Raw genomic sequence first — 72089 nt, 5'->3', positions numbered from 1 at the left:
CATTGTTTCTATGACCATGTTCACTAGACATTGTCCCACAGGTGATCTCATCGTAGTGGGACATCTGCAAGTTCACAAGTCAGATTCCAAAACTACTGCATGGGTGATTCAGTGTGAGCAAGACTGGACTGGCCACCGTGGGCTTTGGATATGAAAGGGGACAATGAGCCAGCTGATAACATGTGGGGCTGCAAAGGAAAAATAGGCTTGTCCTTGAAGGTTAGGGGGGTGGCAACATAGACCTCCCAATACCTTGATTTAGATGAGTGGGATATTTCAACTCCCATTGAAAAATAAATATTAAATGTGTTATAAGCTGATCTTAGGAAAATTCCTCCAGTTGTACAATTATAAGTTGTAACTTGGTTCTCATTGATGGCTGACCAAAATAGAAGTTCTCTTCAGTTGCTCATGATAACTTAGTGCATGTAACTATAAACACAGTATTTGTTCTTTCTCAGTGAAAGCTAAACAGATTTCTAAGAATTTATAAAATACATATTTTTGGTTATTTTGCTGACAATGAAAACGTGTGTGTGAAGCCATATGCTTTCATCAGTTCCATCTACTAACTTAAAACTGGTGATTAGTTTTAAGTGTTAACCTGGGAGCATGGCGGCACTCGGGCAGACACAGTGCTAGAGAAGGAGCCGAGAGTCTACATCTGGATCTGTATGTAGCTGGAAGAGAGAGACACTAGGCTTGGCTTGAGCATTTGAAACCCCAAAGCCAAGGTGTTTCATCACAGCAGCAGAACACCAATTAAGATACCATGTAAAAACGTTGGGCATGCTGCACTTGCCTGTAACTCCAGAGTTGGGATCAGAACAGGCAGATCTCAGGACCTTGAGGGTCCTGAGCCAGAATGCAGGCTTCAAGTTCAGTGAGAGACTCCATCTCATGGGAATAAGGTGGACAGTGATAAAGCAAGGCAGCCAATGTCCTCCTAGGGCCTCCTGGTGCACACATACACACACACACACACACACACACACACACACACACACAACCATATACATGATTTTGCATGTACATGATTTTATTCTTATAAAGAACATTGAAGTTATGAAACCCGCAGGGAAATGAGCAGGTCTGGAAATCATTGCAGTGGAGTGAGGTATCCCAGACTCAGAAAGACAATGCTAGATAATAAGAAATATACATTTTTCTTAAACTTAAGTTGACTTTTTTGTTTTGTTTTTCGAGACAGGGTTTCTCTATGTAGCTTTGTGGCTTTCCTGGAACTCACTCTGTAGCCCAGGCTGGCCTCGAACTCACAGAGATCCTCCTGCCTCTGCCTCATGAGTGCTGGGATTAAAGGCCTGTGCTACCACCGCTCGGCAAAACTCTACCAAGGCTGCTTGAAGATGCTGGGGACTGAAGACTTTTTTTTTTTAAGACAGTCTTATGCAGCCAGCCTGAGGTTGAACTTTTATGTAGCTGAGGGTGGCCTTGAACTTCTGATGCTGCTTCTTCCATCTCCTGAGGACACCACCATGTATAGTTTATAAAGTTCTGGAGGTCAACCCCAGGGCTTCTTGAATGCCAGGTAAGCACTCTACCAGCTGAGCTGGACACTAGCCCTTAAATCACATTACTTTAGTTCTAAGCTTGTTTGTTTTTATGTTAATTAAAACTAAAGATTATCTCATTTATGATCTGGTCTTACTTGTTGTTAATGTGTAATGTCACAGCTTTCCAAAAGAAACCTCAAAACAAATGAAATGTCAAGGATGGGATTTTATTCTTATAAATAACATTGAAGTTATGAAACCCGCAGGGAAATGAGCAGGTCTGGAAGTCATTGCAGTGGAGTGAGGTATCCCAGACTCAGAAAGACAAATAGCACATGTTCTCATTCACGTGTGAATCCTAGCTTTTCATTTTTCTCTATGTATTTTTATGTGAGAATAAATGTGGGTCAAGGCCATGAAACTAGACCGTGGACTGTGAGGGGAAAAAGAAGAGTTTTTAAGGAAAGAGTGTGTGGAGAGTAATCGGATAAGTGAGACACCAAAGTGGATAGGGAGGGAGTCAGGGAGGACTAACCAAACCGAGTCTGTAGGAAAATGTCATAATGGAATTTGCTACTTTGTATGCCAATTAAAAAATATTTTTAAAAGATAACGAATAATTTAAGTGAAAGCACCAGAGACTAATATGCAGACTGTCAGCCTAGTAGACTAACAACTCCATGAAGGATAAACCCACATAACCCTTAATGAGATGCCTCCTTTCCCAAGGCATCCAGGGCCAAGAGAGCCATTTGCAAAATAATCTGTCCAGTGGCTGTCTTTCCAAAGCCTCTGAGAACACAGCTGTCGAATGATACAGCATGTCCTGACCCCACTGTGATGACACAGTTATAGAAGGAAACTGAGCTTGGGCGGTACGAACACCACTCACATGTCAAGAGCTGGTAACGTAACGGGGGAGGACAGATAAGCCTCCCAAACCACCCCTATCCAGGGCATTTTTGACTTAGAACCACATTAAAACCGTGAGATTCTTACTTAGAATTTCATATTTTTGAAACATTTTCCTTCTCATTTAGCACTGTGACACACTCTGGCTGACCTCCGTTTCCTGAAGTAAATTAGAGAAGACATTATTTATTCCTGATTAGCATCTTGGAAATTTAACTTTGCAGCATCCGCTAGCTCTAACTTTAAAAGGGAGTGGGATGCACTTCTAGTACACCAATTAACATCAATTTCTGCCCCATGGATGCATGTGGATGCGGACCACGGTCCATGAATTTGGGATTAGTTTCCCAAACCGAAGCGCATCATTTAATCTCTCCCTTGACATCTACAGGGATTCGTTAAGGGGACATAATCACTAATAAAATTTCACACCCGTAAACTTGGCTCCAAGAGCTGCCAAACAAACCCCACCGACTGTTGCAGACATTCATTCATAGGAAGGCATGCTAGCAAGCACATGTGGGAAGGGATGTTTTGCTATTGCCAAAAGCGAGTTTTCATGCTGTTAAATTTATGCATTTCCTGCTGCTACTCAAAAGGCTTGTCTGAATGTTCGGACAGGGGAGAGTGTCTCTGTGAAAATGCTCTTCCCCTGCTTGTGTCAAAAGGTCTGACCTGCACTCTGGTCCCTGGGCAAAGCTCATTTGCAGACGCAGACGTCGTTAGATGATATTAACCACAAAAATCGGGAAAGAATACTAGGTTAATTTGGGGGGCTGAAAAGAAAAGAGCTATAAAAAGCACTTTAGGAAGAAGAAGAAAGGCCTTAAAATGGGCAGCAAAGCAGGCATCTGGGGAAGAAAAATGCAACACCCCTTCACCCTCAGGAAATGAAATGTTTCTGACAGGGTCGGAGACTCTGCTTGGCAAACCTTCTTAAATTAATTACCTTCTTGACATTTTAAAGGAAGGTTTCAGATTGTAAATTTAACCCAGACAAAGCATTCTTTTTAATCTTGTCAGTATGCAAACTACTTTGCACCGCAGTCTGTGAATTATTTATCAGAGGTTCGACCCCAAAGGGCGAAAGGAAAAGGCAGGCGTATTTGATCTGAGATTCTGCAGCTAGATGTAGTTCTTTACCTTAGATCTGTACCTGTTGGAGCTACTTAACTTTTCCTGCTTTTGATGTTTTTAATTCCCTGAGCATTCCTTGACTCAAGGAAGAAGAGACCTGGTGCCATTTTATAATGTGCTTTTTGAGGTGGGTAAAATAGGTGGTTCAGCGGCGTCTATGTGGCAGCCGTGGTCAGGTGGGGGAGAGGGAAAAACGGGCTTCATTTCAACATGCTTCCACATTACATATGCCAGACAAGCAATGTCTTCCCCTCCTTTTGGGCCCATGTGAGATGAGCTGCCAAGACAGATTGCTAGGGAAATTAACTCTTCCAAGTATCGATAAACTGGTGTGCATGACATCAACAAACATTAACAGATTAGTTTGGAGCTTAAAGGAAAGCGAAATTCACGATGCCTACAAGCTACCAAGCAAAGCCGTAGCTTTAGTGCCCGTCCTAAGGGCACTGTGATTGTATGATTTGGGATGAGGAGCACCCCCTTCCAAAGAATGCGCTTACTCCTTGTCTGCCGATGTGCAAGCGCACAGAAACAGTGGGTCTGACCTGAGCCACCAATAGAAAGCAATGAAGAGCAAACGCCATGCGTTGTCTCCAAGGAAAGTTTGCAGAGCACAACACACAGCTTTGCGGAACAGCCCAAAGGCTCGGTCCCACCTGAGAGAAGCCATGCACAGATGACAATGTCCTCTTAGATCTTCCCATATCCCAGGCATCATCTTTTTGGGGGATCTCTGGGGCTTCCCTTAAGAGAAAATGAAAGGGACATGGCTCCACCTCCCCTTCTGCCAGTTTTTGCCAAATCAAAAGATGGGGAGTCCTTAGCAGTCATAAATTCATATTTACAGCAGATGCAGCTACTTAATCTTCATGGGCACCTCCAACTGAAATCAGTGTAATGGATAAATAAATAAAGCCGTGGAGTAAACTAAATTAGAATGGTAAAGCAGGCATAATTTTCCTTTTAAATCCCAAGATGACCCGGGGCCGATGAATTCTTTTTGAAAATGTTGGCTTGCCATCACGGTGGTGACCATTCACTGAGTAAATGCTGCTTGGGCTACTACCTACGGTGGAGTTTTATTGTTCTCTCTATCCTCTTGTCCTAAATAGCTGAGGACACCAAGGCTTAAAGGGACCCTGAGTCTACAGCCCAGGATCACGCAGCTAATAAAGCTGAGATTCACAGCTGGGTCTCCATGACCTCCAGCTCCATGTGCGGAGTGTCGGCAGGCGTGGGCTGCAATCTTGATTCCATTTGGTTGCTTGTAATTCTTCTCTTCACACGCATGTAAGTCTGGTAGAAGTGTGATAAAGCCGACATGGCTCAGTGAATGAAGAACTGCCATGTATAAGGTGGTGGGTGTGTGTGTGTGTGTGTGTGTGTGTGTGTGTGTGTGTGTGTTTGGTTATGCCACAGATATTTTTCAACCTCTTGTTTACATCTTAACCATCTTTGCTCTGAAGAAGCCATTGTATATAGTTTAACTAAGCCAAACAAATTAAAGAGAACATATAAATTTGAGCTCCAGTGCATACATCTCCTAGATGAATTAGTAAGCATCCAAAAGGACAGAACCTGCACAGATTACTAGCTTAGCAGGACGCTAAGGGCAAACTCCCTGAGCATGGATGGGAGAAACCAAGCGCTCTGGGGTTTGGCCCCTTGGGAAGTTTCTACATATACTAATTCAAAGTCCATTAAGTGTCCGGGTCCATTTTTTGAGAATTCTTGCCTTCTTGAGTAAGATCAAATGTAAACCATAGATCCCTGCACTGGAGTCATCACTATCTGGGTGCCTGTGAGCAGAAGGAGACAGACTGACCCAGAGAGGGGGCACCTTTCTAAAATCCTGGCAAGTTTCCCTTCAGAACTGAAAGGCAATGGGGAAGTGAGCCATCAGGGTCAGTGTGGGCTGTCGTGGCACAGACAGGGTGACTTGAACAGTAGAAATTATTTCTCAGTTCTAGAGGCTGGAAGGCAAGACGTCAGAGATGAGGTAGGTGGTAAAGGCTTGGTTTCTGGTTCATGGGTGGTCATCTCCTCCTGCACTCTGGAGTGGCAAACAGCAAGGGCAGAGCTGGGGTGAGGGGAGTGAAGAGGAGGGTACCAAGTTGCCTCTTCCAGAGAAGAATCAGTCCTGTCCTCCTGATCTAGACATCTCCCAAAGGCCTCACCTCCAAGGGGCAGCCCCATGGTGGTTAGGCTTCATAGAAGACTATTAGAGGGAAGGAAACTGATGTTTCCTTCTTGTCATGAAGACACAGATGGAAATATTTGTCTTGTGAGAATTAGAGTGAGGACCTCAGCACAAATGTCTGGAAACTCAGCATGGTAGTAACTAAGATACAACTTTTACTCGCATGATAGTATCTGTATTAGGCAAGGTTCTCCAGGGAACAACTGTAAATATGTATGTGTTTACATATACCCATACAAAACACACACACACACACACACACACACACACACACACACACACACACGAACATGCACACAGGCATCCACGCATACACTATGGAAGAAGACAAGGCATTTTACTATAAGGACTTATCTATACAGAGGCTGCATGTTTGGATGGAGGGAAACACGGCGGAGGGGGGGGTGTTCAGGAAGTCGGTGACAGTGTCCCATCCCAATAGCCAGAAGGCTCAAGACCCAGGAAAGGAATATTTTCAGCTTGAATGAAAAAGCAGGGAAAAGTCAATACTGCAATCCAAGGGATGCTGCCCAGGAAAAACTCTCCTTTACTTAAGGCGGTCACTCTCGCCATGTTGTTCAGGACTTGAGCTGATCAGATGAGATCCACCTACGTCAGGTGGACAACTAACTCTCTTTTATTCAGTTTATAATTTCAATGTTGTTCAAGGTTGATAGTGTTTAGACATTCCCTTGGAGATACTTGGAACGATGCTCATGCAAATATGTGAGCATCCTGTGGTCCAATCAAGTTGACACAAATCATGTCACCTAAACTGGGGAGTGTCATCTACCATTTCTCATATTTGTTAGTAACTTATTTAAAAGGTAAAAGAAAAGCCACATGTGTTTTTGAGAGTACTATAATGCTTACTAAAGCACAAAATAAGCAGCTATGCCTTGGTTCCTCTATTAAAAGTTCCTAGTTCACTGAAGCCCACTTACATTTGATGAATGTGATACGGTCATATTTACTAGCTCTGTACATCATTTTGAATTGGATTTTCAAATTATTCTTTCTTAGTTTCTAAAATATAAGCACAAAACTTGCTGACTAGAAATAGTATAGCTAATGTCAAAATACAAGCTCAATATTTATGTATGCCTTGAAATCACTTAACTCAAAATGTAGAGACATCGAAGTTGTCTCATTGTCCCTGAGTGGATGTAACGAGGCTCCGGAAGCCTTCTTTGAGTCGTACAAATGAACAAACATAATTTCTAGCACTCCTCTGTGTTTGATTCAGAAGGGAAGCTTGTCGTTCAGATCTTAAGTAAATTCATTCAGATGGATACAGTATGTACAAGAGTCCTTGGTACTGCCTCCTGCAAGATGTAGAATGTAATTCCTCGCGGTCTGGAGTACAAGCCAGCATGACTCCCCTGCTGCAGATTACGTGGCAGAATTCTTGGCATAGAATTTCTGAGACTCGATCACAAAGGCTTGGGTGGGTGTCTCGTCTTTCTCTTTCTGGAAGAAACCAGCCACTGAGAAGACGCAAACAGCTCTACGAAGAGGATCCATCATGAAGAACACCCTGCATCCAGCAAGGTGCTGGGGCCTCTTCCCAACAGCCACGTGAGAAAGAACCACAGCACAGGCAGATCTTTAGGACTCAGCCGAGATCTCAGACAACTGCAGTAAAGGCTGAGGTTCATAATAACTGAGGTCGTCCTCAGAGACCAGAGTCAGAATCCTCTTGCCCATCCTCCCCCACATTCCTAATCCAGAGAAGCCCTAACATTATAAAGAGTTGTTGATTTCTCCTGCTGTTGGAAATGATTTACTCAGACGTGTGAAGTCCACGTTGCCATCGTCATAAAATTTTTGTTCATAAATGTTTTGCTCATTTACAGGATGAAACATTCATAATTGGTAGCTTGTGTACTTTTAAATCAAGATCGATTTCTGTCTGTGTCTCTAGGTATTATCCTTTAGTATATTAACACATTATTTTTTCTCATGTGAATGTCACCCTAGGCATAAATGACATGCTGTTTCCAGTGTTCTGGTGACAGAGAGAATGCAGCAAGCTATAGGAAAGGAGACAAGCTCTGCAAGGGCTTCTAGTGAGCAGAAACTTGAAAGCTACTTTGACATCACTTTACTCCTGGTCTTTCCTTTTTTCAGTTACGATGTTTAGAGAGAAAACAGAAACAATGGCTAACACTTTTATCTTTGCTTATAATGCTCAAGCACAAGCTAAATGTGCAATTAAGTCTTCTGAATAAATTCAAGAAAGAAAAAAATGAAAAATCACAATTGAGTCCCCAAGATAAAAAAAATCATTCTTCTTTTGTATCAACTCATGTTTTAGTTTTTTTTTATTTCACTTTCCCAGCTATGCTTTCTTTATTGAAATTTAGTTAATGATATTTTTGCTGTTATTTTAGGGTTCCTATTGCTGTGAAGAGACACCATGATCATGGCAACTATTATAAAGGAAAACATTTAATTGGGGTGACTTGCTTACAGTTTCAGAGGTCCAGTCCACTATTATCATGGTGGGACCTGGTGGCATGCAGACAGACGTGGTGCTGGAGAAGTAGCTGAGAGTTCTGCATCTTGCGGACAACAGGATATGAACTGACTCACTGGGTGTGGCTTGAGCATACGTGAGACCTCAAAGCCCGTTATTGTAGAACATTATTTTAAGGTGTGTTACTTTTGTTTATGTTGCCTTTTTTTTTAACTCTGTGAAGCTGTGTTACTGTGCCTGTCTAAAATACCTGATGGTCTAAGAAAGAACTGAGCAGCTGATAGCAAGGCAGGAGAAAGGATAGGCAGGGCCGGCAGGCAGAAAGAATTAATAGAAGGAGAAATCTGGGAGTAAAAATGAAGTAGCCAGAGAAGGAGGAGGACTCCAGGGGCCAGCCACCCAGCTACACAACCAGCAACAGAGTAATAAACAAAGAAAGATATACAGGGATAGAGAATGATAGAAGCCCAGAGGTAAAAGGTAAACGGGATAATTTAAGTTAAAGAAGGCTGGCTAGAAATAAGCCAAGCTGAGGCTTGGCATTTATAATTAAGAATAAGCCTCTGTGTGTGACTTATTTGAGAGCTGAGTGGCAGTCCCCCAAAAGAGAAAAAAAAAACAAAACAACAACAGCTCACTTCCACAGTGACAGACTGCCTCCAACAAGGCCACACCTTCTCCAACAAAGCCACACCTCCTAAGAATGCCACTCCCTTTGGGGGCCATTTTCCTTCAAACTAACACATTGCAATTCCACATTTTCATTAGTTTTCAACTGTTCTTTGCTTCCCTCTCTTCCCCAAGGTTTTTATTCTCCCCTTCCAGCTAACACTCACCTGTCCTTTCTCTACACCCTAAGGACACTTACAATGTAGCTCGTGCATACGTATAATAGCATTGTTTATCTGACTCCCAGTTATTTTCACCATGTCACAATATCGACTGAGAAGACTGAGCAGATGCCGTAACAGGCTGCTCGGTCTTCTCTCAGAGATCAGGCCTCAATTTCAGTTTCCTGAGACTGAACATGCAGTTTCTGAAAGAGCCACAAACTAAGGATAATCACTCTCTAACACACCCAACAGCAAGGATGAGGAGACCTGGTACATGTAGTACCAGACCAGGCCAGGCCTGAGCCACACTCAGCAGATAACCAAATAAGGGAAAAGCCCAGGACTTGTCCAAGCCTGCCCAGAAATGGAAAAGTTACAGCCTTAATCAACCCCTGAGTAGCCCTGTCCAATTAGAATGTACAATACGATTGCCACTTGCTTAAGCCAATCATATCTAAAGTGATCTAACTGCCCTACGAACTCCCTTTGGCTGTGTTTAAAAGGAGCCTGCAAGCTCTTCTCGGGTCCTCACCATTTTGCCTTTGTGTGGGATAGTCAACCCCAGCATGCTGGAATAAACTGCGCTCTCGTTGATTGCATACGTGGATGGTGGTCTTTTGTGCTACTTCTCCAGGACACTAACATCTACCAACAGCCTTTTACCTTTTGTATGGGTTTGAACCCCAGTGCCATGATTGGCACATGGGAACCCCAAAGTGAAATCGCAGTGCATCATACTTATTCCCTTCTTTCAGTAATGGCTGCCCCAGGGGACCTTACCTTCTGCTTTTTGGAAGAGTTAATCTGTCAGTAAAAGCAGCTTGTAAGGAAAAGCTCGGGGAAACAACAGTCAAAATGTAGCAAGATATAGAAGGCAAAATTAGCAAATATCAACCTGACCATGGCGCTCCCACGCCTTCTGAATAAATTCCAAAGTACGAATTCACTCTAGAGACACAAAAGCGTTTGGTTCCATCGCTTCTCCCTCTGACTATCACGGTGACAGAACAGAAACACATAGGTGGTATTCTTGCCCCTGTTCATAAAGTTAGCTCTTAGGGTTTGCTCATATCTCCCCCGCCAGCAGAGTTCATCTTCATTTTGTACTTCACTGTATTTCTGCATCTTTTAGAATCCCAATGGCCCCACTACCCGCTGCACTCTACTTCTTCAGAGACGTTCCGGTGTCTGTGAGAGAGTTGCGATAGCGTGGTGGTGGTGTGGTTTTGCCTCCGTACGTGAATTTATTCATTGCTCCTCCTAACATTCAGCATTCCGTTTCTCATCATCGACAGCTTGACAACACAGAGGAAAAGACGGGGAGAATGACTGACAATACAGGCTTACGCATATCAACAACGATCATTTCCCATAAAAAACGAGACGAAGATGGCGAAAATACGCAAGGCAGGCTGGGTGGTGGCGGCCCGCGTCTTTAATCCCAGCACTCCTGAGGCAGAGGCAAGGGAATCTCTGTGAGTTCGAGGCCAGCCTGGTCTACAAAGCGAGTTCCAGGACAGTCAGAGCTGTTACACAGAGAAACCTTGTCTCAAAAAAAAAAACAACAAAACAGAACAAAAAAATGCAAGGCAGGCCTGAACCTTCCTCACTTGTACCATCTGATTGGAGGCTTGTCCCCTGACCTCCTTAGGACACTGGAGTGATTGGAGGTGATTTCTCAGAGTTAGAAAAAAATACACAAGCGATGACTGGCTTTGGTGAGTTAAAGTCCCCAAACTTTCTGTTGCTGAGTCATTTGTCTACTCTTCAACTGGGAAGACAAACAACTTTCATTTTTTTTAATGCTTCAAAAATATTTTTTTCAAAACACCATCCCCTCATGGCTTTATCAACATTCCAGTGTGAGCAAATTTCCATGCAAAAACCAAAAACTTTCAACAGGTTAAAGTGGCTTCAATTTCTGTTTCCAACCACTTTCCTGGTCTACCAGCAAAGATTCATGTTTAGTAAGTCAAGAGACGAGTAACATCAGGGCGGCCTTTCCGTTTCAGTTACAATTTAAAGTCTCAGGGTGTTCTCATGAAGACACTGAACTCTTCCCCCTTCAAATGCATCTTGTATGGAATCGAAAGATGGGCAGGAAGTAAGAAATGGGGAGCAAACTTGTAAATATTTGATACATGGGCATGACAGAGAGTCACCCAGGAGTGGAAGGGCACTAGCATATTGTGTGGCTCTCCTGAAGAATGAGTCTTGGTTTTCCAGATAAGGAGAAAATGAGAGGGAATTCAGTCAATGAGAAGACACAGCATCATGGTGGGGGTGGGACTTGGCCCATTCAGAGAAAAACGAAAGAAAATGCCATAGCTTCAGAGAATGAGGTGAGGGGTATGGGTGGAGAAAGGTACAGTCACACTAGCTTGTGAAAGACTTCAAACACAGCAATTCATTCTAAAAATATAAATACCTCCAGATGGCCTGCTGCATGTCCTGCACTAGATGTCTTGGGCCCAGGTCGAGGAAGCTTAGGGTCCCTGCATGACATGAAAGGAAGTGTGAATGTGATCTTCTCTGTGGGGAGGGTTTGCTACATTTTATTGGATCATAACTCTGACTTTACTGTATATGTTACTGGGCCACAACTTTATTAGATCTTAACCCTGAGTAGGTAGTTAGGGTTTTCTGGGAACAGAGAGGCCAGTTAGAGGACAATGGCAGTGGTAAACAAGGTGTCTCCAAAGGATCTGAACAGGACAATAGCGGGAGGTAAAGAAAGCCTATATTTAGGCCGGGCGGTGGTGGCGCACGCCTTTAATCCCAGCACTCGGGAGGCAGAGCCAGGCGGATCTCTGTGAGTTCGAGGCCAGCCTGGTCTACAGAGTGAGATCCAGGAAAGGCGCAAAGCTACACAGAGAAACCCTGTCTCGAAAAACCAAAAAAAAAAAGAAAAAAGAAAAAAAAAAGAAAGCCTATATTTAGATTTGGTCTGGGGACACATTTTTGAAATAGAATTGACAGAATTTCCAGCTAAATGCAGTTTGCCCGTGGAATAAATAGGGAGGTACAGAGAACCCCCAAAGCTTTCAGAGTGGATGGCAGTGAGCGGCAGCCACAGGCAATGGAGGAGGGTTAGGCACCTGAGGAGTTGGCCTCTGACTCCAGGAGGCTTGGTAGCAGCCTCCTGCCCCTAGGCGTCTGGGTTTGAACTGTTCTAACCCCTAACCCTTTCTCTCCCTTGTCCAACTCTTCCCCTTTACTCTTGACTCACGAAGCGCTTTGATAAAGTGGGGGACAAGGCAGACTGAGGGCACACACTCAGTGTGGATGGAAAGAATGTGTAAGCCCTGGTCCTCAAATCCTGACCATCACAGGTGAAAAATGGCCATGACCTCTCAGGCCAGATCTACATGGTGTGGAACAGTGTGGTTCTTTTGATTATAATAGCTGTTTGGATTTATTCATTGGCTAAGCAAAGTGGTGCCATCACCATCACATGTTCAAAATCATCTTATTCATTAGCCACAGAGACACAAAGCTGCTTCAGGGACATGGCTGGACAATTGTATAGAGGGACATTTTCTCAGGCAGACCAGAAAGGGGGTCTGCCCCAAACACTTTCTCTACCTTTGGAAATTCCAACGTGTGTGGACCCATTATTTGTTCCAAACGGCCTCGCACTATAAACATGCCGCAGTGCCAATGTGATTATAATGAAGATGACATGCCTCTGCATTTAATGTCTTTATTTTTGCACTTTCTTGCCTTAAATATTATGCCCAAATGGCTTGTCTTATATTGCGAGGCCAGATTAAATATTATTTACCCTACACACAGTTCCTTAACTTCCCATGTGTTCCCCCAACAAGACATACAGTCCCACACACAATCTTCCCTGAGTTTCTATTTCTCTCTATTTGACCTTCCTAAGTTTTCCTACCTCATCCATGTCCCTCTGTTGTAGCAAATACCATGCTGCATTGTCTTGTGAAGTCTGGGGGTCTCTCTTCACCCCCTGCAGAATTAACTAGAAGAGGATGGAGATGGAAGTCAGCTACGTTTGGTTGCTGATGCTGCAGGAACTGAACAATGGAGTTGATAAATGTTTATTGCCAGATGATAAGCAGGCTACACCTTTGAACAAGCGATTCCCTCGGCTCAGCCAAGATAATAAGATCGGGATAGAAAACAGACTTGGGGTTGTAAACTCCAGATTACTCATACACCCTGGAGCTTTGGTGGAGAAGGAGGGCCATGCTCAAAGCTGACCCCAGTGGGAAAGATCTCCAGGATCTGTTAGAGACATCTGCCACAACATAAGAAAGAGCCGTGGCAGCTCATTCATTTCCCATCCTTGAACTTGTCTGTGTTCTCGGTAAGGTAATCATCTACTCATTCAACAGATATTCATCATATAACTGGCTCTGTTGCTAAGCACCAAAATGTCCGTGCAAGAAATGAACACGCAGCTACGGCCCACGGGGATCCCAGAGATCTAGAATGGAAATGATGTGATGCAACCTGTGATATACACAATTGTATGACAGCAGTTGCCTAATAATAATTATATGAGGTAAGGATGACTATAATTTTTAAAAGAGCATTTCTATCAACTATCTCCTCATTGCTCAGGCTGGAGAATATGTTCAAGAGAATTCTAGTCCCCAGAAAAGGGACTGCTTTGTGACATCATTGTCTGATAAAACCATTCATTTAACAAGTGTTCATGGTCATGCTGCAGTCTGGGCTGTATGTTAGACACTGGAGAGATATACTGAGCAAAGCAATCTAAAAACAGGTTGTAAAAATTAAACAAATAACTACACAATCAAATAGAAAGTTAAATTATGATAAATGAGCATCCCAATCATTTTGCTTAAATTCCATACCCAGCAATCTTCTAAATGCATTTTTCTTCCATGTGTTGACTTCTTTAATGAGGTGGAAATACATTAACATTGACATGAATATTGCATTCTGATTTCCTCACTTCACTAATGAATGAGTTTACCAATGCCAGTGAGTCTTGGTGTCGGGTGATAGGCATCAGTCTTCAGGGCCACCTGTAAGTTAAATCAATCTGTTTAAATTTTTTTTAACAGAAAAGCTGAGTTTCTTCCGGACTATTTTGATCTTAGCCATCAGTCATATTTAGGAATTAAATTCCATTAATGTTAGATAACATTGTTTCCACCACCAAATTCTTATGGCCTTAAAAAGTCATTAAATTGTATACATAGCCCTAACATGGCTTTAATTCCATTTGGCAGAAATGTTATTTCTCATACTTTTTAGTTATTTTACATATTTTTAGTTATTTTAGTTATGTTTGACTCTTACACAAAATTGCATTGAATTAGCTCTAATTTGGGGGGTGGGTTGATTCTGTGTGGTGCCTGCACATGGCTGCTTTATCTAAAATATAACCTATAATCAATGTTGTCATTGGCCTCCGGGCCTCAAACAGTGATGCTTTATTCTCTCACTTTATTGGAATGGGTGTTACATAGAAAGAATAGTTCCAGAAACACACAGAAGATCACAGAATTGGAGTGGTGTTGGCTTCAGTCAGAGAACTTCCCTCCTGGAATAGGAGCAGCCTCCACCACATCCTCTTTCCCTCTGGACAGTCCTCCTGTGGAACTGAGGAAGTTCTGCTGGGCTGGCAGCTGCTCATAGGACCCTGAACAGCTAACTACACAGAAGGGTGCGGTTCCCCTCTGTGACTGTCTCTGTGGCTTGTGATAGGCACAAACGGGTCTCGTAAGCTAACCTACCAATGCAATGGTGGACCGTAAAAACAACCACAGTTACCAGGGGATGAAGAATAGACTCTGTCCCCAAACGCTCCAAATCCTACGTCTCCAGTGACTCCAAGTATCCTTGAATGAGCAACTTAATTATCTTCAGCTCCCATTTCCTCATTTTTACTATCAGGTTTATAGTGATTTGCTTGGGAAAAAAATATGATAAAAAATATATAATTACATAGATAATATATAGAGGTTCAGTACATATTGGGTTTTTGTCCTTTATTTTTGCTTGCTTTATGGCTGCCGGTAGAAGTCTGGGTAGTAACCCAGACTCTAAACAACAGCCCTTCTGCATGGGAAAGGAGATGCGCTGTCACTCGCCCATCACTTTTCCACCACATAACTCCTCTTCCTTGGATTGTGCCCTTCCACATAACTCTCTCTCTCTAGGCTTTCTACAGCCCCCACCAGAGGCACCAAGGCTGCCTTCCAACCTGCAAGGGAAGTGCTTTTGTTTTGGCTTTTGGTAGTCATTACTCCTGCCACATCTGTGTTTACTTTAGAACCTGTGGCTAAGGTAATTAGCTGGCAGCTGGTGAAGCTTGAAATAATAATGTACCTGACATCTGAGGTATCTCTTTCCTAGAAATTTTTTTTTTTTTTTACTCTTCATTTTACTTACACAGTCAACAGACAGTCTTGGCAAATCATCCCTGGGTGGAACATAATTAGGATTCATTTGCATCTGAAAGATTTGCTTTTTGTAAATGTGGTTGGGTTCAAAAATGACTGCTTTTACACCTAGAGTGATTTTTTTTTTTATTTTAGTGGTTCTTTACTTATTCACCAAACAATTGTGGAAGGCATGCTATGCATAGGGCCCCAGGCATAGGTGCTAGGAACACACACAAAAAAGTATGAAATCCTACTTCTCCTCGGAGACTTTGAAGTTTGAAGGGTGATGACATCAGGTACACAGATGTCTAAGGAGGCACTCAGTGGGACACTCACGAGCATGAAAGGAAGTGCTGGGCACATCCCTGCTGCATAGTGGTATTTGCTCCGCCCATGACCTTGGACTATATGGCCTGAAGGAGGCAGTACTTCTTGCTGTTGTATTTGACTTCTTAAAAGAAAAGGCAAAGAGGTCATGAGGTCCCTTCTCCTTGCTTCCTGCTTCCTGGTGTGATGGAACTGGGTTCACTCCCAGCCAAATCAGAGGACAACTTCAGCTGTCTACTCGGTTCTGTGTCTGTGAGTGTATTTCTTCAGTTTACATCCTAATAAATGCCCTAATACTCCTTACGCAGACTCCCGAGGATTTCTCACTTTATCTGGTGCCTTAAGATTAAAAACTTTCTTTTTGACTAGACAGAACAGGGGAAGTGCTGGGTATGCCTTTCTGCATGCTGTGAATATGTGTGGCTTCCATTAGATAATAAATAAAGCTGCATTGGCCTATGACAGGGCAGAATAAAGTTAGGTGGTACATCTAAACTGAAGATAAGACAAGAAGGGTGGGGGAGATGAGAGCCCGCCCCTGAAGGAGCAACAAGATGTCAGCAGATTGGTAACACCACAACCACGTGGCAACATACAGACTTATAGAAATGGGTTAATTTGAGGTGAAAGAGCTAGCTAGAAAGAAGCTTGAACCATAGGCCATACAGTTTGTAATTAATATTAAGCCTCTGAGTGGTTATTTTATAAGCAGCTGTGGGACCGTGGGTGGGAGAGATTTGTACAGACTGCTGAGCAAGGCAGGACTGGAGAAATTTCTGGCTACACTACTGGGCACGTTCAGGATCTAGTTGAGAACTTCTCTAGACCAAGGGGTGTAAGCAAAGCATGAAGGCTTTGTAACTTCAATGCAATACACTTTGCTGGCAATTAAAAGCTAAGACTTAGGGGAAGCAATCCAGGTATCAAAGCCACAGCATTTAAGGGGGAACTATAAGTACAGGTGTGGCCAGAGACCTTCCATGACAGTACCCACTGGGCAGCCTAGGAATACATCCCTCTTTAACATGTGCCCTTTACCACCTCTCAGCCCATTCTAGTCCTGCTGAAAGAGGTCTAGGTATGTTCACAGGGCTGTACAGTCACGGAGGACTCCTACAGCCTCCATGCACCTACTGTATGTTAAGATGGAGGTGATGAAGTCCCCTATCAAGGCAAAATCTTCATTGCTAATTTGACTGGATTGTTAGTTTGAAATCATGAGGAGGTACGTCCCTGTGCGTGTCTGTGAGAGTATTTCCAAAGAGGTTGAATTTAGTGACAAGAACTGCCCAGAAGGTGGGCAGGATGACCTCACGGACTAGGATCCCAGACTTAATGAAAAGGGGTGTGTGGAGGGGATCAGTTGAGCACCAGCATCAATCTCTCTCTGTTTTTTGACTTGAGATACCATGTAACTAATCGCTTCACACTTCCACCACAACGTCTGTTCCAAATACATCTCACAAAATGTGAACTAAATAAAATACATAATAAATATAATAAATAAAATAAACACATCCTTCCTTAAGTTGTTTCGTTGGTTATTTTGTCACAACAAAAAGAAAAGTAACTAACACAGAACATTGGCACCGTGAGCAGGATTGTTGCTGTAAGGAACAAGATCATGTAGGCCCTCAGAAGTGGTTTGCCTGAATGATACAGAACAGTTTGGAGCTTCAGGATAGAATGAAGCGCTAGAACACTGAAGGCAGAACTTAATGGGCCGTTTAGGTGGCAGTCGGGAAGACCAGAGTACCAAGTGAAATACACACAGCAGATCTGGCTAATGAAGTTTCAGAGGGAAACGAGGACTGGAGGTTACATTCCGGCAAAGAGTCTGATTGCATCCGGCCCTTGTCCTAAGAGTGTAACTGAAACAGAATTAAAAAGTAACAAAGTTGGTTGGTGGCGGGTATTTCCAGACAGCTTAACATTCAGGCTGTGGCATAATGGTTACTTCTCATTTCTCTTGGTCAGATCTGTAGTGACACAGAGAGACAGGGAAAAAAAAATGTCCATGTGATGAGGAAGGGAAAGTGAGCAGGCTCCAAGATCCAGACAAGGCGGACACTGAGGAAGCCGCTGGAACTGCCTAGACCCCAAGTATCGTCATTCAAGAGAAACCTGGTGTTCTTCAGCAGAACTACAGGAAAGGTGTTCTGAACGCAAGACCGGACACATAAAAGATTTCGACTCATGAAAAACGCAAGTTCCTTTGACGGCTGAGAATGTCTGAACTAAGAATGCTGCTGAAGATGTTCCTTGCTTGAAACCAGTCTTTCAGAGAAGTATTTTCCAAGACTTAGCCATCGAGACACATGAAAACATCTAGAGCCAATGGCAGAATGGGACAAACCACAGACAGTACTGATTCACAGTATCATCGTGGGTTTTTAGGAATGTGAAATAAAAGGTTTCTAGGGTCATCAAGGCTGCAGAAAATCACTGAGGATGGGGATTCCCTGCAAGAAGGCTGTGAGAAGCCATTGAGTTAATCTACAAGAGGTGAAACCTAAGTTACAATAGAAACTCCGAGATGATGGAAACTCTATACTGTGGGGTGTGCACTGTGGAAAGCCACATGTCCCATAGAATGGCATGTCCCAACAGAAACGCCACATGTACCATAAGCAGATAGAATTGGAGGGGTAGGGCTGCCCAAGCCCATTTGAGTCCATCTAATGCCAGCATGAACTGGACATGGTGCTGAAGGATTTCATGTTTGTCCTGTGGAGTTTTGTATTGCTTAGGTCTGGTCTCTTTTCCTTGCCAGGCTCCTGTCTTTTCTTGTGGACCAGGGAGGAATGTTTATCCTGTACCATTATGCATTGGAAGTAGGTAAATTGTGTTTTGATTTTACAGAGGCTCATAGTTAATAGATCGCCTTGAATATTAGAAGAGACCTTAGACTTGGGATTTTTGATCAATGTTAAAACTGCTAGGATTTGGTACTGTTAGAGATGAACTAAATGCACTTTGCCTGTGGAATGGCTATGAGTTGTTGAGTACATAGGGTGTAAGGGTATGGTTAAAAAAAAGTGATAAATTTATGTGTCAAGGTGACAGTGGGTGGACTTGCAACATCTAATCTTCATTTGTCAAGTTGGCTACATTTGGAGTTAATTAGGAAACATACATTTGAGCTTGCCTCTTACGCTATTTCCTGAGAGGTTTAAAATGTATGGAAGACTCGTGCCAAATGTGGGCAGCGCCATCCCACGGGTGAAGTTCCTCCACCTAATAAAGAGGGTGAGAAGAGGGAGCCAGACTTAACGGTGAGCTTTCACTGTCAACCTGAGTAGGTTTAGAATCACCTTGGAAACACAGCTCTGGGTGTGTTTGTGAATGAGTTTCTAGTAAGATTTCACTGTGGCAGGAAGACACACCCTGAGTGTGAGCTTCACTCTCCCATGGCAAACACAAAGGAGAAAGCAAGTAAGCATTCCTCTCTCTCTCTGGTTTTTGACTGTGGGTGCCATATGATCAGCTACTTCATGCCTCTGTCCCTTCCATGCCAAGATGGACAAGCCCTCTTTACCCACATTGCTTTTGTAACATAAATGATAAAGGTAACTGACATGACTCCCAATCCTTAGCTTCCTTACTTCTCCCAATGACTCATCTTGTACCTAACCCAATGAGAAGAACCCATAGCAGGAGAAGAAGACAAAAGCAAATTGAACTTTTAAATTCCCATTACAACAGTCACGACAGCACTGTCTAATAACCATCCAATATTGTCTTTGTGTCTAAAAAGCTATTTATACCTAGGTGTTCTAAATTAAGTCTCTGTGAGAAGACGGTAATTTTGTGCTAAGATATAGGACACAAAATAGGTAATAAAGCCCTTTATTCTTGTGACTAAAAAAAAATATAGATTTCTGTAGAATTAAGTGGGAAAGGACATATCTGTGTAGTAATGCCACAAAAGGAGAGGGGAGGGTTGATGACATGTCTGCCGTTACACAAGTCATATACTGAAACATAACAATTATCTCAATGGCTCAGGCAGGGGTAAATGCTCACGATAAAAATCTTAATAAGAGAAGATTACCGAAAGAGTAGAAATCACACAGTTAGATAATTGCAGAGTAAACCTGCACAATGATAAAAGCAGATGGGCAATGCTATAGAAGAACGTCTGTACCACCCGATGGGATAACAAATATAATATGTCATTTCTATTCTTCAGCTAAGCCTTGCCATAATTGCCTAATGAGAATCATGGGAGAAGTCCATAAGTTTCCCAGTTCACGTCACTGAACATCAGTGACTTGTTAAGTGGAGCAATTATCCAAATTTGACACTATTTAAAATTTGTCACTTAACAGTTTAAGTATTCATTATCATATTGATATATATATATATGTGTGTGTGTGTGATATTTTTCCAGAAATTTTTAATAGCTTTGGGACTACATCTGACTTTCTATTGTAGAGTTTGCCAGTGTGATCACCACCACCCCCACCCTCCGTATCCTCTCACATTCTCAAAGCCATCGTAGCTTTAGGTTCCTGTCTCCCGTCTTCAGGAATCTGTATTCTTGTCATAAATTAAATCTTATCCAGGGAGCTGGCATTGGTCTAGCTGGCCAAGATGCCCCCGTACATATAACCTTATTTTTATAAAGTACTAAATAATTTACCTAGTGATACCAATTTGGGTATTTTTCATCTGTTTTTCCCTGTTAAAAGTTAAGTTCCTCAAGGAAGATATTTTGCCTGATTTGTAAACTGACCTATCCCATGTGACTCAAGCCATGCCTGAAACGTAAATATTTATTGAATAATAGATCATGGATGAATCACATATTAAGTGTCGTATAATGTTTTATAATTTACATGTGTGTCTCACATCACTATCTCCTAGCAAGGACTCTTGGTGATAAGTGTGATATCACTATTCTTGCTTCAGTGAGCACACTAGGCTTGAAAAGTTGTATCTCTTGACCTCTGGCTCACCTTCTCCTCATAAAGTTACCTTTCCCAGACCTCTTTGCAAGCTGGGCAGAAGGCATATTGAGAGGTTGCAATGCAGAAGTGGGGTGCAGGCCCTTTTCTCTATTTCTGCACTAGCATGGTTTGTGGAAATGTGATGCACCCCTGTAGAGACATTCCAGGATCCATTTCCCAGCTCTATGGGTGTAGAGCTCCTCTGTTCAGATTAGCAGCTGCAACTCTTCCTGACCAGGCTTTGCACACTCAATAGCATGGCTGTGTCCAGCCTTCTGCTTTTTGATGTTGGGGTTCTTCAGCCAGCTTCAAGGTTTGGAGTCTGCATAGTCCCAGAGTACCCTCTGGAATAACCTAGGATCCTCTTCCATGGTAAGTCATTTCTGCATCATTCTGAGAATCAGAGCTTGAGTTCAATCCATGGCATTCTCCTTCAGCCCTTCCTGAAGTGTGTACACCTTTAATTCCCTACGTTAAATCCTAGTGTTCACATAACACCTGAAATGCGCCTAGAGAAATGATGGCTATGTCATTTATAAATGAGTACTCCTCTTCCAGAGGCCAAGTTCAGTGCTTAGCACCCACATCCAGGGGCTCACAGCCAGCTGTAACTCTAGCTTCCAAGGGTCCCACTCTTTCTTCTAGCCTGTGTGAACACTTTCACTCAAATGCACATATCCCCATGCAAACACATATGCATACACATGATTACAATAAGATATTTAAAAGTGTCAAAAGTTACACAGATAAGGTCCCACCAACATGACTACCTGCACGTGAGCTGAACAAGGATAAGAATAGACGCACCAAAGTGGATGGGAGAAGCCCACAGGGCCTCAACCCTACACAAAGAACTAAGGAATGCTGAGGTTAGGGCAGGAAAAACAGTCTTCCCCAGAGAAGAGCACACCAATGTAAGTAACATTGTATAGACTGAGTGGGTTATATTTAAAGAGGTGTGTGTGTGTGTGTGTGTGTGTGTGTGTGTGTGCGCATGTAGCAATATATGCATGTAACAGCAAGTAACGAAAAAAGAGGCTGTGAATGTGAAAAAGAACAAGGAGAGATATATGGGAAGTCTTGAAAGAAGAAAAGGGAAGGGAGAAATGATACCGTTATATTATAATCCTCAAAAAGAAAAGCAAAAGTCTGACGTGGTTTCGGTTTCTGTTCTAGCCTAAAGGGTAAGACTTTGGCTCACAGCACATGAACTAGATCCTTCAGTCATCCCATAAGAAACCACCTCCTGAGAGTCTGCAGACACTAGGCTCTGTGTTACACCCAAAGCTATGCCCAGGTGTACAATGGTGCAAAAGAGGGGGTCTCCTAGTCCATCCCATTTGAAGAATCTGGGATCCCTCATAATTCAGGAGATCTCGAGGTTACATGTCACCTGTTCTTCCAAAACTCTTTTTCCCCGTGGGCAGCTTTCTCCTCCCAGTGACCCTACTGTTCTTAACGCAGTCCATAAATAAAGCATGAGGTGGCACTGTGACCGCCACTGCTGCTCCCTCGGAAGTGGCTTCCCCTCCTCTCTGCTCCTCACTCCCACTTGTACTGCTCTGCAAATCACAAAGCCCTTCTCAGGAAAAAAAAAAAATATCTTGTCAAAACAGCCAAAAGGCAGGGAAGCACCCACCAACCAAAGCCAGTGAGATCTTAAAAGGTGTGTTTAAGAGATGTATGTACAACTGCCAGTGAGGTCCTGAGAGATGTATTTCCTGGTCCAAGCCTCAGTTCACCCAGGAAGAAAACAGAGTCAAAACCCACGTTCTGCAGGGAGGTGTTGAGGTTTAAAAGAGGTGCATCAGCACAGTCATCCCAGGCTGTGGTGACAGAATACCACAGCGGCTTCAATGACAAGCATTTCCTTCTCACAATTCTGAAGGCTGGGGAGCCCCAGAAGGCGCCAGAGAACTGGTAAGGGACCAGGTCTCGTTTTGCAGGTGTTCATTTTCTTATCACAAAGCAGTGATGAAGGAAAAGGAGCAAGCTCTCTGTCACTTCCTGTAAGGGCATGCAAGCCATGCAGGAGGACTCCACTGTCTTCACACACATGACCCAAAGGCCCCACCTCCTCGTATCTGGTGCTGGGATTGCAAGACATAAATCTAAGAGCCAAGCATTCAGTCTACAGCATATGGGTGAAGTGTTTGCTAAACTGAATGTAAATTTAAATATTTACTATGGAACAAGTCTGCTAAATATGGGTATAACCTTAATTAAGATCAAACCACTTAATAAAGTAGTAAAATTAATAGCTACTATTAACAAATTCTAATAATGTACTAGTGATGTGTTTTTTTTATCATTGTTGCCCTATACCTTCACACGTCCCAGAAATTCAGCTTTGTTACATCATCTCTCCTCGGAACTTTCAGGAAGAGGCAACCGGACCTCAGCAACACGAACTTAGGAGCCGTCTACTAACACAGCCCTTGGAATATTCAAAACAGTCTTTCCTGGACACAGGCAGAGTGGCATTTCCTATGAATTGTGCTCTGTCTTTTATCCTCCAAATGCGTCAGACATGTCTGCACTCATGGTGCTAAACACATTGGGTTACAATTTTCTTTCCTTTTAAAAAAATTTTATTGTTTCTTTTCATTTTATATGTATAGGTGTTTTGTCTACAAGTGTGTCTGTGAAACACACACACACACACACACACACACACACACACACACACACACACACACAGTGTCCATGGAAGCCAGAAGAGGGCTCTGGATTCCCTGGGATTGGAGTTACAGATGGTTGTGAGCCACTTTTGCGGGTGCTGGGAATCAATCTGGGTCCTCTGGAAGAGCAGCCAGTGCTGTTAACCACTGAGCCACCTCTCCACCCTGGGTACAATTTTCTAATACTAAACACCAACAACTCTCCTCTACACATGGTTTCAACCTCAGGAAGCCTGTAATCTCAGAATGAAGATTTTTTTTAAAATAATAACCATTTAGAAGAATGGCTGGGCATCACTACCAATAGCAAGCATGCAGACTTTAGGGTTCCTTATATGTCTTTCCTCTGCTGTGCTCCAATGCAGAACCATGGGCAAGCAATAGATGCTCCCTGTGCATCACCTTAAACAAAGAGTCCAGTCTCTATGACAACTAAATGAAATTTCTGCATAGGGTTGTGGGTACAGCAATCAGTGATGAAAAACAGGAGCACATAGAAGCTTCGTGCAATGTGAGGCAGACTGTGGTGTCTCACAAGTCAGACCATGTTCATTACTGTTCAGACATGAATGGTGAACAAAATCTCCAAAACGTTTCCCCTTACATCTTTGTATCATACTAAAGGACATTTAAGCCCTTAAGTGGCTTGCTCAGCTGCTCATATCAAGATGCTTTGCATACAGAGAAATACAAAATTTAGACCTTTTTGTCCGCGATCAATTTTTATGCTGTGAATTAATGCATTTGTGCTGAATGTAACCTAAATCAGTTTTTCCTTATTATTCTTTCTCATAATCGTACTGTGTTCCAGATGAATAAATGTCTGTTGAACATAGCCACCCCATTTGCAATTACATTTTAATATGTTTGCTCTGTTATATGAATTTTAATTACTTATCCCAAACTTAGCTACTATAATTAGCCCATCAGAGTTTTAAATTTTTATCAGTTTTCCTTCCTTTGCACAGACGTGTGAGGGAGATAAGCTATTAATGATTCCTGCCTGTGAAGCTCAGAGTCAAACACTGGCAGAGTGCAGCAGATGACTGTTGAAAGGGTAATTGCCTCGAACACAGGCTGGCCCACCTGCTCCTGATTACAAAGCAGTTTCACTGCTGGGTATTTCAGTGGCCCGGGTTCTGAGACTGGAACACCAGGGCTAATACCAAGGCACTGGAATTTTAAAAATGCAAGGAAAATTAGGGAGCAGAATTCAATAGACATCATCGATGTTAGGAGGTCTATGGAAGAGCTCTGGAGCATTTTTTGGAGACTCTTCTACATCCTTCTTGTCATTCAGGACTTAGTTTCTTGTTGGGTAGGATGACCTCCTACTACCTCACCCTTGACGTTCAGACAGCAAACCCTGCTGCTTCTCCCTTTACCAGCATTCACTCCATCTAATTTCACTACAGTCTTTATCCAAAATCAAGTTCTCAATATCTTCTGCCTGAGTTACGTCCATAGACTCCCACTGGTTTTCCTACCTGCGATTTCCGTCCCTTCTAATTGTCTGGACAGGCACATCACCACCAAAGTCACTGTTAGAACACAGCTGATCAAAATCACCAAACAGGGCTAAGCGTAGTGACACACCTGTAATCCCAAGTCTCAGGAGGCTGAGGCAGGAGGATCATGAGTTTGAAGCTAGCCTGGGCTACATAATGAGATCCTATCTCAAAACAAAAGAAGAAACAAAACAAAAAAAAATCACCAGCGATCCTTCAGAGCCTGCAAATACAGTAGGTCCTGGAACTTGATAGAGTAAATTAATAAATATATATGCATGCTCATGCATATCTATAAGCATGCTCCGGAAATAGCCCCACTCATTTTTACTTTGAGCATTATACATCTGCTGAAAATTTTGCAGATCTTTTGCTTTCTTTAATTGGCAGATATTGAGAATAAAAACAATGCCTATTAGGGTTGGAGAAAAGGCTTAGTGGTTAAGAGCACTGGCTGCTCTTGCAAGGGACATGGGTTCAGTTGCCAGCACCCACACGGCAGCTCAGAGACATCTGTAACTCCAGTTCCAGGAGATCCAGTGTCCTCTTCTGGGCTCTGTGGACACCAGCCACACACAGGAAACATACGTACATGAAGGTAAAATATTTGTAAACAGGAAATGAAAATAGAATCTTTTAAAAAGAAAACCTGCATCCTAAAAAATAGTGTATGTACAAAGAAAGCCAAAGAACAAACAATTTTTCCAACTTTCCAATTTTCCCAATCTCATGGAAAACTCAGATCAGTTTTCAATATTTTTTTCCCAGACTGTAAGACAAGGAAATATTTCACGTCTCATATTTTGAACTGGTATTCTGATTAAAATGGTATTTTCTTCTTGCATATTACAACAACCCAGGGTCTATGATGTCCAGAAGAGCCCTGATATCGAAAGCAAAGGTAAACATACAAACAGTAAGTAAGACGCCTGGTCTCTTAACAAAGATGTTGTGTACAGCCCTGAACGGGATATTAACAGGGTAACACTAGCCACGGGACCACCCTCTTAGCAATCCACATGCTGCAGGCAAAGCTGTCTTCAGTCTGCAGGCTCTGTGCACATACATGTCAAAAAGAGTTACTGACTTGGACCCTTTCAAGACCCCCTCATGCTCACGTAAGTTTTTGATAACTCCAATACAAGAGCAAATATAATCAATATCATTCTGCTTGGACTACCTCAGCAAAACGACATCTATCGTATTGATTAAACAACCAACTTATTTCTTATCATTCTGAAGGCTGGTAATTCTGAGACCTGGGTGCCAGGCCATTGGATATCTGATAAAGACACTTTGTTTAGAGATGACCTCATGCTCATGGTGACCTCAAAAGGCCTCTCCTTGACGTATGGAGAAATGGAGCTTTGGCATCTCTTTCTCTTTTTATAAGGACACTATTCCCATTGTAACTTATGACAATAACCCTAATTACCTCCCAAGAGCCCCACCTTCAAACACAAACACACTGGAGAGAAGTGAGAACTTAAATATTTGAATGTGGGATGAGAGAGAAAACAGCACAGCCCTCAACCCACTTTTAGGAAAGTTAGTTTACACACAGTGGATTAATATAAATAGGTAGGTATTGCTTCCACCGGGAAGGAACCTACCACATGAATGATCACCTAAAGTCTTGGTTTCTATGTATTTTATGTAGACACCTCTATGTTGCCTTGCTAAGTAAAGAGACAGGAGTTGAACAGGCTAAAGAGTTTATGTAGTCAAAATTTAAATGTTAATTGAAAGAGAGCACCTCCCCTCCCCCGCCCCCTCACCAACTCTCCTCTGCCGGAAGGGAGACAGAGCCATGTCCCTAGTGCCTAGGAACACAGATGAAAGAAGAGTCGGCACATCAATGACAAGGACTTAGTTTCACTTGGAACAGAGATGGTCACTTGTCAACAGCGATCTAAAAGAAGTGGTTTCAGACAAAACGTCACTCAACATCACCTGTATGTTAAAACAGAGCAGTTAGAATCGAGATGTGCACAGAATCAAGGCTGTGTTGTTAGGTAATGCCTCTGATGTAAAAGTGAAAATGATATGCTTCTTAAAGATGCTGTGAATTTTTAATTAGATTAGAAAAGTCCCGGGTCTGGTATCAGTAATAATTCCACCGTGGCTTTTAGCTGGAAGTAAACAGTGTGACTGGGGAGCTCTTAGGAGGGCAGACTGAATATTCAACTTGTGGGTCTGCATGGAATACCCGCCCTCCTGTCTCCTGAAGATACAGCTCTCATTACTAACTTCCTCTCCGTGAAGCTAACTTGTCAAACCTCTACATGAGCAAATTAGTCTCCACATTGCCTCTGAGCACACGAGTCCCTGCATTTTTTTCAGAATAAATCTATATTTATGAGACATTGACAAAGCCACACAGCAGTGACAAGTGGTGAAACTTAGCAACAGGGACTTCAGTTTCCTGTATCTCATTCTGTTTCTACACTGTTTCAAAACTCTGTGATTCAATTAAAAAAAAATACTGCTTGCATATTTTTTTGCATATCTGTGTACCATGTGCATACCCGGTGCTCAGATCCTTGGAACTGGATTTATGAAAGGTTGTGAGCCACCATGTGGGTGCTGGGAATCAAAATCCAGTCCTCGGAAGAACTACAAGTGCTTTTAACTGCTGGGCCATCTCTCCAGCCCCAAATCTCGGTGGTTTCAATCCTGTGGCCATATCTTGTATAAAGGTGCTATGTTTTTATAATAACTTTTCCTTTCATTTATGAACTCTCCTCTTTTCTGGTATGGATTAAACTCTAGCCCATGGTGACTTGTTCTTGAGCTACAATAGCAAATAGTATGAAATCTAAACAAGGAGCTCCAAGGGCTGCGGAAGTACTCAGTGGCTAAGAGCATTGACTGCTCTTACAGGGGACCCAGGTTCAAGTCCCATCACCCACTTGGAAGATCACAACTATCTGTCACTCCAGTCCCGGGGGGACTGGATGACCTCCTCTGGCCTCCATGCATGCATGTGGTACACGTATATACACACAGACAACTATACACACAAAAAATAAATTTAAGATAAAAGAACAAACATTAGAAGATAAAAGGGAAAATAAAAATAAAAGGTATGATGAAGTCTGCTTCAATTCATTTACTCGGTGTAGGACACTTACATTTGTGAGAATTGGGATATAAATTGTAGAGCTTTGCCTTGCTTGTGGCAAATGCAAAGAAATTACCAGTGTCCACAATAAAAAAAAAAATGATGCTCATAGGGAACACAATTGATGATCTTAATAGCAGAAAAGAATTAATCACCTGTATCCAGGTGAAAACTATCCATGAGAAAATGAACCTCTACTGCAGCCTGAGGGTAAATAGAACTCACTTCACCCGGTAGATTCTTTAATATCCTCAATCTAGACAGAGGGGATGCATGGGGGTATTAAGGGATAATAACATAGGACATTTCTTTTCTGTCTACAAACACAAACTGCTGGTGTAGTCCTCCCTGCAACTCACAGAATATTACTTGTCAAAAAAGACCCGGGACTGAAGACATCTCCTGACTGAGACTGTCAGCCAGGCTGGCCCCGAAGCCACCACTTCTTATTATCAGTCATGTTTTTCCTTCCCTCAGGTTGTCAGAAACAAAGAGGGTCAATTCATGGTCACCTCTGCCAAAATTGTTTTCTCTGCCAGTCGGAGATATGAAAGTCTGAAGCTGGAAGTGTCGGCAGACATGTTTTTGGTTTGTTTTCAAATTCAATTCCCTTAAAGGAGAATACTATTAACTAAGCAAGGGCAGAGAGGAGAAACAGGACTAGAGGAATCATTTAATAGCATCCCAGGATGTTTCACCAGGAAGAAGCCTAAGCTGGCTAACATACCACTGTCTTATATGATATGATAATTGATAGACACGGCACTTAGAGATGGGAACCACGTGAAGACCAGCGTGGCAGCTTATTTGTGCACTAGGCAGGTCATCCTGGGTAGATGTCAATGTCTAGGGGTGTTGGGTGAACTGTGGAGAAGCCAGGCTTTGGATCCAAAGACAAAGCCAGGACACCACGCACTATTTCCACTGAATCAAGGATGTCAGGTTGAAACTGCTGACTTGAGGTATTGGGATGATAGGCAAAACTCTGATTCACGGTACGGTAGCTGGATGCAGAAGGTGATTTCCCTGAGCCCAGCCAAGAGAAACAATGAAAAGGAGGTAAGAATACTCTCACCTTAGGACTGAAGAAATGTGGCCCTGGGAGTAGAGACTATTCCTAACCCTCAGAGCTATTCCTCCCTTCCCAAGGAAGATAAAGGAAAGACAAGAGGTGGAGAGAAAGGCAGAAATACCCCAGAACTTTTCCAGAGAGGTTTTGAAGCTCTCTCACTAATGAAAAATCATAAAAATGAGCCATCGGTTCCAACCAGCAGGACCAACCTCGGGTGTGCATGACTCATGCTCAGAGAGACCCATGTCAGCTTTAGCAATCTTCATTGATATCCTGAAAGTCTTCATCATAACTGTTAGCGGGACTCTGCATTTTCATTATTCACTGAGCCCTGCAGATGGTGTAGCCAGCCTTGCAAGCAAGAATTAAAAGAACAGTAGCGTCAAAAAAAAAAAAATATGACAGCGAGCCGGACTAGAAGTTGTTTGAATATGAGGGAAAGAGACACCAATGTCAGGACATGACAGCGCCGAGGGAATGGTGGTTAATAGGATCTGATGGAAGAAACATCAAAGTGCAGGGTGGGTGGTGGGGATGGAGAGGGTGAAGTGCAGAGGAATGCTCTGCCCATGGCCACAACCAGTCACTTATGGATTAATGGAGAAAAACAGCCAGTGCTTGAGATGGCTTAGGAGAAAGACTATCCCCGAGGGAGAATGGCTGTTGGTGAGTGTGTGTGTGTGTGTGTGTGTGTGTGTGTGTGTGTGTGTGTTATGTGTGTATTCATATCCATCCAAAAAGAGAAAAAGATTTTGAAGCACCGAATGGTTTTATAAGAATGTAAACAATGCAGTTCTGGTTACATAAGCCGCACATGAACCACTCTAGGAGCTGGAGAGATGGCTCCAGGGTCAGGAGCACTGGCTGCTCTTCTAGAAGGCTTGGGTTCTCAGTTCCCAGCATGCACACGGAAGCTCATGAACTTTTATAACTCAGTTTTCAGGGAACCCAGCGCCCTATTCTTACCTCTGTGGGCACCAGGCTTCCATGTAGTGAACAGACATACATGCAGGCAGAACACCCATGCACGTAAAATAAAATAATAAATAAAGGGGTTTTTTTTTCTTTTAAAGAATTGTAGCTCTGGTGGGAGGGTAAGTCTGTGGTCTTCTAAAATGAAACTTTAAACATCTGACCTTAAGGAGTCCAGGAAAAACATTAAAAAGTACCTGGGGGAGCCAGTAAGAGAGAGGGTCAAGTGCCCCCGGATTTTTAAAAACTCGAAAACATCAGATTTTACTGAAGGAAAAAAGTAAATTGAAATGTGTTTTTGAAATGCTCTAGAAAGGTCTATGTGAGACAAGGTTATATTCAAAGTAGACTCCCTCTAAAGAGAAGAGTGGCTGTGGGCTCTGAGAATCAGTGGTGAAGATGACCTGCAGCTGTTCTTTGTATCTCATTGGGGAGGAGAGACAGAAAAGAGATTCATAACAACAAAATCTGCACTTTTTCTCTGCTTCTGCCGCCACACTGAATTCAAGCATGAAGCTCGTGATTACAATTAAAGACAAATGAAGAAGGAACAGTAATCACAGAGCAGGAAACCATTCTCCTGAGAGTTTGCTTCTCTTACTTTTCCCACAGCAACTCAACAAATGGTTGCTGACCATCATGTTCAAACTGGTCAGAAGCGCCGGACGGACCCTGATAAGACGCGCCCAGTGGGGGGAATTAGCCGAGACTGGGCATTTTCTTACCGGCAGCTCAATGGAATTGTTACCACAGAAAGCAAAAAGGACCAAAATAATTCAGTTGGTAGCAGCCTAAATTTCAAGATCCTGAGTCAGGAGAAATGGAAATTAGAGTTTGTGTAATTAATTCTAACTTCTAGAGCAAACTGGAGCCATGTAAAAATCTCCTTCATAACAAGATCTCTACAAGAGTGACATGAAAGGCAAATGTAAAAATGCCAGACCTTAAAATACCAATCAAGGATGCAGGGTCCACTCACCTGCCAAGAGAATGTTCTGTTTCTCACCAGAACAAGTGATACCCAGTAAAGACCCTTGGTTTCTCGGAATCCTTGTGAAGTGGTATAAAGAGGCACAATCGTGTGTGGGTAGACTTAGCCTGGCTGTGTCCTACATTTGCATTGGAAATGGTGAAAAGGCCAGAAATTCTTAACTTACCCATGGTGTACAATTAGGAAGGGTTTGTTCACCCATTCTCCTCTGAAGTAGATCCAACTTCCAAATGTCTGAATGGTAAGAATTGTCAGGCTTCTTCTGTGCAGTGGGGAGTTTACCTTTGCCCTGATTTGTGTGGCATTATATATCACTCAAGGGGACAGTACCACCTGTAGCAGACATGGTTAGACATCCTGCCTGTCATTAACCCAACCAATGTATCTTCATGGCGATGCCTGTAGTCACAGATGTAGGACAGTACAATCATAGCTTGTCTGAGTCTTATTTCCAGATGTTGTGATTAAATACTCTGAGAGAAACAGTTTATGAGATAAAGGGTTCATTTTAGCCCGAGGTTCAAGGTGTGGTCCATCCCCTCAGGGAAATGAAGACAGCAGGCGTCTGAAGCAAGTACCTAACCATAGCACATCCAGAACGGGACACAGGAAGGAATCGATGCATGCTTCTGCTCACTTCCTCTTCTCTATCTGATGTAGCCCAGGATCCCAGCCAGAGAATGGTATTCCACACCAGGCAAGTCAGGATTTCCGGGTAAAGAGAGGAACTTGGGAAGAATCCGAGGCATGTGGATTTCGCCAGCCAGACATGGAGGAGTCCAATGTACAGTATGTAAGAGTGGTAGCGAGCCATGTGGCAGAACACAGATTAAAATAAGCAGGTTAATTTAAGTTATAAGAGCTAATTAGAAACAAGCCTTTTATTCTTTGTTCTCTCTCTCTGTTCTTGATCCAGCTGGGATCTCTTGTTCCCCTAAGCTCTCTTTCCCTCGACCCTCGCCCTTCATTACCCCCACTCACGTCCAGGTTGTTCATGTAGATCTCATCCATTTCTGTGTCATTGGGTGATCCCTGTGTCTTTCTTGGGGTCCTGTTTTCTAGGTAGCCTCCCTGGAGTTGTAAGTAGCAGTCTAGTCATCTTTGTTTTATATCCAGTATCTTCCTGTGAGTGAGTACATACCATGTTTGTCTTTCTGAGTCTGGGTTACCTCACTCAGGATGATTTTTTCTAGATCCATCCATTTGCCTGCAAACCTCATGATGTCATTGTTTTTCTCTGATGAGTAGTATTCCATTGTGTATATGTACCACATTTTATTTATCCATTATTCAGTTGAAGAGCATCTAGGTTGTTTCCAGTTTCTGGCTATTACAAACAATGCTGATATGAACATAGCTGAGCAAGTTCCCTTGTGGTATGATTGAGCATTCCTTGGGTTTATGCCCAAGAGTGGTATAGCTGGATCTTGGGGGAGATTGATTCCCAATTTTCTAAGAAAGCACCATATTGATTTCCAAAGTGGTTGTACAAGCTTGCATTTCCACCAGCAGTGGAGGAGAGTTCCCCTAGCTCCACATCCTCTCCAGCATAAGGTGTCTTCAGTGTTTTTGATCTTAGCCATTCTGACAGGTGTAAGGTGGTATCTCAGAGTCGTTTTAATTTGCATTTCCCTGATGATTAGGGATGTTGAGCAATTCCTTAGATGTCTTTCAGCCATTTGAGCTTCCTCTGTTGAGAATCCTCTGTTTAGTTCAAAAGCCCATTTCTTAATTGGACTGTTGGGCATTTTGATGTCTAATTTCTTGAGTTCTTTATATATTCTGGATATCAGTCCTCTGTCAGATGTGGGGTTGGTGAAGACCACATGAGAATAGGAAGAAGCAAAGTGCTAGAGAGGTCCACAGAAATCCACAAAGATACCCCCACAATAGACTACTAGCAATAGTTGAGAGACAGCCTGAACTGGACCTACTCTGGTGATAGGATGGCCAAACAACCTAATTGTCATGCACGACATTCCCCATCCAATGACTGAGGGAACCAGATGCAGAGATCCACGGCCAGGCCCCAGGTGGAGCTCCATGAGTCCAATTGGTGAGAAAGAGGAGGGTTTGTATGAGCGAGAATTGTTGAGACCAAGGTTGGAAAAAACACAGGGACAAATAGCCAAACGAATGGAAACACATGAACTATGAACCAATAGCTGAGGAACCCCCAACTGGCCCTCTGGATAAGTGAGACTGTTGATTAGCTTGATCTGTTTGGGAGGCATCCAGGCACTGGGACCGGGTCCTGTCCTCAGTGCATGAGCTGGCTGTTTGGAACCTGGGGTTTATACAGGGACACTTGACTCAGCCTGGGAGGAGGGGACTGGACCTGCCTGGACTGAATCTACCAGGCTGAACACAATCCTCAGGGCAGTCTTTGCCCTGGAGGAGATGGGAATGGGGGGTGAGCTGGGGGGAAGATGGGGGCGGGGGGGGGGGGGAAGCAAGGGAATCCGTGGCTGATATGTAAAATTAAATTAAATTATAAAATAAAAAATATAAAAAAACAAAAAACAAACAAACAAAAAAAATTATAAAGATTAGTACCAAAAAAAAAAAAGAAGAAGAAAAAGAAGAAGAAGAAGAAGAAGAAGAAGAAGAAACAAGCCTAAGCTAAGGCCAAGCATTCATAATTAATAAGAAGTCTCCATGTCATTCTTTGGGAACTAGCTGTCTAAAGAAAGTCTGACCACACTGCATCCAGGAAAACAACTGATAGAATAACCTAAGATCCCCTTCAGCTCCGAAGAGCAGCATACTGTCTTCTCCATCTTACCAGACATGCCCCCACCCCGATTTATAAAAGTTTTCTCTTTCCCACCTCCCTTGGACCACACTTCTTTCTGACCATCATTAAAGCAAATCAGAAACTAATAAAAATACATAAAACATATAGAAGTAAAAACATAATATTTCTTCAATATATTAAAAATATTTAGAGTCAATTAAAATATAAAGGAAGAAAAAAGTACAAAACATACAAACCACAATTCAAAAGATCAAAAATTTGAACTTTTAATACTAAATAGATGAGACTTCAAATTAAAGGTAAAAAAAATCACTAAGCTTAAAAGACAACTTCTCCAGCAGTGCTACTGTATGTATTGCCCAATATTAGCAAGTGTTTAACCTTGGACTGAAGTAGTCTGTGAGTGTCTTCTCCCCCAACAGAGAAGTACTGTTTCATTTTCAGTGTCCTTTGGATCTATATGAAAAATAAAAATAAAAAAGCAAACAAGCAAACAAATAAAGCCAAAAGCACCAAGAAAATGAAGTAAGCAAATCAAGGAAATTTCCGGAAGTTGAGTTTGCTAGTTCTCCTGACATATACAAGCTCTGTCTGGCTCATTAGTGTGAATACTCAGTGTCAGCCTAAGGAAGACACAGGATCTTACTTCTGCTTCAACAGAACTACCTTTATGAATATAAATATAAATGTGAGAGCTAGATGGATGATCTTTAGATAGCAGGTAACTTCAAAACAAAAAGGTAAAATAGAAAAGAAGGTACATCTCCATGTAATTTCTGATATCCTAAGCTTTTTTCTTTATTTTTCTGTAAATACTCATGTACTTTTATTTACATGGATGGGCTTGAGTATTAAGCTGTAAGCATCCTTTAAAAGCACAGAAACAAACTGTCACAATCTGTGCTGATACTGCATGTCAAATTTCTTCTTCCCTTCAGTGATATTTCCCAAGTATCCATTTCGTACGCTTAGCATTTGCAGGCGACTGCTTTATACTTCAATGTACTGAATCATTTTGTTCCGTGTCTCTCATCCTATTACCTTGATTTTGTTCTCAGCATTTTCTTTCTGCAGAGATCTGGTTTAATCGTTGCTATTTCTGGCAAGGTCATTCACTCCTGAAAGTTCACGCGAGCATAAGCAAACTGGAGACTTTCATCTCGACTCCTGAACGAACACCCCCTCCCCTTTCTTCAGTTACATCTCCAGGCAGCCTAGGTTGCTTTTTTCTTTTCTCTTTAAAAGCATTTTGTTTTGTTTTGTTTTACTCTTTATCTTACTGCTAGAGAAATCCCGATCGCTCTCTTAAGCCTTCCAGTCAATTCCTCAAAGGCATTTCTTCTTCCTGTCCTCCCCACATGATGCCTTGTGCTCATCTCAACTCACAACCACGACGTGCCATTTATTTTTCCTTTTGTGACTAAATGGCCAGAAATGGCAGATAGAGTTTATAAGATCTTGTGTTTCAAATCTCACCTCATATAAGCTCCTCCTGATTCAGATTTGTTTTCATTTTTTAGAACATTAAATGTCCCTGCTTATATCAGGAGCCAAAATATTTTAGATGATGGTTTTGCTCGTCAAAAATAGTAGAAATCCATTTTCAAAATAAAAACAAAGAGGTATTCCAGTGACCTAATTCTCTGTGCCTATGTCCTCAGCAATATTTTTAAGCTATAAATGGAATCGAACATGTCTCTAAACACCCACCCATGCCAGTCTCAAATCATCCATGTTTAGTACCACTTCATTAGATTTTACAGTCAATACCACCATTACAGACTTGATTAAAGGAACCCCACTGGGTTCTATAATGTTTGTTACAGCCACACAACTCCTGCAGCCTCCAGCGAACATCCATTATGTATGGCCCCACCCAAAGAAGAAGAAAATGCTGACTATTTACCAGATTACTTTTTAGAGGAGATCTGTAGAGTTGTTGATAAAATAAAAAATAAAAAAAAAATCTGAGAAACACCTCTAACAGTATCAACACTGTGGAGCCATTTTGCACCTCGAAGATGAGAACAGCAAAAGCAATGTGTCCTGGCACCAGCAAGCCCAATCCGACATCAGCTGTGCTAATACCACACTAAATAGGGATCACCTGAATGAAAAATTATGAAGTGATTACTCTGCTTCTTCTTTGATATGAAGCATACAAAGATAATGTTCCAACCCCTAAAGGCTTTTGTAGGTTGTAACATCAACTGTACAAAACTTGTCATTTATGATGCATTTGATGAAGCAAAACAGTGTAGATTTAAGAACGAATGAGCTCTAAAAAGTGTTAATATTGCCTTTTGGCTCTTTTCCCATGTAGCAACAGTTTGTGTTTCCACCCAGCGCTGATGAGTTTATGGCACACACACAGCCTGCGCGTCCAGTCTACTTGACCTCTATAGTAATGACCCTTCACAAAATTAGCTAACTCCTCCCCGATCTGTGTTTGCCTACTTACAGAAAAGTTCTGAGCAGAGGAGAGATTGGAAGAAGAAAATTAGTTGAGAAGATCTAAAACGATAGGAACATGAGAAATATGTAGTTAGAAAACTGTTTATTGAAAACATATCCGTGTTTGTGTTCAAATGATTATTCATACATAAATTGTATAGGTGCTATTCCTGGATTACTTGACAGCAAATCTTCATGAGGGATTTGTAATCCCCACCCCCCAACCCCCACCAAGCACACCTAGAACAGACTTAATTTTGGTTTGAGGTCTTCCTGTCTTTGTGTAGGCCATCCTCTTCATTTCTGACCAAAGTCTCCACTTCTAGACTCAAAAGACTCTTATTTTGTCCATTGTTGTTTCCTACAAATCTCTTTTCTAAAAATTATGCCAAAATGTTTACCCTAAGTGGAGATCATTTTGTTTCCATTAGAAGAAGGAGATACATCTTTGTCTTCTTTCTGTAGAAGAGGCCAAATCAACCTGACATGGGATTTGGCAAACACTGTCTCTCTGGGTTGTTTGTTTGTTTTAATAAAAATGTAGTGGTGGTGTAATCTGTGACCATAACAATGACCATGGCAGTGAGCACGCTAGGCTTTACCTCTTGACTCAGGCCAGGAGAGAAAAACAGTAAGTCTTTCCTGTTTAACATAAAAGATCACATTAACTTGCAGAACTGGCTTTCCACAGCTTAGATTCTTTTCCTGTTGCTGCGACTTTAAAAACTGAAAAAAATAAAATAACTTCAGGGAAAATGCTTTATTTATTTTGGCTCACCAGTCAAGGTCACAGCCCATCATGACCTGAAAGTCACAGGAGGAGCTTGAGACAGCTGATCACATCACAGCCACAATCGGGAACAGAGAGCAGGGAACGCATGCTTGGTGTTTAGTTCTCTTTCTCTATTTACACACGCCAGGATCCTAGTCATGGAATGGTCTTCCCCACATTTAAGGTAGTTCTCCACATATCAATTAACACAATTAAGATAATAAGCCTGTCCAGATTCGTACCCCAGATAAGTCCAGACTTTGTCAAGCTGACAATTAACACTAACCATCACACCTTTAACCTTAGCAACTTGTCACTCAGACACATAATTTTTAAGCCATAATCTCCCCCTCTTTGTCCCATAGGCTCATGACCATGCTATACTAGAAAATGCATTCAAAACAACTCTAAAAGTCTTTATCATCTTAAACAGTTCCAGTACTTTAGAAACCCAAAGTATATAGGTTACATATTCCTGGGATATAATAGCACTAACTAAACATTCCTATTTAAAATGAAGAATTGAAACATAGGAAGAAATGACCAGAAAAAAAATACTCCAGCAGGAAAAACACCAGATCCCTCTGTTCCATGTCTGGCATCTGTAATCAACGAAATCAATGAGACTCCACAAGGCTTGGAAAGCTCTTGTGCCCTCAGCACACCACTTCTATTGGAAGCTGGCTTCACTCCACATCCGTAACCCTCTTTGGCAGATGTCCCTAATATCCTGGGGCCTCTACTGAAACTGAGACTTTGCCATCATTACTTCACAAATGTGGCCTCAAGGGGCTTCTTTGCACAGATTCTAACCCTGCTGTGCATTGCCTGACTCAGCTGCTCTCCATCGTGAATGTTTCCTGTGCACAAAACCAGTATCACATGTGTGCTAAACCAGCATCACATGGATGATGTAGCAACTTCCACTGCCAGACTGCAATGTAGTCCGACCCCCTTTGGCTATCACTCCTCAAATTCTGTGTGCTGACCCCGGGGAAACCGCTTCTGTGGGAAGTTATTTCTAGGAGCAGAGAACTCCTTCAGGCTAAAATATCTGCCTTGAAATGAACTTGAGTCTACAGAAGATGGAGTTTCTAAGGGATAGGACTTTGCCCCAGGGTGCTTTCTCTATTGTCCTTGTGCAGCGTGGGAGATTTCCATGATGCTAGTATCTTTAACAATGACAGCTGCTTTCCCAATGACGGACTGGAAGCTCCCTGTGTTGAAACATCATCTGCCCCCAAAACTAGTCCATTATGTTTAAGTTCAGTTTCATTCAGTGTCTCAGGACATTGGCAGAATGAAAGATTCTGGGCCAAAATAATGACACAAAATGTCTCCCACCCATACATTTCAGATAGAGCCCTTGTTCTGCTCATAAATGTCATGAGTCCTAGCAGGTAGAGAAGAGAGCCCTAAACCAGTGACGCATGACCTGCAAAGTAGAACTAAGTCAAAATATAGTCCCCGGTGGTTATCAGAAGACTGGTGGGACTCACTGTGTCAGTCTCCACTGACACATGACTGAGTCAGCATTTGCTGCAGTCTGCAGACTAGGAACAGTGCTTAAAACAAACGAGACAAGTGATTCATGGGGAAAATCCATCCTGGATGTTAATTGCAGGCAAGGAAATGGAATAGGGAATAGACAAGAGCTTCTAGGATTTAAGGACAAAATCTCTCAGAAGCCAGACATCTATATTCAAGGAAGTATTCGTAGATAAAATGAAAAGGCTATTTCTATTTCTTCTTTACGACACGCAGCCAAAGGTTTGCTTTCTGTTGGCTATGATAAACCATTGACCAAAACCAACATGGAGGAGAGGGTTTATTTAAGCTTAAGTGACAGTTCATCACTGAGGGAATTCAAGGCAGGGACCTCAATGCAGTAACCTAGAGGTAGGAACTGAAGCAGAGACTATGGAGGAATGCTGCTTACTGGTTCTCTTCAGTATCATAGTCAGACATTCATCTACATTTATGATATAAAGATGCTATTACTCACAGTAGGTGGGGCCCTGGTAGATCTATTAAAAATCATGAAAATGTCCTACAGACACGCCCACAAGCCAACCTGATGACCACAATCCCTCAACTTGGGTTTCTTCTTCTCAGGTGTGTCAAATTGGCAACCAAGACTAGCCAACACATAACTCTAGAAGACACAAATACATCACTGCTGAACTATAATCTTTCCTTTCTTATTTGTCCCCAAGATCTCACATTAATATCACAATATAAAACACAATACAACTTTGAAAGTCCCTCAGTATTTAAAAATTCTATCACTTAAAAGTTCGATGTTTGTTTAAAGTAACCAAAAATCTCTTAACTATGGATTCCACTTTTTAGAAAAAAAAGTTAGTATTTCTTGCTCCAAAAGGGAAGATTAGGCATAAAAACAATCATACTTAAGCAAAACCAAAGTCCAACAATGTAACTTCAAATCTAATAGCTTGACTTTTGCCATCTGGAGCTCACTCATAATCTTTTGGGCTCCAAAGGACTTGGATAGCCCATCTACCTGCGCTGCCATCCATAACACACACATCTTGTCTCGTAGACTCAGGTCAGCTCCACTCCACACATGTCATTGTCCCTGGTGGCCATTCCACAGTTCTGCATATCCTGGGATCTCCAATACAACCAAAGCGGCGCCTTGACCAATGGCCTCTCCTGGACTCTCACAGTGACAAGCCTCGGCTGCTGTCCATAATCCCCTCACTCCTTCAAAACCAGTGTCATCTGAGAAACTGTTACACGTTGTTTTCCAAGTTCTGCTGCCAGTTTTATGTGCACCCCTTTGGCCCCCTCTGGACCTCAGCGTCCGTGTTCTGACCCTGAGGAAATATGCTTCAGAATTTTTCGCCTCAATAACGCTGATCTCTTAGTAATCACAGTTTATTTTTTCAGCCCCATCTGACCAAAACCACCAGATTCTTAATTCATAATGTCACATGAATGGCTCTTATAGAGCTGTTAAGGGTCATTCAAACTTCCCTTCTAAAACTTTACAAGTGAGGACTCCACTGTCTGAATTTCTCTCAACAGTATTTTCTAAGTTCCCACACAACCGCCCATTAAGCTCTAGCTACCCAGCGTTTTTTCCAGCCCAAAGTTCCAAATCCTTCACTTCCTCCCAGGAAATAGCCCAAGACACGCAAGCCACATGGTCAGGTCCATCACAGCGACACCCACCATGTATGAGGATCAATTTCTGTTCTAGTTTGCTTTCTGATAAAACACTAAACCAAAGCCAACTTGGGGCCGGGTGAGGGGGAGAGTTGATTTCAGATTACGGTTTATAGTCCATTATGGAAGGGAGCCAGGACAGGAACTCAGGGACCTAGAGAAAACCAGAGGTCATGAAGGAACACTGCTTACTGTCTTGCTTCAAGCTCACATTCAGCTAACTTTCTTATACCGCTCAGGCTCACTTGGCCTACCGATGATATCATCCACAACTCCTACATCAATTAACAATCAAGAAAATGCCCCCCTCCACTGTAGACATGTCCACAGGCCCATTTGATGGAGGCAATTTCTCAACTGAAGTTCATTCTTCCCAGGTGCATCAGGTTGACAACCGTGATTAGCCATAACAATCAGTATCTACACTCACTTTTGTGTGGTGGTATTGTGTTCTCCAAAATATTGTGCATCCTAATAAACTTATCTGGGGTCAGAGACAGAACAGCCACTAGGCAGACATAGAGGATAGGCAGTGGTAGCACACGCCTTTAATCCTAGCATTCCAGAGGTAGAAATCCCTCTGGATCTCTGTGAGTTCAAGGCCACATTGGAAACAGCCAGGCATGATGACACACGCCTTTAATTCCAAGAAGTGAGCCTTTAATCCCAGGGAGTGGTGGCAAAACCAGAAAGATATAATACATGAAGACCAGAAACTAGAAGCTTTTAGCTGGTTAAGCTTTCAGGCTTTGGAGCAGCAGTTCAGCTGAGATTCACTCTGGATGAGGACTCAGAGGCTTCCAGTCTGAGGAAACAGGACCAGCTGAGGAACTGGCAAGGTGAAGTAGCTGTGGCCTGTTCTGTCTCTCTGATCGTCCAGCGTTGACCCCAGTACCTGGCTCCAGGTTTGTTTTTTATTAATAAGAACTTTTAAGATTCATGCTATACTTTGGGATCCGTTGCAAAGAGAACTTTCAAACACCTTCTATTCCAGTCCCTCAGACAAGCATATGGTGCCTCCCATGTGATGTTTCTCCCCAAGAGTTTCCTTACACATTAAGTACAGAGTTATGTTCAGGCAATGTGATAGGAAAGTCTCTTCCAGAAGCAACATCTGCTTATTCTGCATTTTCCCTGGCTTCAAAGGTATTGTCTCACTGCAGCTTCCCTGCGAGGAGCTCTTCAGAAACGCACCTTCTAGAATGAATGTTTGATAGGCCACCATCAGTATCTCAATCCCTGTCACCTTGTCAGGAGCACTGGTCAACAGGGAGTTTTGAAGTGGTATGTGCAGACATACTCTAAGAGTCACTGTGTTGCGGTGACCATAGTCATGTCTCAAGTCAAACTTCCCAGAGTCTGAAATAGGGGAGCCAGAAGTGACTATCACCTTTGAGACCCACCACACACACATACACATACACATACACACAGACAGACACCCCACCCCCACCCACCCCCACCCCCCCTGCGCAACTCATTTCTGCCAGCTATGCCCCAGTCTCGAAGGTTCCACAACCACTCAAAACAACATCATCAACTGGGAACAAATTCTTCAAACGCACAAGCCTGTGGGGACACTTTAAAATAAAAACAGTAATGTAGATAGTAATTTCGAAGGTATTCGATGGCAGAATCAGCAGAAGTATGAAAGTGGGCTCTGCTCAGCACAGAGTATTTCCAACAGGAAATTTCAAACAGTATTTCCTGCCCAATGATGAGACTGGCTTCCTCTGGATCTGCTCAGGAGGAAGCAAGACGTAGGCATGCATTGTTGAAAAGGCATGTCTGTGTCAGGCAGGGCCTCAACCTACTTAGCTTCTAGTCTTCCAGCATAGAACGCCACCTCTCTCTCTCTCTCTCTCTCTCTCTCTCTCTCTCTCTCTCTCTCTCTCTCTCTCTCTCTCTCTCTCCCCCCCCACTCCCTCCCTTTCTTTCTTTTCCCCTTCCATTTCTCTCTTCATCAAATCTGTACTTCCAGGAAAGGTGCAAAGCTACATAGAGAAACCCTGTCTCGAAAAAAACAAAAACAAAAAACAACAAATCTGTACTAATATACATGCAAGCATTCGTATTACATTCAAATAATGCAAGTTTTCCCTTGCCCTGATTGAGATACAGTTGAGTGGGAAATAAAAAACTTTCCCTTACATATATAATAACACTTACAGAACTGTATTAGAATTTGCCCATTCATTTTTTATCTCTCAAATCAGCTACAACCTTCTTTAAAGCAAGACCATCTATTTACCTCAGTCTCCCCTACGTTTGTTAGGTTGCCAAGTACACAGAGATTCTTAACAAATTAATGAACCAATCTCTTGGTAATAAATGTTTCAAGCTATGGCCTTGGTAATGCATTCAGTACAACACAAGATAACAGCAGTCCAGCGCAACAATATTGACAGAAACCTTCACATCCTATCTCTACAACCTAGTTTTCATTTTTCTCTCAATTATGATTTAAAGGATAACACTTTCCCACATTGGAGTCTCAAGTTTCTGATCCAGACCTTGCCTGGCCATCACTTATTATTCTTGTTGGTAGTTTTCTAAGTGGCCTCTTTCCTTTGATAATGCTTACAATCTGTCAGGCGCAGTGAAATTACTAGACCAGCTAAGTGTGTGTATCTCAGAGTGCCTATGTGCTGGGTGTGCATAAAAGCTTCAAGCACCTTTCCCTGTGGCCTGGATAAGTTCTCTGAGGGATGCTCGGCTCTCTTCATTTGGTGATGCTATCTGATATTTGAATGACTAGGTCATTTACACTTTCTTATCTGGCTTGTTTGTTTGCATATTCTGCAAGCTTAGCTAGGAGCAAACTCCATGTCGAGTCCCTTTAATAATTTAGGACGTTCAGTTTGCTTCTCGCTTACTGTCTGTGTGGGAGTTTCAGGGGTTTTTTCCTCATAATCACATGATACAGTTTATATAGATAATAAATAACCTCAAGCCTCATTCACATCTCTACAATAGCCTATCTTATTAGGATCCTCATTATCCATAAACAAGAGAAATTATAACAGTGAGTTTTCTACACACACTGTTTCTCCTCTCTTGCGAGTAGGTTATAGAGTTTCCCCATACTACATTTAAAAACTGACTCTTTATCTTGGAAGCTTTAAAGAATCCTTATTACATTTATTGATAGATTGACTTGTTCTTTTGCGTGTGTGTGTGTGTGTGTGTGTGTGTGTGTGTGCGTGCATGCATGCGCACGCTTGTGGGTGCAGGTGTCACTGTGTGTTTTTGGAGGCAAGATTTTTTGGGTCAGTTTTTTCCTTTCACCCTCCAAGTCTTAGGGATTAAACTCAGGCCTCTAGGCTTGGCTGCAAGCCCTTGGTCAGCTGAACCATTTCTCAGGCCCATTCTTCTTGGAAACTTCATTAGCCGCTTACGCATCTACGTGTTATTGATAGCATTAGGTTTTTCTTTAGGTGCTAACCATGGCACCCAGTAAAGGAATGATGAATTGCAGCAACTATAAATTGGATGCCCCTAGAACACTAAGCGATTTCCACAGCATCACTTGTGTCCCCTCTCTGTGCATCAGCCATAACCTCCCAAGTATATAAACAAGGTGTGCAGAAGGTGGCAGGTGGAGCCAACTAAAGAAAAGCAGGGACTCTCGTAAGAATATGTCACAGCAAGGCCACTCATTTGGATAGGACACAGACCATGAAATGATGAAGCGATAAAGTCTCTAAATCACCCTTGCTAGAGAGAAGGCCAGTTGAACGCCATGACGCAGCCCATTATCAAACCAGATGAAGAGACACTTGGTGAGACATAAAGCCCTCCTGTATTCTTAGTGCTCAAAAGGCAATGGCAGGGGATCTGCAGAGCAATCTGTCTAAGTAGCCTAGCCTAATCTATTTGCTCTGGGTTCAGCGAAAGGCCTTGTCTCAGTAAATAAACCAGAGTATGATTGAGACAGATACCAGATGCCAGCTTCCAGCCTCCACAGGCACACAGACACACGTGTGCCTTCACCCGCACACATGTGCGTCCACACACATGTTAACCCACGGGCATCTACACACGTGCAAAGCATATTTGAATCCTCCTTGAATCTCTTTACATTTCCAACTTGTGCTGTCTCTTGTAAGAAGACTTCTTGAAAGTCTGACCTTTTAATGAAAACCACAGATTGGCTGGATTCTCAGGTAGGCAGTGTGTCTGTTCTGCTTTATGGCCACATATACTCTTAACCCCAAACAGCTAGTCCTCAGCTGTTTGTCTTATTATTATCAGTCTTCAGAACTCAGAAGCTTCCTCTTTCATATACATGTTTAAACATGTGGACCAAAGTGTCTCAGAGTCTTTGTTCAGGTCTATTACTACGTCCCATAGTGACAGGGTGCTATGAACTCAGCCATGGGAGGTCACATCTTTGTATAGTTAGATGCAGAATTTCCTTCTAAGCAGTTGCTATCTTCTTGTATAATAATAGAAAGAACAATACTTAAAACTGTGGAGTACACAGCATATTTTCTAGCACTATTTAGGGGAGAGATGTGTGTGTGTGTGTGTGTGTGTGTGTGTGTATGTGTGTGTGTGTATGTGTGTGTGTGTGTGTGTGTGTGTGCGCGCGCACACGTGCGCGGGAACTGAACTGAAGGCCTTGCACATGTTAGGCAAATACTCCAGTGCCGAGCATCCCTAGACCCCCAAATGTTGTTTTCTATTAGGTTGTGACTGTAAGCTGCAAATGTGTTTGTAGCCAAAGAAAAATAACTAAGACAACAGCTCTGCTTTGCATGGCAGCCTGGAGAAGTTTCCTCTTTCCTGATTTTGCCTTAAAGGAGAAGACAGAATTGAGTGGACAGTCCGAAGCCCTTGGTCAGGACTCTGTCACTGATGCCGGTAATCTTGACGAGCCCACTCTTCAGGTTCTTCCTCTCAGGATAGTCCCACTCAGTTTCAAATTCTACATTTAAACTTGTGATGATCACCAGAATTTGAAGATAAGAATAAGAATGAGAAGGCATGCTATTTCCTTTGGAATTTGTATGCTATTTTGTGCCGCGGGCTTGTGAATGCTGTTGACATGAGGTGAAATGAATGAATATTAGTGTTACCACATAAAGTCTTCTTATTTCCTAGGAACTGAAAGGTGAGGAAGTATGGGAGGGGTGATCAAAACATCTTCTAACCTGTCACTTCGAATGGCTGTGAATTTATTTTTAAAATAAAAAGAAGAAAGAGTTGGGACTATGCATTCTGAAATGATGAGCTGGGCCAATTCTTGGCTTAGAATGTTTGGGTTTTCAAGACAAACATTTTTAATAAATAAGATCTTCTTAAGGGCAATGACATTGTAATGCTAAGTAACCGATTTGGAATGTTACCGTGGATGAAGTTCTGCAGTCTGTCTGTATGCAAATGAAGAGTCATTTCCTAAGTCAGTTCATTCTCCGTGTTATTATTCATGACAGGTGCACACTATGATGTGCAGTGGAATGAGCAGGCCCAGCATCAGCCTCCCAGGGTGTCAATGCCAGTCTCTCCTGAGTTCCCCTCGCATCCTGCTGACATATCTCAATCTCCCTTCCATTCTCCCTTAGGGTTACAAAATCAATTTGTTGCTGATATCCTTGAAAAATCTCTCGCTCCACTTCTTAACTTTTGGAATTACAATTGTATCATTTTCCTGACCAAGAATCCTTGTCTCTATAAGACCCTTCTCTTTTGTGACTCTCATAGCTCCTGAACATCGCTTCCTTGGGCGTTCCCTGGAAATCGTACAATCACAAACGATCTCCAAAGTCTCCCTGTTCTAATTACATGACACACGTTAAGTAATGTGATAAGTGTTATTAAAAGCTGCTCATGGGTCTCAGTGGATCAGGTGCTACCGTGCAAGTGTGAGGACCGAGTCCAAACACCCCAGGTCCCACATAAATGTAGACAAGCATGCAGCCCTCCTGCAACCCCAGCACTCAGGAGGCAGAGACTGGGGATCCCTGGAGTAAGCTGGCTGACTAGAAGAACCAAACAGGCAAGTCCTGTGGCCAGATGAAAGGTCCTGCTTCAACGGGCATGAAAGTGGGGAGCAATGGGGGATGACACCCATCCTCAACCTCTGGCCCAAGCCCACAGTGCACAAATGTGTACCCCCACACATGTGTACCCACATATGATGACATACACATAGACACACATCACATACAGGCACAAAATTTTATACACACACACACACACACACACACACATATACATACATATCTTTACTTGTATCTATGTTTGTTGTTGACACGTTTGACAAGCATAAAAATCCTTAGCCTGAAAACAGAAGAATTAAGCAATGCACTGACTTAAAGTCTATAAAAAAAATCAGCTACACACACCCTGCGTACACTAATTATTACCCTCCCAACAGTCAAAAATAAAAAATGAGCGCTTTGGTTTTATGACAGAACAGGAAGGAATGAAAAGAGGTGTTATTCAGACTTAGAAATAAAACCTAAACACAGGATGACAAATTTTCCACCGCTTACACAGAATTTAAATCCTAGATTTTATTTCCAAGTTGCCGTGTGTCTGGCTTATACCTGGTCTCCCCACCAAGGAAACACAATGCCATCACATTTAGCATTTTGTCAAACTTAGAGCGTCTAAGTCAACTTTGTCCCGATAGGAACTTGGCAAATATTGACAACTAGGAAACAAGAACTCTGTCTTACACAAGAGCAGGGGAAGTAAGACTCTCCTTCGGGGCAGGCTGTAGTAACCATCGGTTTGACCCGCTCTCTTCCCTGTGTCCCGTAACAGCTGTTCAGCCAGTGAGTGCAGAAGTTATCAGTTTGCTAAAGTCCTGAATGTCTGTAGTTCTTCACAGGGACTCTTTCTTAGGAAAACCCGCATACAAATGTTTCTGAGACCCGTGTTTTAAGAAGTGTTCGCCAGGTGTGGCGGCACATGCTTCTACTGCGGGCTCTAAGAAGGCTGGGGCTGGGAAATCTCAAGTGGAATAATGCCGTCCTGACCCACACAGGAAGTTTCAGGCCCACCTGAACTACCTAGGTAGTGCCTCAACAAGGAAAAAGGAAATGTTCTCCATAAAAAGAAATCACCTAGGTGGTTTTACCCACTGTAAAATATCTCTCTTTGAAGTTCCACTCAGAACTTTAGAAGTTCCACTCAGAAAAGTCATTTGTCTCTGCAGCGGCAGCGTCGTATGAGGAGGTGGCCAGGAGGGGTGGGGACAGCACACACAATGGGTCACAGGGATCACTAAAGGCAAAGCCAGAGCCAAGAAATAGGTCATGGATGAGGGTGCCTGATAAAACAAGAATCCAGTCGCCAACTGGAGAAGGTGGAGGGAGTCCTCCCAAGGATGGGCCAGGGAGTAAGAACAGGTTAAAATGAAGGGAGATTAGCCTGGTGGTGGTGGTGCATGCCTTTAATCCCAGCATGCGGGAGGCAGAGGCAGGCGGATGTCTGTGAGTTCAAGTCCAGCCTAGGCTACAGAGTGAGTTCCAGAAAAGGCTCCAAAGCTACACAGAGAAACCCTGTCTCAAAAAAAACAAAACAAAACAAAACAAAAAAAACCCCACCAAAACAAAACAACAACAACAAAAAATATGAAGGGATATTGGAAGTATTGTGGTGAAAACTGAGCATCCCTCAGCTCTCTTTGGTAGATGATGCACTGTAACCTCCACTGTCTTGTATTCCCTTGGAGACGGTTGAAGACCAGACAGTCCTTTGCAGGTATCAAATTGTTTCTTTCTAATATCAGAATGTAGCAGTAAAGAGGCATGATATTTTCCTCTGGGTTTTGGCTAACCTCTTTTATAAGGCATGCTTCTTTAGGGGAGATCAGGCATTCTGAATGCAAAGCAGTAAGTAATAAATTATGTGTCTCTTTTAGCAATGAATAAATGTTAAGCAAACAGATATGATACTTTTTCAATTGGCAACTCTCTCTCAAAAAAAAAAAAAATCCCAGCTCCCTCAAGTTGTGTTTATTTGACAAGGGGCCTGTAGTGTCTTTGTGTAAGCAGTTTCAGGGTTCGAGGTTAAAAATAAAATAGAGCTTACTTGCAAGTTCTCTCGTGTAGTGGGTAGCCATTCCAGCTTTGATCTGGAAGTTCCAACCTCCATTGAGACTTCAGCAACTGTCACGCCTACTAGGCAGGGCCAAGGGAGGCGCCTGGGGACCCGAGATCTGGATCCGTGGACACTCTCTCCGTTCCAGGACCCTGGATGGTGGAGGTAGACAAAGTAGAGCTCCAGAGAACACCGCTGGACTGTGATACACCCTCCCCAGACCCCGCGACCTACCTATCCCTTAATTTGTAAGTTACGCCATTAAATAAATCTCCTTTTAACTATGTGGAGTGGCCTTAATAATTTCACCAATACTCTCGTCCCTTCACGGATGGAGCTGTGACTCAACTCATCCATCCCAGAAGTCTAGAGAGCACTCGAAGGCCCTTTCACTTCTTGGTGAGCACGTGTACCAGAACGGCCTGCCGACCTCCTGCTGATAACACGGGATCTGTGAGCAATTTCTCTGACGCCTAATTTATCAGAATAGAAAATTTCATCATTAGGAGAGTGACTCTCTAAAGCTGTCTTTGCTCACCAGCAATTAGGCAACTTGAGATTTATGAATCAAAGCTAAGGAATTTGTGAAATATGAATCGATACCCTGACCTCTCCTTGTCCAGGAATACAGAAAACAAGCTTGATGGGTAAATTAGGAAGTGCTCACTGCTTTATGCCTTGATTTTTTTTTTAAATTGCCCCTAAAATAACATCTCTTAATTTAAGGCCTCAGTCATATAACTTGCCAGGATAGTTAACTAGCACACCTGAATGCCATTCTCAGAAATGAAAAGGAGGCTTGTCTGATACCATTCCTGAAATTGCATTTCATCCATTGTTTAAGATGACTCCAACTGGACCAGCTGATTTTTTCATATATTTCTTAAGTTTTTTTTAATCAATCAACAACTTAACTTTACCTTAAACTTCACATCTTAACTTCACATAGTTTATATGTGTGTTTATGGTGTATAAACTCATTTGCAAGAATTTTATTTTTTGTGGACACACCAGTGCAAGCATTTCTTTTCTGTTTCAGACTAGAATTTTGCATAATCATTCTGAAATTAAAACAGTAGGGGAACCGTAGCGAGTGCCTTCTTTTATACCCAAAAGTACTACATTTGACCTAACTTAAGAAAAACTTAGGGAACAGAACTCGAACTCAGGCCATTAAGCAAGAATTGCAGGCCCCTGCACAGGCCGTGTGGCAATGCTGATGACATGGTCAGAGGAGTGATTTCGGAATCTCTGGGATTTGAGTGAGATGCCAAGGAGACGGGCTGACTTCACAGCATAAGTGTCCCGGCACAACCCCACCAAGAGGCCACCCATTTTCCGTCTCAGACCTTAAGCAAAAGTTACCCTAAACCAAAGGAGGCAAAATCAAACTCCCCAAGAACCAGGACCAGAAGTAGAATTCATACATACAAATGATAAGAGAGTGGAATTCTTATTCCCGGATATAAAGAGAGAAGAGTAAGCCAGCCAGCAAATATTCAAGCTATGCAGCAAGCACATCCCTGGATAATAAAATTCCAGCAAAAACAATATCGCACCCACTATGGGAAGGAAATGAAACTCGCGGTACCATGAAAGGACTCAATGCTGGATGTTGGAAATCTTCAGGGATTGCTCAAATAGGTCACGGTAACTAATAAGCATGGAGATTTGCCTGTGGCCCAGAGGCTGTGACATTTTTTACCTTTACATCCTTCATCATACTTACAGATATCTATAGGAGACAATCAATAGAGGTATGATTATTTTCAGGAAGATGACCTACCATTCTTATAAATTATATTTTTCCAAGTGAATGCTATCATTTTAATCATTCAGTTTCAATAAACATGTTTTTTTCTTATCAAGTTGGTGTGTATAACATAAAAACATAAGGCTGGAGGTAAAGCCCTGTCAGTAAGTCTTTGCTGCACCAGCATAAGAATCTAAGTTTGGATCCCTGGCACCCCCATGCAACGCTGGGCATAGAGGCATGTTTGCCTGGAATCCCAGCACTGGGGAGGTAAAGCATCCCACTTAGATTTCTATTGCTGTGACAAAGAACACAACCAAAAGCAGCTTAGGGAATAAAAATGAGTTTATTTGGCTCATACGTCCCAGTCACAGTCCGTCGCTGAGGGAAGTCAAGGCAGGAACTCGAACAGGGCAGGAACCTGGAGGCAGGAGCTGATGCAGAGGCCATGGAGGGGTGCTGCTCACTGGCTTGCTCCCCATGGCTTGCTCAGCCTGCTTTTTTAATATACTCTAAGGCCACCTACCCACTGCGAGGGCGGCTCTGCACACAATGGGCTGGGCTCTTCCAAATCGATCATTAATCAAGAAAATGACTCAACCAAAAGCCCACAGGCCAACCATATGGAGGTATTTTCTCAATGAAGGTTTCCTCTTCCCAGATGACCCCAGTTGACAAAGTAAATAATAAAATGAAACAGAAACAGAGTCAGAAGGATTCCTAGTGCTCACTGGGAAGCCAGCCTACCCTAGTGGGTACATTCTAGTTTATTAAAAGACCCTTTCTCAAAACCTAAGGTAGATAGTCATAGAGAAAAAACACCTGGCATCGACCTCTGGCTTCCATATGCATATACACACAAACATATTCATGTTGTATACGTGAGTGAATGAATGAATGAGAAACAATAAAAGCCAATTTAAGCATGAGAAAACATACCTACAATCCCAGCTCTTCTAGCAGGAAAATCATGACTTAAAGCTAGCCCAGGAAGACATTGTCCCAAGAAACAGCAATAAACAAACAAGCAAAACTTTTCAAAATTTCAGATACAATCTGCCAGGTGTGGAAGGTAACCAGGCCCCTGCCAAAGTTACCTCAACACTTTAATAGGGTGGGCTGCCCTCAACCCTGTCACTGGCTGCTACCTAGTAAGCTTCTCATGGATGCAACACGCCCTATTCTGTTTGATGAGGGTTATTTATGTGTATATGTGTGTCTGTGTGTGCATGGCACATGTGTATAAGTGCCTGAGAGGTCTGGGAGAAGACAGTGGGTCCTCTGAAGCTGGAGTTACAGGCCACTGTGAGCTAGCCAGCATGAATGCTGTCTGGACTCGGGTCCTCTGCAAGAGAAGCATGTGTTCTTACCTGCTGGGCGGTCTCTCCAGTCCTGGTGATTTTTAATTGTGTTCATGTGTTGCTCTCTGGGAATCATCAGTAATATTCTTACTGTACTTTGATATTCTAGCAACTCATTATCAAGAAAAGAAAGTGGCTTCCTCTATACCGAACAGGGCCAACTCTTTTTAGGTATACGTTTTTCAGTTCACAGAGCACAATAAAGTGAAAGAAGTTGGTTCCTCGTGTGTGTGAAAGTATATTACACACACAAACACACTCTACCTTATAAGGAGAAACACCACTCTACATGTCTGTCGATCACAAGAAAGACACATTTTACTCAGAAATATGGAGCAGCTGTGTTAGTTGCAACATTTAACACGATGTGGAATCAATTGATGAGCTGATGGTCCCCAAGGGTTATGAGGGACCGTACAGCACATGCATAATTCATGAAGAGAAAATTGTAGGTATCTGAGAGTGAATAACCTCAGGACCCAGATAGTCTACTCAGAAACTTCAGTCTCTACCACTGGAGAATTCCAAGTGCCCCTGGCAGCTCAGAAGGAGCCAGAACATTCCACAACTGACCACTCCTGCTTTGAATTTCCCAAAGAGGCTCTGAATGGAAATAAACGTAGGTTGTGCTATCAGAATCTCTTCTCAGAAGAGTCTCCCTTTTTCTCTTGGATGAATGCCAGGAGTCTTATTGGAGGAATGATTCACTATGTGGATTTTTTTCATAACTACCATCTTAATGCTGCTGCTACCTGCTTTGGCTTTGAGCCTGACACAAAAAGTTATGAGAAGTCTTCTTCAGAAGTTAAAAGTTTGTCATACAAATGAAATATGGAGGGATGTGCCTAAATTCATTATTAATAAAAAGTGCTAGCCCTTTGGAAACACAGTTTTACATGACTTTCATGAATCCATTCATCAAGAATGTTAAAGAAAAGTGCACCACAAGATGGTCTGGTTTCAAATTTCAAAGACCCACAATACATATTTTTAGAGCAGTGAGACCATGTATAACTTTTCAAACTTAGAAACCAAACAGAGGGATTTCTGGGATTTCTCTACAGGAGGGCCCCTGGCAGCAATCTGGTGGGCTGAGACACTAGACACTTTTTAGTGATGCACTCCATAGTGGGCACAGTGTTCTGTCCTCCAGTAGCAAGTTTAGAGGACAGAGATTGGGAAACACAAGGACTGATGACAGTTAAAAGTAATTCAAAACTCCCTCCCTGGGTACCTCCAAGAACCACTGAGCATCCTCCGCTACAAGCTGTGTGCAAATTTACCAGCCATCTCACTTTATATGTAAGCTTCAGGGATGTCTGGCCTTCACAATACTACATGGGGGCAAATGCCACATCCATGGAGAGGGGCAGAGTCAGAATGAGTCAAAACAAAGCCCAACATTGTATCACTTGATTTGAATCATGATTCCATTGATTGCTGGTTGCACGACGTTGTATGTTTTCTCAGCTCTAGTGATTGTGAGGCATGGTAGAATTACAACATACAGAATAAGCAGTGACCATCTTCATCACGGTTTTCTCATGAGTAGAAGAGAAATCTACAACATTATTCTCATTGAACTGTTGTGAGGATTAAATGGATGCTTGATAAATAAGCATAATATAAAAGTCAATGTTTCCATATGTAATGGAGGAGGTGTAAGCCTGGGAGCTCGTGTTCCCAACATGCAGTTTGGGATGGCACACAGGAAGGATTTTATTGTGATATAATAGTTCTTCAGGTCAATAATTTCAGAGTTCAAATAAACACCCACCAAGGAACCCCTGATTGGACAGAGGCTGAAGTCCCACGCCTAGTCTACAATGCTGAGAAGAAAAAATGGGGCAGAACTTCTCCACTCCCATAAAGCTAATGGAAGTCACTCTCCTACGATGAGGTATACAAGAACAATGGACTTGATTAGTTTCAGTTTATCTCTGCGTCCTGTGCACTCCCAAATGCACAAGCATGACATGGCCAGGCAATGTAACATGCATTGATAAAAAGTAGGTTCTTCCATTGAAAGGCACATCTTGGACAAAGAGACACAAAGAGAATATCACATCTGTGACTACAGCAAGAAGGAGAAACAGAGGAGAAGCAGGTGGGTATAAACCCAAGACCTGAAGTGATGGCCAGACATGTGAGTAGATGAGGTTCCCTTTGTGACCAGGTAACAAAGTAAAGTTCAAGCGCAGAGGGAAAGGGGCCTGGCAGAGGCAGAGGCCGAGTGATGTTGACTGCAGTTTGGGAGGACTTGTGGCTGAGTGGTCTGAGTTTCTAAGACATTTATTCAAATATGGATGATCCCTAGAAGAGTGTAGACCTGGAGAGAAAAGAGTGTTGTCTAGATAGATCAGAACAATCCACAGCCTTCACACAAAAGCAGCTGTGTGTTCGTACCGTGGCGCATACATGCCCAAACATCTCGCTAACAAGCAAAACAACTCTTGTGGGTTAATGACTAGAAATAGCTTTTAATCTTTCCTATTGCACCTGGAAACAATTTTCAGAATGTCTATATTCTCAAACATCATGCTTTTATTTACTCTAAATTATACCTTTGGGTTTTTACTTTTTCTTTTAGGAAACATGTGAGCTTAATTTTTCCTTTGTTTTGATTTTTGCCTCAGATTGTTTTATATTTATCGAAACTGGTAAAAGAGTGGAGAATTGTTACTTTGATAGTTCTGGCAATTTTCCACAACCAAACCTTCTGAGCTATGATGGGATTGTAATACACAGGGAGAACTGTAGTTTAATCCACACGATCAGTGTGTGCTATCCCCTGAGATCTATTCTTATCAATTGAGCAATGTTGCCCATTATTTATTAAACACTGACTACACAGAGCTATAAAACCAAATCAAAATGTCAAAGTTCTAGCTTTTGGTTTTCAAATCTACTCACAAAATAGTAAGCCATCCAACAAAGCGAAAAACATAATGCAACTACTCAGGCTCCTTCATGAGTTCTCAATCACAGAGATACACAAAATCACCATCTATCTGCTTTGGATAACGTATGTCCTGTTATTTACACAATCTCCTACACATAGCTCAGTTCCTTTCTTTCATTATCCCCCAAGGAAAGCCAAGAAGGCACATTCTAACAAGAAAAACGGGAGGCTGGAGAGATGACTCGGCAGTTAGGAGTGCTTGTAGCTCTTCCAGAGGACTGGAGTTGCTTTCCTAACACCCAACTTGGGCAGCTCACAACTGCATGTAACTCCAGCTCCAGGGGATCTGACACACTCTTCTGGCTTTTTCAGGCATTCACATACAGACACAGACACATACACAAGAATTGTAAAAGAAAAGAAAAATGGAAGTCTATAAGCCAGTTAATGTGGGCATGTGCCTATGCAGTCTGCTCATGTAAATGTCTGGAGCAGAGAGCATCCCCCTAGCAATCCATACCATTCCCACTAGCACAGATCCACACCCACCTGACCCTCACACTCGACTATAATATATGCAAATACTGACTGTGGCAGGGAGAGCCAGGTGTCCCTTACAATTCTTCTGAGGGAGCAAATCTCTGGAGTATTCCAATCTTGCCAATATGCAAACAGAAACAGAAATATAGGAACAACAGAGGAGACACAGGGCCAGTTTCCAGCAACAGAGCCTGGCTTGGCAAGAAATACTTGCTGGAATCAGAAAAGCAAGAGAGAACAGAGGTAGGAGAGTGAAGCCAAAGGCATCAGCAGAAACCTGAAAGGTTTTCCATACCTGAGCACTCTCGGATATATGGATCTCATTTTTATTAGCATATTAGTTGTACAAAGCGAGGGCCTTCGTTAAGACACTCCCATAGATGAATGCATTGAACTGTGAATCTTGTTTAATTTTCCCAATATTGCATGAGAAGTGAATAGGTTTGGTTTGGTTTGGTTTGGTTTTTGAGAAGTCTCCCCCATGATATCATGATATTGAAGCACAAAAGCTTCCCTGGCCTTTGCTTTCAACTAGACTGTGTCAAATTGTTGAAATTGCCAATCAATATCATCTTAGGAAAGCTTCACTTATTAAAAAGATGTTACTTTTCGAGCAATTTTTTTTGGCTCATCAGAAAACCATACAGAAAGAATAAAACCCCTACTCCCCCACACACTTTTTCCTGTTATGAAAATCTTGTGCGACTATGGAAATGAGTCCCGTGATTTGTTTTCGTTCCTTTATTTCACCCTCTCTCATCCTCCCCATCTGGGTACCTGCTGGTCTTTTCCTCCAGAGGATTATAGCTGTTCGTGGACACCATAAAAACCACACTGGGGCATTGTGTCCGTCCGAGTGGGCCTATCTGGAACAAGGCTGCCTGGTTTTCAATTCCAGTTCTGTTTGCAGCTGCCGTGAGGCCTGGGCCCAGCTGTCTGGTTCACACAACACTCAAGGAAGACGAAAACGCTACCCAGTTCATGGAATATCACCCAGTGCACAGTAAATGCAGTAGGCATCCATTCAATCAAATTTTGATCATCCTCGCTACTATTATTTTCTTATTCACTTCTCAGCCGTTCACCCCACCTCCCAGAACACCAAGCTCCAGTGACAGAGAAACAATAAAAGCTCACAGATAGCAATGGCTGAGAATTCAGGGCAGGCTGAAGCCGAATGTTGGGTCCAGCTTGGATGCGAGGGTGCTGAAAGGACCACGGGCCATGGCTACACCCAGCAGCAGCAGCTCACAGGCATACGGGGTGGGCAGAACCGTCACCGGCCCGGTCACACCTCACTCCATACTCCATTCCTTTGCCTCTCCTTCCTCGTAACTGGGATGTGGACACCTTCTGAAAGCAGAAGTGTTACACCGAAGTGAACTCGTCCAGGGTCCTGGTGTGAACAAGCAGAGCTGTCAGCGATGTCTGAAGCCTGACATCAGAAGATAGAGATACTGTTAGGGCAGCGGTTCAAACACCAGCAAGACTACTCCATCCCAGGAAAATTCTAACTGTCCTCTAGAGCAATATGAAGACGGAGACCTGCATCCTAAGCAGCTAGTACACATGTGCGCGCAAGGTTAGCAAGGAGAACATAGAGGGTCGAGGTAGATATGACGCAGTGTGAGCCATCTGTTGATGGTTCGTAAAGTTTGATAATAGATGCGTTGGGATTTCTCTACTGTCTGCCCCCTCCTTTATCCTTGAACATGTTCATTTCAAAAGAAAGCCAAATATTCCTGTCTGGTGGGTTGTTAAGAAGCGAGAGGGTGAGGTTCTCCTTATGTGTTGCCGTACCTGAACCCTTGCTCACCAGGACAGTTCCCTACAGAGTAGACAGGTGGTGACTGAACACGTATCAGTCAGGTACTTGAGGTCAGAAACGGTCAATACATAGACTGGAGGAGAGAAACGCATCAGCACGTGTGCCTGCACACAGATAGACACACACACACACACAGACACACACACACACACACACACACACACACACACACACACACACGTGTGCACAGACACTCTGGAGCTGGAGACAAATGGACAGCAGAAGACCTGCCCTCCATGAAGCTCCTGCCGATGCACAGACATCTCTCTGTCCCTGCTCCTCAAGCAGGGGGGAGGGGGGTACAGACACAGGAACCGACTCCAGGAGGGAAATTCACTACTTAGGCTCCTGCTTACAAGGCCGAGAGAAGACTGGGATTCGGAACTGGCTCAGCTCCCAGTCCTCTATTTTGTTCATTAGACTCTCCTTCCTCTATTGAACACTGGCCGAGCCCCCTTATTGATTACCTCCTGCATCCCTTCAGGCCTCGTGTGGAGATGAGATGCATGACTCAGAGGCAGGAGAAGAGGCTGGTCAGTGAGTCTTCTGTATCGATTCAAATTTGAAAACTGTGAGGGAAAATGGATCTACCTCAGGGCATATGTGAAAGAAACTCACTGAACATTTGTGGGTGTTTTTAAACACGTGGGGAATTTAAATATGAGAACCTGTTTGCACTAACCCGAGTGTATTACAGGTGTGCGGTTTGCTGGTTTGTTCTCACATGCTCTGGGACCAGGGTTGATTCTGATGTCTAACTCACTATCCCTGAGCTCCTTTATACTGAATATGCTAATAAGGCGTCTTCCTCCATAAAAGTTAGCCAAAAAATGAAAAATAAAAACCTCGAGGCAATCGTTCAGCAATAAGAGCATTGGTTTCTAGCTAAAATTACAAAGAGGAGGCTTCAGATGTTGACCATATGAAGAGAAGAAGAGAGGCTGGAGGTTTTGTGCATGCATGTTCATACATGTGTGTGTGTGCACCTGCACAAGTGGAGGCCAGGGACATCTCGGGCATTGATCCTCAGGTGCTGCCCTTTCTGCTTGAGACAGGATCTATCCCTGGCCTAGAACTCACCAAGCTGGCTAACCTGACGACCCAGAAAGCCCCAGGGACCGGCCTGTCTCTGCCTCTCTGATGCTGGAATAGAAAGCACACGGCACCAAGCCTGGGCTTTTTTTTTTTTTTTTTTTTTTTTTTTTTTTTTTTTTTTTTTTTAATGCGTTCTACGGATTACTGTGCTTGCCAGGGAAGCGTTTTCCAGTCTGAGTTATCCCGCAGACTCCAAGGGGTTGCTTTAATCTTACAAATGGTTTCTAATAGCTCTGAGTGAGGACTTCATAAAGAATAAGACAGCATGTGCCCGACTTAGTGAAACCCCAATACCTTGCTGACTCAAGGGAGAAAGTTTATTTGGGTTCACACTCCGGGGACACACCGCAATGCTGGGGAGATCATGGCTTCGGGAGCCTGAAGCAGCTGGTCACATTGTGTCAACAGTCAGGAAACAGAGAGATGAGTATTGGTTTTCAGCTGGAGTTCCCCTTTTTGTGCAATCCAGGACCCCAGGCCGTGGGAGCCGACCACCAACAATTAAAGAGGGTCTTCCCCTTCAATTAACATAATCTGGAAAATCCCCTCGCTGGCATACCCAGAGTCTAATCTAGATAATTAACCACAAGTATGCCCTTGGGTTTATCTCCTGTCGAGCTGATCATCAATATTGACAGCCGCAGAACTTTATTATTTTAGAGTAAAAATTAAGCTAGTAAAGACACTTTTAACAAAGTATGTGTCCCGAAAAAGACAAACCATAGGGCAGCAAACAATGTTCTGTTTCGATCGCTGCTCACGACTTCGCTAGTATCTGACCACCGGCTCACTGGAAACAAAGGGAAACCCAAAGAGCTGTGAGGTTGTTTTCCCCAGGTCACTGAAAAACACCGCTTTGCCAGTGCTGACCGTCTGTCCCTAGGTACCTCAGAACGTGGTAGAACCAGGTTCCAAGCTGAAGCCACCAGCAGAGACTCCTCCTGACTGGCCTGTGGCACCGGAATTCCAAGCTCTTGCTGCAGCTGTCCTGCTTCCCTGGGCCCCACTCCTCTGCGGACTCCCTCCTCAGTCACTGGATCAAAGGCCCACTTTCAACTCCGAGTGATTTCACGTGGGGAACTGGTTATGCGTGGAGACGCTACACTCAGAGAAGGCCACTTTCTGATCTCACCCGTGACACCGTAGGCATCACCCACACCAACTGTGATCCAAATTTGGACTCACCACTTCGGGAAACCAATCTACATTTTCTTCTAGCTAACTGGAGTTATCAGCCAACAAGGAAAATAAAAACAAACCACTGTGGAAACTTCCACGGTGCTGTCTTTTTCTCATTATGTGTTCACAATAAAGATAAGGGGGAAAAAGGAGGAGGCCAAATGGAGAACAGTGTGGGGGGTGTTTAAATTCTTAGCCCCTGGACGAGACCACTCTTCTTTGCCAGGGAACCCTGGACCAGCAGCCCCAGTATTCTATGACTCACATCACTTCTTCAAAAAGTCATCTTGACTTCAGCGAGAAAGCTCTTTAATATGCAAGCCACAAGCAAACACATCTCCACTTGGCTCTACAGGAATTCACAGAGTTATTCAAAGTCATGGAGAAGCCTGGGGCCATGAGAAGAGATTCATGCTCAACTCTAGACATGGTGTTTGTTGTTTGACATAAAACCATTGAAAAAAAATTTTCTCCATCTCTTGTGTTATTGTCAAAAAATATCACTTTAATAAAGCTCAAACCCAGAGGCAAAAAAATGTAAAACCAAACATAAGAATTTCATTTCATAAAAATTAAAGATTTTGTTAGACAAAAGATGTCATAGGAAAAGTTAACAGAAACATTTATGACAGAGTTGGAAAAGACACTCGCAATGTCTGGAAATGACAAGAGACTCCCACAATTAACGGGGAACAGACAGAGACCCCGGCATGAACAGACAAGGAAATGGCTAATTTAAAAAAGGAGTCTCAATTAAAACACATGAGTTTAAAATACGTAAATTAGAGCAATAATGGGTTATCATTTTATACCAACAGCATGGGCAAAAAGAAAATACCAGATGCCATCTCTGTGGCCGGAACACGGGGACACAGGAACACAGGCACTCTTGTCTCTGCTGGTGGGACAGCACTGGGCAGCATTCTGGAGAACTGGGTAGAGTTGCTTAAGTTAAATATATGATTTTTTTGTACTTCTGACTTACAAAAGTAACTCCTAGGCATGTATGGTCTACTAAATCAATGGTTCTCAACCTTCCTAATGCTGCAACTCTTTAATACCTCATGCTGTGGTAAACCCCAACCATAAAATTATTTTTGTTTCTACTTCATAACTGTATAATTTTGCTCCTGTTATGAATTGTAATACAAATATCTGTGTTGTCCAGTGGTCTTAGGGGACCCCTGTGAAAGGGTCATTGGACGACCCCACACACACACAAAGGGGTTGCAACCCACAGGTTGAGAACCGCTGCACTAAATGATCATATTTTTCTCTAAGAGGACAAGCACCAAAACGTTCTCCGATCAGTTTGGGAACAGGATATCAAAAATAATCTCGGTGTTAGTGGCTGAGGAATAAACAGATCAATTGCCTTTCTCTGTGGTTAATGCATCCCAAGGTCCCCATGGATGCCTGAGAGCATGGTGCGTGGAGGCTCACCCTGATCGTCAGCTCTGGTTGTTCAGAATCAAACTGGAAGACACAGTTCTGGGCAGAGGATTAACCAATACCAAAGGACTCACTCTGAATGTGCATGGTATCGTTCCATGACCTGGGGTCCTAGACTAAATGAAAAGAAGAAGGTGAGTGGAGACCCAGCACTCTTCTCCCTATGCTTCTTGATTGAGGACAGAGTGTCACGCTCCTGCCTCCACATCTATAGCTGATCTCATCACTGTATCTTCCTCGACACGATGTACACTCAAATAATGAGTCAAACTAGGCTCCCTTCTTTAAGTTGCTTTTGACAGTCACAGTGTCACAGTTATGAGAAAAAATAATCAATAGACAGGGATAGCAGCAAGCCATTTATCCTTGTGCTTTGGGCTATTGAAATAAACAAACCAAAGGTCGCTCCAGAGCAAACACTGCAGAGCCATTATAATTGGTTAGGGAGATGGCTAATTAAGTAAGGGGTGGGTCTGTGCACAGCACAGACGCCCTGAACAAATGGATGCTTTGCATCCAAGCAAGGACAATACGGGACAGTGTAAGATTTCATCGTGCTGCAAGGCACAACTTAATCTGTTTTTTTTACTTATTAAGAAGATTTTCTACCTAATATTTTCAGATGTCTGTTGATTACAGTTACCTGAAGCCATTAAAAAGGCAAATCCACAGCTATAGGGAGATGAAATGTGTAGTCTGTGATGGACTAGGCAGCAATTAAAAATAATTGGATCGGATATTCACTCGGCTATACAGTGGATCCCTGTGATCAGTGTGAACGTTAAAATAAATAAGAGGGGGAAGATTTGCAGCACAGTGTAATCAACTTAAAAATAAAGACATGTAAAATTAATAACACACAGTTTACAAAACACAGAAGGAAAAGAATCATATCAAACGTAAGCATGATTCTCTATGGAACAGTGAGGAAAGGGTTAGGGATGCCAGGAGCATTTAAAATGTTCCTTATTCTGGCTGGGTGGTGGTGGTGGTGGTGGTGGTGGTGGTGGTGGCGGCGGCGGCGGCGGCGGCGGCGGCGGCGGCGGCGGCGGCAGCAGCAGCGGCACACATCTTTAATCCTGGCACTTGGGAGGCAGAGTCAGATGGATGCCTGTGAGTTCAAGTCCAGCCTGATCTACAGGACTAGTTCCAGAAAAGCCAGGGCTACACAGAGAAACCCTGTCTCGAAAAATAAATAAATAAAAGTCCCTTATTCTAACAGAAGAAGCCACACAGAGAACTTTGTAAGCTAGGAAAACTTCTTTACTTATTTGGAGTCTTTGTTTGGATTTTGGTTTGGTTTGGTACTTTGTTCGAGGCAGGGTCTCAGCATGTAGTCCTGGCTGGTCTGGAACTCACTGTGTAGACCAAGCTGGCCTTACACTCATAGAGATCCAAAGTGCCTCTGCCTCTGCCTCCAAGGTGCCAGGATTACAGGTGTGGAGCAAAGCATGAAATTGTAAACTAGGAATTTCCATAAGGGAGTGTTTTGAAAATCTGGTCAGAAAATCAAGAAGAGCAATTATGTTCCTTTAATTCCATCACTCAGATTGTTGACTGCAACAGGTCTGACAAGCTTTGACATCCTTGATGCTTGTGAAAACCAAAGTAAAAGGATCCGTTTCCTCTTAACCGTTCATTTACTCAACCACCTCCCAGTATCTGTGATGCGTGCAGCACTATTCAGGATGCTGTGTGGGAGACTCCCCGCTTTGTGGAGTTTGTACACACAGAGAAATCAAAGGTTGCCTGACCCCCTCGTCTACTGGGAAGATAACACCCTGGGCCCTGAAACCTGTGCTCAAAGTAGCCCTGCTCCTTACATCGAGGAACATCCTGTGGTGATGTATTGTGTGCCCTAATAAAATTTGCTGAAAGATCAGAGAGACAAAGGAACAAGCCACTGCCATGCCTTACCTCTAGGACTAAGGTCCTCAGCTGAAAAGAGCTTCTGTCGAAAAAGCTTCAGTTCCTGTCTCCTCGCGCCCTATATACCTTTCTCCCCTCAGCCATCACTTCCTTCCTAGTGCTGGGATTAAAGGTGTGAGATCTCAAGTGCTGGGATTAAAGGTGTGTGCCACCACTGCCCAGCCTCTATGTTTAATCTAGTGGCTTGTTCTATTCTCTGATCTTCAGGCAAATTTTATTAAGGTACACTGTGGTGGTATCGTGTTCCCCAAAATATTGTGTACCTTAATAAACTTATCTGGGGTCAGAGAACAGAAAAGCCACAAGACACTTAGGCTAGAAAATGTTAGCACACGCCTTTAATCCTAGCATTCCAGAGACAGAAATCCCTCTGGATCTCTGTGAGTTCAAGGCCACATTGGAAACAGCCAGGCATGGTGACTCACGCCTTTAATCTCAGAAAGCAGCCTTTAATCCCAGGGAGTGGTGGTAAAAAGCAGAAAGGTTTATAAGGCGTTGAGGACCAGAAACTAGAAGCATTTGGTTGGTCAGGCATTTGCCTGGTTAAGCATTTGGCTGGTTAAGCTTTTAGGTTTCGAGCACAGTTCAGCTGAGAGCCATTGGGATGAGGACACAGAAGCTTCCAGTCTGAGGAAACAAGACCAGCTGAGGATCCGGCGAGGTGAGAAAGCTGTGGCTTGTTCTGGCTCTGATCTTCCAGTATTCACCCCAATAACTGGCCTCGGGTTTGATTTTATTAATAAGACTCATGCTTCAGTACACAATACATCACCATAGCTTCCTTTCTCCTTGGTCCTTCTGGGATGAGCTCAGCATGGACGAGGACTCAAGGGGAGGTGGAAACCACCCCACTCTCCTTCCTTCTCCCAAACTCATTAAGTACAACACAGTTTGGAGAGGAGGGGTGTGTGTGTGTGTGTGTGTGTGTGTGTGTGTGTGTGTGTGTGTGGTTTTGTGTATATATATGTGGGGTGTGTGTGTGGTTGTGTGTGCGTATGTGTGTATATACATATGTGTGTGTGTGTGGTGTCTGTGCATGTGGTTTTGCATTTGTGTATGCTTACACATGTATGTGTATATGTGTGTATGTATATATGTGTGTGGGCTGTGTGTGTGTGTGTGGTGTGTGTGTACACATGGTTTTGTGTTTGTGTATGCTTACACATGTATGTGTATATGTGTGTATGTATATATGTGTGTGGGCTGTGTGTGTGGGTGTGTGTGTGTGTGTGTGTGTGTGTAACTGGAGAAAGTGCCTCTTTCTCCCTTCTCTGGCATCCAGGGAGCCCCTAGTCATGGGAACCGTGGAATGAAAGGGAGCAACAGCAAGAGAGTAACACCCCTCTAAGACCGCCAAGTCTATGGACCAGCTTCCGCTACTCCACAGTGTGCTAAAGTTCTAACTCGGGAAGGAAATGTGATTTATGTGTAAATCTAGGGGAGCTTTGCTCAGTCGGTCTATTTCATGGAGCTCATTGCCTGTTGTTCAGGTCTATGTAGGACTCCCTTTCTCATCAAGAAACAGAAATTGAATGCAGTAATTAGAATTGAGAGCTAAGCTAAGAAATGTAGATGAATGCTCAAAGTAAAATATTTTTGTGCTGGTCAGTGGTACATGAATTATTCAAGAAGCAAAAATGAGTATCATGTAAGCTAGCCAAAAAACTATATATAAGATTAATTTCAGGAATGGATACTTTAAGCCAAATTCAAAACTTTTTCTAACTTCCTTAATAGAAAATTAGTTCTCTATAAGAATCCTATTCTTTATAAATTATGTTTTGTGTGTGTCCCAAGATTTCCAATTATATGTATTTTATGGTCTTAGGTAGGAAATTAAAGGATTTAGGTGTAGATGCCATTCCCTTGTCTTTTTCTAGTTTCAAGTTATGACTTTGGAAGAAAATGATACCAACTGAAAATGAGACTCTGACCTTGAAAGGGGGTCAAAGATGAGAATTTGACCTTCTGTGCCTGACCGGGGAGATTGAAAGTCTCAAGATCAGAATCTCCAGCAACCTCCATTCTGAGAGGGCAGAAAAGAGAACAGAGTCACAGAAAGCGAGCCCAAGAGCTGTGCAAGGAGGGCTGGGAGAGTGTATCACGCTCAACGTCAGAGGCTCCAGAGAGGCAGCCAGGAAAAATGAGAAAGCCCTACTGAATTCAACAGCTTGGGCATCACTGCTTTAAGAGATCTACTTCTGCAAAGTGCAAGGACTAAAGGGACAGAGGTGACGGCAGAGGAAGAAGCTGGTCCTTTGTGACTCTCGATGTTGTCCCTTCTACCCTGGGAAGGAAAAGAAGACAGTGACAGTTATAACCCCCAGTTCCTGGGCACTTGCTCTGAACAGTAACTGCTTTTCATACTCATCACGTGGATATTAATTGAGCAAATATTGATGCAGACCCCTGCCATTCTTCTCTGGAAGAGCCCTAATTATTCCAAGAGTCACCCTTGCCTCTACCCCACCTCCACCACCACATGTTATCAGTGCTTAAATCCAAGCTAGAGCAAATCAACCCCCCATGACTTCCATTTTATTTGCATAACATCCAAATTTCTCCCAAGGCCCACGTGCTCTGCCCTCCTCTCTTCTCCAGCTCCAGCTCTAACCAGTCTCTTGCTTCTGAAGTTCTAGTTTCATTTGTACTAAAATCCTGGCTCTGCTTGTGATTGTGTAAGCTTGGTAATCTACTTCACCCTTTTAGACCTCAGCTTCCTCATCCCCAAAATAAATCAAACAATAAAACTACTACAGAGAAAAACTAGGAAGCATCTTTTACGTTATTGATAATAGTAAGCGAGGATGTGAATAAAGAGCTTTGCATATAGTCTTTGTTGTAAAAGATTACCTTGGGGTTGGGGCAGGGACAGGTAGATCTATATGACTTTGAGACCAGCCAGGTGTACATAGTGTGACTTTGTCTCAAAACAAAAACAAACAAACAAAGAAGAAAGTTTGCCTATCACAGGACCCGGGGGGACTATAACACAGTTACCACACAAGCATGAGGACCAGAGTTCACGTAGGCAGAAGTTTCTTTCCCGCAAACCACTTCCAAGTAACCACACTGAGGCTTAATATTAATTATAAATGCTCAGCTGATAGCTCAGGCTTGATACTAACTATTACATTTTAAATCAACCCATATTTCCTATCTACCCTCTGCTCATGGTTTGTTACCTCATTTTCTACACACCCTGCTTCCTTTGCATCTGCTGGCATCTCCCCTGACTCTGCCCTTCTTCATCCCAGCATCCTTAGTCTGGTTGTCCCAACTTTACTTCCTGCCTTGCTACCAGCCAATCAGCTTTTTATTAAACCAATTCAAGTGATAGATCTTTACAGTGTACAAAAGGATTATTCCACAGTAGTTCAATACCCAGCAACCACAAAAAAATGCAAAGTGGGCCCAGCAGCCTGCCCATAAATCTCAGCATCCAGAAGGCAGAGACAGGGAATGCCTGGAGAAAGATGGTTAGCTAGACTATTTGAATTGGTGGACTCTGGGTTCAAGTGAGAGACTCTACATTGATATATAAGGTAGAGAGAGGTAGAGAAAGACACCCAAAACCTACCTCTAGCCTACATGCACGCACACACACATACACACACACACACACACACACACACACACACACACACACACTTAAAAAATTATTATTACAGTGCCTACCATAAGTACTGCACACAATTCTAGGCTGTTTGCTAGTTGCTAGTGAAAATCATTTTGCCACCATAAAGCTATAATTTGTCATTTTAAAGGGACATTCAGTCTATTTTCTGTTATGATTATGAACACTTAAGACTGGGAATATTATAAAGAAAGAGAGTTTACTCATCTCACAGTTTTCATGGCCAAAAGTGCAAGATGAGGAGCTCCCTGTTTAGTATCCTGTGTGGACTTCTGGTCACAGATACATGATCAGACAGAAAACAGAGAGGCAACAATATCTATACTTCTTTCTGTAGTGACATTCCTAAGCATGGACTAGTGAGGATTCCATGAGAACTACATTAATCCCTTCTGAGGGTGCTGCCTCCATGGCCTGATCACCTTCTACCAGGCACCACTATTAAAAACATAAATTCATCAGGCGGTGGTGGCACACACCTTTAATCCCAGCACTTAGGAGGCAGAGCTAGGTGGATCTTTGTGAGTTCGAGGCCAGCCTGGTCTGCAGAGTGAGATCCAAGAAAGGTGCAAAGCTACACAGAGAAACCCTGTCTCGAAAAATCAAAATAAATAAATAATAAAAATAAAAACATAAGTTCTACCATTTTAATATCACTACACTGAGGAAAGTTCCTAACAACTCAACCTTTGAGGAATACATGCAAGTCATATCCAAACCATAGCAGGAAGGTGGTGGTTTTTAATATTATATAAGGAGAAAAGCAAATTTACAATCAGTTTCCTGATATAAGAAGGTATTACAATATTCACATATATTAATAATAAATAAAAACTCTAAATTCAATGTTTTCATTTATTTGATTAGGTTTTTTTCTTATTGTTTGGGAGTTTTAGTTTCTTTTTTGGGACAGGGTCTCACTACATAGCCAAGACTGATCTTGAACTTGCTATGTCATCTAGGCTAGTCTCTCCCTCCTTCAGTAAATCCTACCGGCTTGCACAACCACGACCAGCTGAGTGTAGCTTGGGCCTGAGCTGGGGCCCATAAGGCCACAGGCAAGCACCTTTTTCATGAATTCGTACCACAAATGTTGGGTGCCAGATGTAACAGGAATCTTAAAAGTTCTTATTAATAAAATCACACCTGAGCCAGGTATTGGGGTGAACTGGAAGATCAGAGAGACAGAACAGGCCACAGCTACCTCACCTCGCCGGATCCTCAGCTGGTCCTGTTTCCTCAGACTGGAGGCCTCTGAGTCCTCATCCAGAATGAATCTCAGCTGAACTGCTGCTCCAAAGCCTGAAAGCTTAACCAGGCCAAATGCTTCTAGTTTCTGGTCCTCACACCTTATAAACCTTTCTGCTTTCTACCACCACTCCCTGGGATTAAAGGCTCGCTTTCTGGGATTAAAGGCGTGAGTCACCATGCTTGGCTGTATCCTTGAACACATAGATTTCTGCCTCTGGAATGCTAGGATTAAAGGTGTGTGCTACCACTGCCTATCCTCTATGTTTAATATTGTGGCTGCTCTGTCTTTGACCCCAGATAAGTTTATTAGGGTGCACAATATTTTGGGGAACACAATACCACCTCAACACTCCTCCTGCTTCAGCCTCCCAAATACTAGAATTGTGGTCATTCACCACCATGCTTACTTACTTTTTGAAGGTTAGAAAATTGATTGGGAACATTACTTGATAAACAAGACTCAGTCATTCCAGAGACTAGTATGTGATGGCGCACTAGAGGTGGACAGGAAAAGGAGTCCACTTAAGGAGATAATAAAAGAGAACACAGCTACAGTAGTATGAAAGGTCAAAGGAACGGGATGAGCCTGAGAATTTCTCCAGTGAGTGAGATGAGTGGGTTCTTGGCAGAGGGGCACATGACAGAATCCCAGTGACCCAGTATGCATGTATGCATGGTACATGTAAAAACAAAATCTTCCCTGACTAGTGTTAGGGTCTGAGAGAAGTCCCAGAAAAGACCACCTATGGCGATCAGCAAGAGTATTTAATAAAAAATTCCAGTATGTTGGTGTCAAGCCATGTGAAGTGGCAAATGGTGACCCCAAGAGAAGCTCGAAGGCTCTTTTTAAGCAGGATTGGGAGAATTCCAGCTGTGGTTAAGTGTACTTTGAAGTGATTGGGTATAGACCCTTACTGGTACAGGAATCATTTTGTGATTGGCTCATGACATCTGGTCAGCAACTGTGGTTGCAGTGTCAGGAGTCTGTCTGCTGTGTCAGGGGTCTGTCTGCTATGTCAGGGGTCTGTCTGCAGTGTCAATGGTCTGTCTGCTGTGTAAGGGGTCTTTCTGCTGTGGCAGGGGTCTGTTTGCTGTGGCAGGGGTCTGTTTGTCTGAAAATAGTATGAACAGTTCCTGGTTGTGGCCAGGTAGAACCCTGATCGGTTACCAGACTGGGCATACTTCCTGAGGGTCTGATTGAAGCCAGACATGAGTCAACATAGGATGGTGGGGTAACATGGGGCAGAAGTCTTAGCAAGCTGGCCTCTGCGGGGGGCGGGGTAGAACCTGGCCCTGTTAGGTTCAGTCCTGTTATAAGAAGGGACAGCTGCTTCAACTAGCATGAGCCTCAACCACCTGACACTCACGATCAGCCATCACCACAGTCGCCCAGGGCTGTTCTGTGGATGCCAGCCTGAGAGCAAGAAAATCTGCTGTTGTTTTTCAACACTAAGTGTGGGTCATTCATTATGAGAAACTCGGGGCAGAAAAACATCCACATGACAGTGCCACTCAATGAAACAGAAACGCCCTGAGCATGACCTAAAAAAAAAAAAAAAAAAAAAAAAACCCAGGCAGACTAAAAGTGGAGAAGAACATAGTCTGAGCTGTGTTTATAACTTTTTTTTTTTACATCAACACAGGATAAGAAACAGTAAATATGAGTTTCCACACTAAGCACAATGTGGATCAATAAGGAGGCCAATTGCACACCAAACAAAGGTCGGGGGACAGGAGAGGAAGAAGGCTCCCAGGGACAAGAACGGCTGAACCAAAAGAAGAGCAGCAGTGAGGGGAAGGGACCCCAGGCCTCGAAAGACTTCACAGCCTGTAGGAATCTCAATATCAGTACCCTGCCTTGGGAAGGTTGACTTTCTAGATGATATCCATACTGATCAACTGATGGAATCCCATCAAAATGGTCTGGTCTTGACATGTTCACGCGCCCTTAAGTCCAGCCCTTCCCTCCCTCCTGGTGTAAATCAAAATCAAATTTTCTTTTATTAAAGGCAGAATCCTACAATTACAGCTGCAGACATTTCGAGGCTGTCAGAATTATGCTGGCATAAGCACAGACTCACAATGCATAACAATGGAGAAGGGTGTTTAAAAAGAAAACCTAGAATGTTCTGCTCCAACGCGAATGCCGCTTTGTCTTGTCTTTTTCACAGGAAAGGCAGGGTGGCTTTTTCTCACACAGGACCCGCTGGACGACAGTCACTTCTAGGTCTGCCTGCCGGCTAACAGCCAGACTCCAGGTGAAGGTCTCAGTGTTGCTTTGACCAAACCAAGAGCTTCGCATTTTGTGAGCTCAACAAAATTAAGGGAAAAGCCCCAAAAGAGGAACGTATATTGCCAAGACACTGTATTTTCCCATAAAATGAAAGAATACATTCCTAGATCAACCATAATATAGCTTCCCAACTCAGTCTCACTATGGCTTGAAAAATTCAGTTATCACAGTGTTTTATACAGGTCTGGATCAGTGCTCTTGCAGCTGGTCCTAAAGTTCTAGAGAGTCCTGCAAATAAACTCGGGCAATTCTAAAGGCGGTGTGAAAGCTGCATTTCTTACGTTAGCACTTTAGAAAGCATATGTCGTTTTTTGGCTGCCAGAGGATGGGAAGAGAGGTCGAAGGCCAAGGGCATTTAAAGAAGACTTAAAGGACTGTGGTGACCTCTGCTCTACAGTCCGTCCATCCTCTTCTGCGGTACACAGGGCCAACGTGCTACACTCTTCCACTTTCCAAAGGAATTGTTCTCAGTTAGCTAAATACAATACAAATGTTGATGAGGTGTATTTATCCTTAAAATCACCCATTGTTTATCTGAAACCCAAATGGAACTACAGATCCAAGAACCTCACATGTAACATGACGGAAAGGAATGGTTCCCTTTCTTATGACCCCCCCCCCCCTCCCTGCCCTCTAGGGACCCTTAGAGTTCACATTGTTACCATAGAGATGTTGGAGATGTTCAAACAAGTGAGTCTGGGGTATAATCTAGACTGGTTTCAGAGAGATGGAGGGGTTTCCTGAACTGCCTTGGTGTTTAGCTTCACACACACACACACACACACACACACACGCACACACACACACACGCAATGCCCTCACCATATGCTCTCTCACTTTCCTCCCCATGAGGCCCCATGAGGTTACACCACCATTGTCTACTTATTCATCTCTTTGATTGGGTGGACCATGGTGCCATAGAACCTATAAATAGGACCTAGAATCTGAAATTTAATAAGGAAGTAATTTGTGGTACTGGAAGATGACAGACCCCATCCTTCCTAAAATTCTCCTCACACTAGCTAGAGAACATGTGCAAGACACACTGATCTTTACCCCCAGCCATCTACAAAGACCAAGCTACTTGCTTAGGTCCCTGCCTTTAATCATTACTGCTTTGTGTTACATTTTGGTAGCAGCCAGCATCAGAAGGCATTAGCAATCTTTTACTCCAGACCCTACATCTTATGTACAGAACTCAGGAAAGACAGAGAGTTTCTGAGACACGGTGAGATAACACATAACGAGTAGTCATTACTAGAGAAGGTCCCAGGTCATCCGACCACCCTATGGGCCTCCCTCAGCAACACATTTTATCTAAGTCAGAGATGATCACGTGAAACTCTACCAAAGTTAATTCCTTCTTTTTTTTTTTTTCATAAGACAGCCTGATGTGTTCTTTTCTAAGAAGAAATCATCTCACTTGTGAGCTAAAAACCACCCCTTGTTGAGGTAAGGAATTAGTAAAGTTTTTCAGAAAGGTGACAGACAATAATGTTTGAGTTTGCACAGGCTATTCCATCTCTGTGTGTCGATTCTCATCACAGTAGGCTGGAGACCCCAGTTACATGCCAAGTATTTAGTCAATGTCTACTTAAGATTTGCTGTGTGACAGCTGTGGAGTTGCCACACCTGAGCCACCCTGCCAGGGGGCCTGCTAGGAAGATCACCCCAGCTGCCCGCATTTGAGCCACTAAAGGAAGGATGTACACCAACACAATTTTTCAAGGACTGTTGTCGGCCAATAACAACATACTGAGGGTATTGGAGAAGGCCATTCCTGCCTTTAGGAACTAGCCTAAAGAAAGGCCGGTGAACTATTTTCTGCCAAGAGCCAGATAATAAATATTTATAGACTTTTCTAGCCATATTCTGGGACCTCAGTTCTACTAATTCATCGTGAGAGCAGTCATACACACACAGACAGTGTGTGAGCGAATGGATGTGACTGCCTCACCACGAAACATTATCTACAACAGCAGGTGTCACCCTGCATCTGTCCCGTGGGCCATAGTTCGACAAGCCCTGCTCTGCAAGGCTTCAGGATGACGGACTTAGCCTAAGGTCTCTCGCTAGCTGGAATGAAAGTTTCTCAGATTATGCTATGGGTGTTCCTGCTCTTCTTCTTCTTCTCCCTCCACATCCCTCCCTGTCTCTCCCTCCCCGCTCTGTCCTTCTTTTCTCTCCCCCTCAATCTCTCCATCCTACCCTCCTTTCTTCCCTCCCTCTTCACGTGTGTCAATCCTGTCTATTCCTGTTTTCTTTCTCTGACACTCCCCTTCCCTCAGTCTTCACCCAACGAAATCCTTAGATATCTCATCCCAAGCTGGTACCTGATACCATGAGGCAAGACTAGTAATGTTTTGTTTATGTCAGATGCCATTGGCTGTCGATGAACTTTATGTAAACAATGAGCAGGAGACCTGTGAAAGATCCCTTGCTGTACTGGCCCCATTTAAGAGAAAAGGGCTGGATAATAATGGGGCCTTACACACGACAAGTGTAATATACAGTAGGAAAGAAGTTGAGACAGGCTCTCACTTTGTCACT

General features: G+C 43.0%; 1 long non-coding RNA gene across 1 annotated transcript; it reads right to left on the bottom strand.

Annotated features, from left to right (window-relative positions):
• Positions 1 to 13925: 13925 nt before the first annotated feature.
• Positions 13926 to 59059, bottom strand: LOC131895072 (uncharacterized). Its single transcript, XR_009375091.1, has 4 exons — positions 58686 to 59059; positions 49911 to 50054; positions 48311 to 48471; positions 13926 to 14096 (listed from the first exon to the last, which is right to left on the bottom strand). It is a non-coding gene; the product is annotated as an uncharacterized LOC131895072 (long non-coding RNA).
• Between the last annotated feature and the right edge of the window lie 13030 nt (positions 59060 to 72089).

The sequence above is a fragment of the Peromyscus eremicus genome, chromosome 18 (genome assembly GCF_949786415.1).
Source record: "Peromyscus eremicus chromosome 18, PerEre_H2_v1, whole genome shotgun sequence".
NCBI classification, from domain to species: domain Eukaryota; kingdom Metazoa; phylum Chordata; class Mammalia; order Rodentia; family Cricetidae; genus Peromyscus; species Peromyscus eremicus.
Note: the sequence above shows the minus strand (reverse complement) of the source record. Positions and strands in the feature narration are given on the sequence as shown.